The sequence below is a fragment of the Phaseolus vulgaris genome, chromosome 2, assembly GCF_051622355.1.
Source record: "Phaseolus vulgaris cultivar YP4 chromosome 2, ASM5162235v1, whole genome shotgun sequence".
Taxonomy (NCBI): Eukaryota; Viridiplantae; Streptophyta; class Magnoliopsida; order Fabales; family Fabaceae; genus Phaseolus; species Phaseolus vulgaris.
Genome location: NC_143499.1, coordinates 15,824,563 through 15,896,651, shown reverse-complemented (window position 1 = coordinate 15,896,651; position 72,089 = coordinate 15,824,563). Strand labels below are relative to the sequence as shown.

Sequence of the window (72,089 nt, the reverse complement as noted above, 5' to 3'; positions counted from 1 at the left end):
AAAGATCTCAAAAGAAACGTCGCAGAGAATTTCGAATGCTGTAGAAATCTCACGAACGTTGCAAAAATTCCGTGCTATCTTCCTAGGTATCTCATCTCCAGATTCAAGTTTGTTGGAGCTCTTCACTGCTGCGGGATGGGTTTGCAGTGAATCTTCTCCGCTCTCTTTTTGGGAGGTTGAGCTGTTGGAATGAGAAGCAATAACGCTAAAATCGGATATGCAGCCACATACATTGTCTTTTCCCACCATATAAAAAAGGGTTTACCACGCCTCTTCAAGAATATCTCTCTCACGACTTCCTCTCTTCTTAAATTCTTTTCTTTTATTTTTTAATATTTCCGGTGTTCTGGATTCTTACTCTATAGGAGTTTACTTGCTAGTTACGATTCTCGGTATTACACGAGAAGTTTCTATTGTATCCAAGAGGACTTGCACAATACACCACATATAAGTCCTTACGAACAGTGATCACCCACACCTCAGGAAATCAACCTTGTTCATGTTTTTTCAGCCTTTTACTACAACTATAAGGACTTATGGCTGACAATACGAATAACAACAACAACTCTACACCGGAGACGTCAAACGTTGTTTTCGCAACACAAACCATCTTTGTGAAAATGTTTTCGGATGCTTCAAAAATTGAAATCTTCATTGGTTAGAATTTTCGACACTGGCAAGAATGCGTATCTACTCTGCTGGACATGTATGGAGTCGCTTATTAACTTATGAATTCTAAACCCGACTCTAGCACTTGAAGAAAAGATGAAAGAATGAAGAAAGCTTATGAAAAATGGGTAATGAAGCACGCCACTTGAAGTGGTGGGAGACTCTAAGATGAGTCGTGAAGAGCTGTCACTTGAAGTGCACAAACACCCAATATAAGACCCACAAAAAGAGAACACTCAAGACTCACTCAATACTTTGACAAAGTTTCTTTTCTATTCAAAATTCAATGTCCCCATACATGGAGGAAGACACCCTTTATATAGGAAGGAGTGACTTGGAGGGCAAGATGAGTGAAGGGTAGAATGAAAGGGGAGATGGCGACCTAGGGTTTGACTAAGGTGAAAACCACCCCTTAAGCATAGTTTATAGAAGCTACGTTAAAAAAACCCTAATCCTAGGTGCATGTGTCATGAAAAGTTTGCTTGGCACAAACCCAATTTGCTAAGTACACTTCTATTTATGCTATGTAAACCTACTCTAACTTATTTTCTATTTGGACCCCCAAAGTGAGCCCAATTTATTTACAAACATTTTTGTCTCTTAAGAAGACCAAAAGAAATAACATATGATGCTTTGGTCTATGCCCTATCCTTCTTTTGTTGAGGTCCTTCCGACTTTTGGTGGGGCCTTGTCTTGGATGCTGAGATGACTGATCAAAGTGTGAAGTGTCTCTTGTGTCCTTGGTCATCTGCTTGGCTATTTGGGTTGTATCACTAAAAAATAATGAGTATCTAACTTAGTTTCTATTATTGGGAAATAGTTTCTAAATTGGTATCTAATTAGCTACCAACTTTGGAATCTAAATAATTGATAATTAAAACCTTGGTAGGTAATTAGGTACAAATTTAGAAATAATTTATCAATAATAGAAATACCTTAAATACCAATAAATTTTTTAGTCTCTAAAATAGTATATAATTTAGCCAATATAGCAACTGATTCTTTTTGGTCTCTAAATTGGTTTATATTCAATGATTTTCTAGTAGTGTAAGAAAAGGAAAATAGGTTCTAAAAGTTCTGATTGTATGTTCTGAGGCTATGCAGAACATAATGTTGCATATAGGTTTCTTATTCTTAATAGTGATATAATTGAATGTAACACTATAGTAGAGACGAAATTTTTTAAGTTCTTTGAACATATATTTCCATAAAAAGACAGAGAAAGGAAACCTTTTTTGGAAATGAGTTTTACAGTATGTAGTTGAAAATGACCCAACAAGTTTTTTATAAGCTACTAGTGCTCATGATGCTAAACATGTGATAAGGCCATTAGGACTGAAATTGATTCAATTAAGTAAACTAATACTTGGACCTTAGTAGGTCTTCCTAAAGGAGAAAAATCCATTGATTTATGTGGATATTTAAGAAAAAGTACCATCTTGATGGATCCATAGAGAAGTATGAGGAAAGATTAGTAGCAAAATGTTTTACTAGCTCTAGTATTTATCCATAACTTAGTCATTTACCAAATGGATGTTAAAACAACTTTTCTGAATGGTGAACTAGAGGATTTCAAAATGGTGAACTAGAGGAGGGAATTTATACGATTCAAACTTAAGGATGTGTAGTTCCAAGTCAAAAGGAAAAAAGTTTGCAAACTTTTAAAATCTCTGTATGGATTAAAATAGGCACCAAAACAATTGCATGAAAAAGTTGACACTGTTTTGCTTTGTGATGGGTTTTCAACTAATGATGTTGATAAATGTGTATACACTAAATCTAAAAATGGTCAATGTGCCATTATATGTTTATATGTGAATGACATGTTGATTTTTGATACACGCAATGATCTTGTTCTTAAGACAAAACTTTTTTATTTATTTATTGAAGTTTGAGATGAAAGACATGAGTGAAGCAAGTGTGATTCTAAGAGTTAAAGTCATACGGAAGGGAGATGTTATATTTTTATTCCAAGAACAATACACTGAGAAAATTCTTAGGAAGTTTGATTATTATGACTTTAACTCAGTGAACACCCCTTATGATGCTAACTTTAAATTAAAGAAGAAAAGAAGAAAATTTATTTCTCAAACTCAATGTATAAATAATTGAGAGCTTATTGCATTTAATGAGTTTTTTTATATCAAATATTGTTTATACAGTAAGTACACTGAGTACTTACACTCAATGTCCTAGTCAGGATCATCAGGATGCATTTGTAAGACTCATGAATTACTTAAGAGGTACAATAGATTATGCCACTAAATATAGTGGATTTTCCGCTGTGCTAAAAGGTACAATGATGTTGATTGAATCTTTGATTTAGGTGAGAAAAAATCCACTAGTTTTTGTTTACACTTAGGGGTGGTGCAGTTACATGAAGATCGGTCAATCAAACAATTATTGCAAGATCAACAATGGAATCAAAATTTGTTGCTCTCAAAAGGGCTAGTAGTGAAGCTGAGTAGTTGAAAAACTTCTTAGCAAACATTTTGTTAGGAATAAAACAAACCCTGTCTGTATAAATGCATTCTGATTGCTAATCGACAATAGCTATAGCTAAAAGTAAAACTTAATGTTCTCGTCGACTGACTTGGATCAGGTCTTGAAGGTGGATTATGGGGCAATTTTTCTTTTCTGTCGTTGCTGCTTTGAGATGCTTGAAATCCACAGTGAGGGGAGCTCTACCTGTTGACAAGACTCCGACGATCAAGTCAGTGAGAGCATATAACTATGAGTATGGTGTACAGTGTATGAAATAACATTTCCCTTTGATTAGGGTCTTGTGGCTATTTTATAGTACCCGTAGATCCTCCCTTTAGGAGTTAACAACTATAAAGATATTCTGTTGATATATCCCCTTTATTTTAAGGGTGTGGGCAAAGTATTATCTCAAACTATTTATTTTTATTTAGAATAAATACATATGTCTAACTGATTATGTTATATTTTCAGTTGTTTTTTGTACTGGACAGAGTGCTCGGGGCAAGCTCGAGGGTCGGATCTCGGTGCATGGTATAAGCAGGTCAGCTCGGCTGTTGGGCCAGTAAAATGTGCCACGTTTGGTCAGTATGACATAGTTGAAGTAATCTTTTATATGTGAGCATAAGGCTACTAATGAAGGGTATTTGTGAACAAATGGGTACGTTTAGTACATGTGGTGTCTAACAAAAGTAAAACATTCTCTATAAAGCCTAAGCCTAAGAGCGCTAGGGTTGAGGAGAATAGGTTGCATGCATGGTACATAGAGGCTTGTATGCCTACAAGAAATAGATTGAACCCCTGATGTTGGTACATGAGTTGGTACCCTGGTGGTTATTCTGTTAAGATTTATGCACTCCAAGGAGATAAGATTCTGTGCAGTTGTCGTGCTAAGATTGTGCGCATTGTAACAGATTCTCCTCTCATTAAACATGCTTTCACTCGAGATAAGGTTCTCGTGAGAGAAGGTTGTTACAAGAGGTAACCTAAAAGTAGTCTATAAAAGGGACTTGAGATCCCAGGTCAACCAACAAGAACATTTTTATATTCATTGCTGCCCTTTTAATATATTTTTCCAGTTGTATGGGCCGACTCCTTAACACATCATTAGGTCGACTTCTTAACACATCATTGGGCCTATTATCTTTTTTCACCGAGTTAAGTATTTACCTTCTTAAACTAATCAAGCCAGAATAGCGTGCCTAAGTGGTCGGGTCGGTGATGTGAATGCAATAACAAGAATACATGATTCTTTGTCATTCTTAGGAGCAACTTGAGTTGGTCATGAAATGGCACTTTACTTTAGAATTGGATCAATGTTCTAATTCAAGAACTCACAAAGACTTGCACCAAACCAAAGCTCATATGGAAGTCCATATATTGTCAAATGGAATCAAACAACAATGATGAAGAACAAGAAAGGAAAACCGAACAGAAATGTAAGGATAAGCTACTGAAATGAACCGAACAAAGGAAACAAAGCTGAAAACACAAATTCAAACGGTACAAATGAAAGGAAACACTAGAAACTAAAAGGCTACCGAATGAAAATTGAAGAAATGAAAGAAGAACACTTATAGAAATGGAGGTTGCTGGATTTTGAGACTTGGAGAAGCTATTCACGCCACTTGGAGCCTTGTTCCAAGATAAGTGATGGAGTGCCGCCACTTGAAGCTCACCATTGCTCACAAGATAAGGCAAAGGAAGAAGAAGACTCAAAACTCACAATTTCTCTCTAAATTTGAGTATAGTCTCTCTACTTCAAAATCCAAATCTGAATTGTACAAGGGCAACACCTTTATTTATAGCCTATAAGGTGCTGAAATGCAAAGTCAAATGTGCCTCAAATGAGAGTTAAATTCGGCGCCAACTAGTGCATGAAGGAAGTGTGACTTTCCTTCCTAGTTTGGCACCTCTTAACTCCTATCTACACTCCCCCTAGCCTCCCTTACTACTTACACCTATTTATTACATCCGAACCCCTATTCTATAAAAGAAATAAGAAGAGCCATTTTATTATACTGTTGTCCCAAAGCTCTTGCCATGCTCCTAGTGATTCGTTGGGCTTGGGCCCCTTGTTGGGCTTGGGCTTCATGGGCTTGAGCATCCTCTACTTGGTTTCCATCATACTCCCCGGGTTGGAGAGAATTCGTCCACGAATTTGGGAAACCTGCAGCAAAAGGAGTGAGATCAGTAATATTGAAAGAATTACTACCAAGATGAGTAGTGGGCATATCTAACTCATAGGCATTATCATTAATCCTCTTGATGACTTGGAAAGGCCCATCACCACGAGGCATAAGTTTGGACTTCCTTAGAGAAGGAAATCTATCCTTTCTCAAATGAAGGCAAACCCAATCATCGGGCTCAAAGATTAATGCCTTTCTCCTTTGGTTGGCAGTGTCAGCATACTGACCAACTTTCTTCTCAATTTGTAACTTGATGCGGCTATGCAAATCCTTAACAAAAGAAGCCTTTTCAAAACCGTCTTGCATAGAACCTCATCAAGTACAGGAATGGGAAGAAGATCTAGAGGTGTGAGGGGATTAAACCCATAAACAACCTCAAAAGGAGAATGGTTAGTGGTGGAATTTACTACCCTATTATAAGAAAATTCAACATGAGGTAGTAAATCCTCCCAAGCCCTTGGATTCCCGGAAATAAAGCATCTCAATAATTGACCTAAAGTTCTATTAACCACTTCGGTTTGACCATCAGTTTGGGGGTGGCAAGTAGTAGAAAACAGAAGTTTTGTGCCAAGTTTCCCCCATAAGGTCCTCCAAAAGTGACTTAAGAACTTAGAATCCCTATCGGATACTATACTTCTAGGAAGTCCATGTAAACGAACAACTTCCTTGAAGAAGAGATTTGCAATATGACACACATCATCCACTTTGTGGCATGGAATAAAATGGGTCATTTTAGAAAAACGATCCACTACCACAAAGATGGAATCCTTACCCTTCGATGTCTTGGGCAGTCCTAAGATAAAATCCATAGAAATATCAACCCAAGGCATTGTAGGGATAGGAAGAGGAGTATATAAACCATGGGGTTGGACCTTAGATTTAGCCTTCCTACATGCTAGACATCTATCACAGAAGGTATGTACGGATTTGCGCATGTGAGGCCAAAAGAAATGTTCATGCAATGTTTCTAAGGTCTTAACTACCCCAAAATGTCCCATAAGCCCACCCTCATGAGCCTCTCTAACAAGAGATTATCTTATGGATCCTTGGGGAACACAAAGTCTTTTGCCTTTGAAAAGAAAACCATTATGTAAGAAAAAGTCTTTGTGACCGCCCTTGGAACACTCTTGATAGATTAGAGAGAAATCTAAGTCATCATGATAAAGTTCCTTTATGTGATCAAACCCTAAATATTGAACATTCAAAACATTTAACAAGGTATATCTTCTTGAAAGAGCATCGACAACCACATTAATTTTACCTTGCTTATGTAAGGAAATTGCTCAATAAACTCCACCCACTTAGCATGTCTCTTATTAAGCTTGCTTTGGCTTTTCAAATATTTAAGGGACTCATGATCACTATGGATCACAAATTCCTTTGGAAAAAGATAGTGTTGCCAATTTTGCAAAGCTCTAACAAGAGCATAAAGTTCTTTATCATAAGTGGAGTAATTGAGATGACTTCCTTTGAGTTTTTCACTAAAATAAGCTATGGGGTGTCCTTCTTGAAGGAGGACGGCCCCAATGCCTATATTAGAGGCATCACACTCTATTTCAAATGTCTTAGCAAAGTTAGGAAGAGCTAAAATGGGGGCTTTAGTTAATTTATCTTTCAAAGCTTGAAAAGCATTTTCTTGCTCTTGTCCCCACTTAAAAACCACATCCTTCTTTACTATGGCATTTAAAGGTGCGGCAATTGTACTAAAGTCTTTCACAAATCGCCTATAAAAACTAGCAAGGCCATGAAAACTTCGTACTTCATTGACATTGGTGGGTGTAGGCCAATGTTGAATTGCTGCAACTTTTGTTTTATCTACATGCACCCCTCTATGACTAACTACAAACCCTAGGAAGTCTATATGATCCAATGCAAAAAAACATTTAGCATGATTAGCATACAATTTTGCCTTCCTAAGAGTTTCTAACACTTGTCTAACATGTGACTCATGATCTTCTAAAGACAAGCTATATATAAGAATACCATCAAAGTAAACCACAACAAACTTGCCAATGAATGCTCTTAAAACATGATGCATGAGTCGCATGAAGGTTCTAGGAGCATTAGTCAAGCCAAAAGGCATGACCAACCACTCATATAAACCAAATTTGGTCTTAAAAGCGGTTTTCCATTCATCACCATGTTTAATTCGAATTTGATTGTAACCACTCTTAAGATCAATTTTGGAAAATATTTTAGACCCATGTAATTCATCCAACAAGTCATCTAACCTAGGAATGGGATGCCTATATTTGATGGTAATGTTATTGATAGCGCGACAATCCGTACACATCCTCCATGTCCCATCCTTTTTTGGGACAAGTATGACAGGCATAGCACATGGGCTCATGCTATCTTGTACCCACCCTTTAGCTAATAAATCCTCAACTTGTCTTTGAATTTCTTTGGTCTCTTGGGGATTGGTCCTATATGCAGGGCGATTTGGTAAAGAAACCCCGGGCATGAAGTCTATTTGGTGTTCAATCCCTCTTAGAGGTGGTAAGCCTTTAGGAGGATCTTGAAACACATCTTCATATTCCTTTACCAAATGGTCCAAACATGTGGGACTATCCTTAGCCGACTCATATTCAATAGGTCTAGGAATAGCTAAAAAAATAGGCTTGTGAGTAACTATTACCTTTTTAACTTGTTGGGAAGATATGAGAAGGCTTCTCTTGGAATTTTTTATATCTTTTTCTTTCTCTCTCTTTTCTCTCATTTTGACTTGGTCCTCATGGACTTCCTTTGGAGAGAGAGACTTAAGAATGACTTTGTGCCCATGGAAGTTAAAAGAAATTTTGTTGGTAAAGCCATCATGAAAAACTTTTCGATCAAATTGCCATGGCCTACCTAAAAGTATATGAGTAGCTTCCATTGGAACAACATCACACAAGACCTCATCTTTATATTTACCAATGGAAAAAGTAATGAGGACTTGCTTGTTCACCACTAACTCACCAACCTCACTCAACCATTGTAACTTGTAGGGCTTGGCATGAGAGATGGTAGGCAATCCAAGTTTGTCTACCACTCTTGTGCTTGCCACATTAGCACAACTCCTCCCATCCACAATCAAAGAGCATACCCTATCATTAATAAGACACCTTGAATGAAAAATATTTTCTCTTTGAGTTTCATCAAAAGGTTTTAAAACTTGTCCAAGCATGCGTCTTATTACTAATAAGTCACCCTCATGTGGGCTTTCACTCTCACTCTCACTTGGGGATCTAGAAGGTGAGGAATGTCTAGAAGATTCGGACCCATGCTCACTACTATCTACCCCTCATGCATATACATAACTCGTTTAGAAGGGCAATTAGAAGCAATATGTTCATAGCTTAAGCATTTAAAACATTTCTTACTAGACGATTTTTGTGGTGACTTAGGCCTAACATTGGAAGTGGAAGGCTTAGACTCTCTAGGTTTGAAAGTAGAATCCTTAGAAGGAATATTTGAAAAAGAGTTATTTTTATTTTTCCAAGAAGAGTGGTAGTAGTTATCCTTAGAAGAATTTTTGAAAGCATTTTTCCTTGCAAGTTGATTTTCAATTTTACTAGCAAGGTGCACCACATTTTCCAAAGAAGAATATTCTTGTAACTCTACCACGTCTTGAATGTCCCTTCGAAGGCCACTCACAAACCTAGCTATCTTAGCTTCCTCACTCTCATCCATATTAACTCGAATTAAAAGCGTGTCTAGTTGTTTAAAGTAATCATCCACACTTAGCGTGCCTTGATGAAACCGTTGGAGTTTCAACATAAGGTATTTCCTAAAGTGTGGGGGTACGAATCTAGCACGTAAACATGCTTTCAAATCGTTCCAAGAGACCACGGGCGGCTTCTTGTGTAGGTCAATGTCCATGAGGTATTGATGCCACCATTGCATGGCATAGTCCAAAAATTCTAAAGAAGCTAATCTAACCCTATGCTCATCCCTAACCCCATTTACATCAAAAATTTGGTCAACCTTAGCCTCCCATCCTAAGTATACATTGGGATCACTTTCACCACTAAAACTATGAAGTTTTACATTAGGAGAACAAGGGCCAGCCACATGTTGGCGCCTCTCTTCATGGTGATGATGTCTTGGCCTTGCATTGTCTTCATAATAACCATGAGAAGAATGAGAGTGCCTTGAAGAATGCCGAAGAGGAGGAGGTCTTGTCTCACGGTTTAACTCCAAACTTTGGAGCCTTGCCTCCATTTGCCGTATCACCTCAAGATAGTGAGCATTGGATTGCTTGGCATTCTTTAAGTCTTCATAAAGGGCTGCCTTTTGGGGTGAGCACGGTTTGGAAGACTCTCCACTAGAAAAATGAGCCATGAGCAGAAAATACAAAAAACAGAAAACAAACAGTGAAAGAAACTTGTTAGACAAATAAAAGTGAGATATAGGTTGCTGGAAAATGCCCAAGAAAGTACTCAAGCCACTCCAAGAAAGTATGCTGTCCTCAACCAAGCCTTTCTTGTAGAATGGAGGAGCTTCAAATGAAATAATGTCACAGCAAACCAACTTACTAAAGAACAAGTCTCCACACAACTTTAAGAAGAACAAAAAGACAAACAAGAAAAGCTAAACCAAAAAAACAGAGAGCAATGTATGACAAACTAGAAAGAATATGAATGAAAGACAAGCAAGAAAATAAGGAACTCAATGAATAAAGAAGGCACACAAAAAGAGTCCTAACGAAAAGTGCTAGAGTAGATTGAAAAAAACAGAAAACAGCTACTGGAATTTTTTTTTTTAAAATGCAAACTGTGCTATGTTTACAGATTTAACTGGAATGATTGAAAGTGAACTGGAATGTGAAAAATTAACCACAGAAACTTCAATGTCTTAACTCAAAAATGGCACTGGAATTAGGTAAAAACAGTAAGCCAATTGAGAGAAATAAATTTTTCAAAATTGCTGCCCAATTACCGTATTCTTTTCGGCAGTATTGTATACTTTCCGTATTTTATTTATCATTTTTTGTGTACTTGGAATTTTTGAGTAATTCTTTTTTCTATGCTTTTGTAACACTTTGAAGAATGTAAATCCAAATTTTCACAAATTTCCCATGAACCAATTAATTGCAGTAAATTGAAAACAGTAGCACGTTTGTAAGAAAACAGAGTATCCTATTTAGGAATGAAAAACAGTATGATGAACTAACAAAGACATAATGGAAAGTATGTAAAGGAACTTGTATAGAATGAAGATACAAGCATGGACTCAAATCTAAAAATGAAAAGGCACAAAGGATCAAGCAATAAATTCAAAAACAGAAAGTAAACCAAAGCAAGAAACAATCAAAGCAATAAAAGTACTACAAGAAGTAATGACAATTATGGAATAACATGACTAAGACAAAACTTGACATGATTACAAAATTAAAAGACATATCACAAGATATAACAACAAGTGAAAGGAAGCTTAAGGTCAGCTCTAGGAAGGAGAGTGCCATTCCAAAAGAGCAGCCATACTCATATGAACAATGAGTGCCATAATCCTTTTCACAAACACTTGGTGTAACAAAAGAAAAAACAGCAAGAAAACTCAAAATAAATCCTAAAACAGAATGGTAAACAACTTGAATTAAAGAGCTCTTGAAAGTAAAGTGCAATACAACTCAAAATTTAAGCAAGAAACAAGCCTAGACTCTAGATACCACATGATGTGAATGCAATAACAAGAATACATGATTCTTTGACATTCTTAGGAGCAACTTGAGTTGGTCATGAAATGGCACTTTACTTTAGAATTGGATCAATGTTCTAATTCAAGAACTCACAAAGACTTGCACCAAACCAAAGCTCATATGGAAGTCCATATATTGTCAAATGGAATCAAACAACAATGATGAAGAACAAGAAAGGAAAACCGAACAGAAATGTAAGGATAAGCTATTGAAATGAACCGAACAAAGGAAACAAAGCTGAAAACACAAATTCAAACGGTACAAATGAAAGGAAACACTAGAAACTAAAAGGCTACCGAATGAAAATTGAAGAAATGAAAGAAGAACACTTATAGAAATGGAGGTTGCTGGATTTTGAGACTTGGAGAAGCTATTCACGCCACTTGGAGCCTTGTTCCAAGATAAGTGATGGAGTGCCGCCACTTGAAGCTCACCATTGCTCACAAGATAAGGCAAAGGAAGAAGAAGACTCAAAACTCACAATTTCTCTCTAAATTTGAGTATAGTCTCTCTACTTCAAAATCCAAATCTGAATTGTACAAGGACAACACCTTTATTTATAGCCTATAAGGTGCTGAAATGCAAAGCCAAATGTGCCTCAAATGAGAGTTAAATTCGGCGCCAACTGGTGCATGAAGGAAGTGTGACTTTCCTTCCTAGTTTGGCACCTCCTAACTCCTATCTACACTCCCCCCTAGCCTCCCTTACTACTTACACCTATTTATTACATCTGCACTCATATTCTATAAAAGAAATAAGAAGAGCCATCTTATTATACTCTTGTCCCAAAGCTCTTGCCATGGTCCTAGTGATTCGTCCCCTTGTTGGGCTTGGACCCCTTGTTGGGCTTGGGCTTCATGGGCTTGAGCATCCTCTACTTAGTTTCCATCAGTCGGACTCCAAGCATGTCTGACTGATACACTTACAATAGAAAGAATAAACATATACAATTGAGACATTATTTGGTGAAGCAATTGCTAAAGAGTGGAACGATTTCCATTGATTATGTCAAGTCGGAACAAAAGTTGGCAGATACTCTAACAAAACCCCTACGGAGAAAATTGATTTTAGAAACATCGAGGGGAATGGAACTGATGGAGCTTGCTCCATGCGATATTGATTTGCACTGAAGGAATGAGTGTGGAGAGGCAAAAAAAGTATTTAAAGGATGAATTGGAGTGATTGATTTGATGCAACAAGGCTAATGCTTCAAGTAGAAGCTTGTGAATAAGATTTTCTTCTTCTAAGAGTCCCTTAGCTTAGGATTAAACCCTAGCAAGAGTAAGAGAGAGAACTTGAGGGAGTTTGAACTTAAATTGGTAAGAGTTTCTTTACTTCAATAGAAGTATAAATTATACATAAAGTGATGTGAGTTGATTTTAGAGGGTTCTATTTTAGAGATGACACTTTACTTATGATTGAGATTTTAACAAGTATATGGTGAGACCTAGGGAAGATCCCCACTGGACACGAACTTAACCAAGTGGTTAAGTAAGTGTGAAGGTTCAATTCCAAAGGCAAAAAGGAAAATCACATGATAAGGTGACAATGATGCACAATGTGGAAATTAAAAGACATGAAAGGAAACACAATAACATGATGGAAACCGAATTGAACAAATGAAACAACACAAATATAGGAAAACACAAAGAAAATGGCGTATGGAAATGGAAGAAAGGATGAAAGAAAGAATGCTTATGATGGGAATTAAGAGTGGACACACCACTTGGGATGTGGCTTTCTCCAAGATGAGTGTATGAGGGCCACCACTTGAGAGCTTTCAACTCACTCAAGATAAGACCTAAAGCTAGAGAACCAAGTCTCACACAAATTTGTGCAGAGTTTTCCTTCTTTCTTATAATTCAACTTGAAAATACATGGAGTAAGGCACCTTATTTATAAGAGATTGTGCCTTGGAAAATAAGATGAAACAAGGGTAGGATAAAAAGGAAAAGGTGGGGCGACTCTAGCATTGACTAGGTCAATGTCGCACCCTAAGGCCTGATCTTCTAGAAGATATGTCAAAATCCTACCCTAAAAGGCTACGCTCAAGCTAAAGTGAAAGCACACCCCCTATTATGCTAAAGGAAACCTATTCTACTGAGATTAAAAATAAAGATACTAGTTGATGCTCAGCTCCCAAATGTATATTTAAGATGAGAAGCTAAAGTAGAACAAATATTTAACGTGTATGAGGTCGAAGAGGACCAAAAAGTTTTTGAACAAGAGGCCAATCGTGGTCTCTTGGTATGATTTAAAAGAAAGCATGTGCGTTGTTTGTTCCTCCTCACTATAAGAAGGAACTTTTTTTGAAGCTCCAACGGATTCAACAAGGACCTAGGAGTGTAGATGAATACTTCAAAGATTTAGAAGTAACTTTGACAAAGATTAATATGCATGAACTTGAAGAGTCAAAGATTGCTAGATTTGTGAGTGGATTAAGAAGAGAACTTCAAAATGTTGTAGAACTTTATGAGTATACATCTTTGGAAATTCAAAACATCTTTCAAACATACTCATAATGATGGCTTCTATGACTCATCTTGGGAAGGGTAAAAATAATTTTTCAAAACAAGATAATCCTTCCAAAGAATCCACCCCATAAACTTCTAAAAATCTTTCTCCTTCTAGGACTATATCGCCAACCAAAACCTAAAGTACTAAATGTTTTAAATGGTTAGGTTTTGGGCACATAACTGCCAATTGTCCAAAGAAAAGAACCATGATGGTTAAGGGAGTTGGGGGCAAGTAGTAAGTGACCATAGTGATCAATCTTCTAGGTCTAACTCTCCTTCCTCTTCAAAACCCCCTAGTGAAAATGAATGTGAGATACCTTGTGAAGGTGACTTATGGGTGATAAGGCGAATGTTGGGGACATTTCCAAAACCTTTGGATGATACCCAAAGAGAAAATATTTTCCACACCCGCTGCCTTATCAACAACAAGTTATGTTTCATGATAATATATGAGGGTAGTTGTACTAATGTGGCAAGTACAAAAGTAATGGAGAAGCTTGGATTATCCACTATCTCTCATACAAAGCCCTATAAACTACAATGGCTTAGTGCTGAAGGTGAAATCATGGTTACTAAATAAGTCCTCATAACTTTTGCTTTAGAAAAGTATAAAGATGAGGTTTTATGTGATGTTATGCCAATGGAAGCAACACATTCTATTGGGAAGGCCTTGGCAATATGATAGACAAGTTTTACATGATGGACATACCAATAAAATGTCTTTCAACTTCCAAGGGCATAAGGTTATCTTAAAACCCCTCTCTCCCAAAGAAGTTCATGAGGACCAAATAAAAATGAAAAAAAAGAGAAAATGAAAAAGATAAAGAAAGAAAAGATAAACCGGGTCATAATATCTTACACTGCAAAAAAAAATCATGTTGACCTGTGCCAGAACACAAACTGCACCTCCAAGGTGTTCTTCCTTGTCTTTTTTATTACCTAATAAATCTAAATACTCGACGTCTTGGACAAAGAAGTTGGGGGATGCAATTCCAATACCTCTTAAAGGTTCTCACCTTCTAAGAGGATTATCTTCAAAAAGTCATTTCATCCCTAAAAATTCTTTCAAAAAATGGCTTGTATCTAGAACTTACCCATACGAACTCCTAATGTTTCACAAACATAAGTTTACTTCACATATCCACCTCGCAATATGTTATATGTGAACAAACTGACTATGTTATTTGTAAGAGTTCTAAATTCGAGGTCGAATTCTTTCCAACTTGGGGGGCATGATACAATCCAAGTAGACAAGAAGATGACCAAGGACTCAAGAGACAATTCACATTGTGAGTAGTCATCTCAACAATCAAGTCAAGACCCCACCAAATATCAGAAGGACCTCACTAGAAGAAGAACTTGGCATAGACTAGAACCTCTACTGTTCTTTCTTCTAGTCTTCTTAAAAGACAAAAATATGGTTGTAAATAATTTGGGCTCACTTTCGGGGTCCAAATAGCAAATAGGCTAGAGTAGGTTCACATAGCATAAAAGGGAGTGTACTTAGCGAAATGAGTTTGTACCAAGCCCACTTTTTCAAGACAATGCACCTAGAATTAGGGTTTTTAACCTACCTTCTAGAAACTATGCCTAAAGGTGCAGTTTTGGCCATGGTCAACACCCTAGGCAGCCCCTCTCCCTTGCCATTTCTACCATTCACCCATCTTGCCCACCAAGGCACCCCTTCCTATAAATAGGGTGTCTTGCCTCATGTATTTACAACTTGATTTTGAATAGTAAAGAAACTCTACAGGAGTGATTTTGTGAGACTTGTGAGCTCTCATGTTCGGTCTTATCTTGGGTGGGTAATATCTCAAGTGGCGGCTCAATTTATCTGGGTCTTATCTTGGGTGGGTAATATCTCAAGTGGTGGCTCTTGCATCACTCATCTTGGTGGCTCTAAATGGAAGACCAATGGAGATTGAGAAGATGGAGGAAATCACGACAACGATAATCGTAGTTTGTGACCAAAATTTGAACAATAGACTACATTTGGCCCAAAATCTTAGTTTATACCCAAAATTTGAACAATAAACTACAGTTTCACCTTGAACCGTAGTCTATATTATCATGATAATTTCAAAATTATCACTATGTTTTATTAGACGACGCTCTCGCTTGAATCGACATATACAAACGTTGTTAAACGCTCTTTTTGCACTAGTGTTGATTTGATCCAATTATTACTCTAATTGCCTTGCATTTGTCACACTTGCTAAGATTTAAAAACCTATCTCTCTTATTTAGCCTACCTTTGATAAAAAAATCATTAACTACTCCCCAATGATGCAATCCTGGCTTGCATTGCTCTGAGTCTTTTGTTTCATATATTAGGGTGCGAAATTTGGTGGGATTAGGTGGCTAAAATGAGTGAAAGAAATTTTGAAGTATTGGTGTATGGAGAATGATAATGAAGCTTAAGAGAGGTTAGGCCAAATCCTAAGAGGTTCCTTGCTAAAATACTTAGAAATAAGGCTAGAAAGAGTTAGCTAAGAGACTAGTTGAGGATGAATTTTTTTACAGCAATTCAATAGTCTATTCAAAACTCATTTTCAAGGAGGCTAGCACTTGTATTTATAGTGATATGGGCAGCCAAGGTGCAAGTTTTAACCCTAAAAACTCTCCACTCATAGAAGGACCAATGTCTCTCTCTAATTGGAGAGAATCCTTTTCCATTCCCATCAAGAAAAATGTCCTTTTGGCATTAGTGGGAATCCTCTCTATTAAGGAGATGACATGTGGACTTTCATTCCTTCCTTGCCACTCCATGATTTCTATTTGCACTCTAGTAATTTATTTGTGCATCCTAAATGGTCTAGAGTTGCATTGGGTCCAAGGAGGTCCAATTGTAACTCTAGCTAGACTCTTTCTTTTTCTATTTACACCCCACTCTAATTGGCCCAATACATGACCCATGAAAATTGGCCCAAAACATGGCCGAAGAAAATGGCCCAAACACAAGCCCAAAATAAAGCATATACTACTCTGTATAATGTTTATAAAACTAGCTAAAAAATGGAAGAGCAAACAACAATTAATTCTTCCTGAGATTAGAGTCTTCTGAGATCCTTTCCTGCTTCCAATCTTCTTAGCCAAATATTTCGAGGCTGGATGGGTTTTCATCACCCAATCTTGTAAAATTCTCTTCATCTCCACTTCCCCATAGTTTATTGGTAAATTTGAGAAGAAGTAAGCTTTTTGTTTGAGGTTGAGTGTCAAATTCTTTGGCAAGTACCACTACAAGAAATAATGATGGTATGGTCCCCAAAAGAGCGATGCAAAAAGCAAAAGACAGACTCTATATAGGGCTAGTGTAAGCTTAATGTCCCAATAGAAATGAAATCTAATCTTGTGGTTGCTATGCATTAGTGATGTGAGTTAATTTTAAGATTGCACATTGTTATAGGTTACTCTTTTGTTTATACTTTTTGAGATTAGCAATTTAAGGTGAGAACCCAAAGAAGATCCCCACTGGACACGAACTTAACCAAGTAGTTAAGTAAGTGTGAAGGTTCACTTCAAGATAAGACCCGAATAAATTGAGTACTCAGACTCGAAAAACACTCACACAGAGTTTATTTACTTAATTCAATTCCAATGTCTCCTTACATGGGGAGAGGCACCCTTTATATAGGGAGGAGTGTATTGGAGAGCAAGAAGAGGGGAGGGTAGAAAAGGAATGAATAGGGGGAGCCCTAGGATTTTACCAAGGTCAATGCCGCCCTTTAGGCCTAGTTTTTATAAGCTAGGATTTCCCTTCCTCAACCTTGGTGTTCATGAAGAGAAAATGGGTTTGGCACAAGCCCAAGTTGCTAAGTACACTCATATTCTTATTCTTCTATTTGGACCCCCAAAGTGAGTCCAATTTATTTACAAATATTTTTGTCTTGTAAGAAGACCAAAAGAAAGAACATTTGTTGTTCTGGTATATGCCCGCTGATGTCTTTCTAATATTTGGTGGGACCTTGTCTTGTATGCTGAGATGACTGATCACATTGTGAATTGTCTCTTGTGTCCTTGGTCATCTGTTTGGCTAATTGGTTTGTATAAATTAGAGACAACATGCAATGGGACACAAATTTACAAGGTAGTGTTGGGTAAGCCTACATAAAGAAAAATATATTATTTAACTACAATGTAGGTTTGGGGGACACTAAATGGATATAAAGTTAAATAATTATTAAGAAATTCAACCTCATAAAATCAACTTATATGGTGAGGTTTGCATCCACTTATATACTATGAAATGTCTTCTAACACAACCCCTCACGTTGAGGCGACCAACTCATCTGTGAGACTATATATTATGGGTGATCCGATAACGACCCGATAGGTGGTGGCCTGATAAGCCCAACAAACAATCGCTAGGATAGGCTCGAAATGACTCTGATACCATTTTAAGAAGTGAACTTTAAGCTTAACTCAACCTCATAAAACCAGTTTATAAGGTGAGGTTTGCACCCACTTATATACTATGAAATGTCCTAATCTCTAGTCGATGTGGGATCTCCAACAATAATTAAACTTAGTGTCACTGTTGGGAACACCATTTGAGAAAGCAAATGTGAGTAAATTGTCGCCATTAGGGACACTACCTGAGAAATAAATATGAGTAAAATGCACTTAAGGAGAGCAAAATGGCCACGGAGACAAAAACGGAAAACGAAATTAAGGAGAGCGAAATGGTTGTTAAATCAAGTGTGTTCAAGCTTTGAAGAATCCAAACCCTTTGAAGGTTGATGAAAAGCTGGATGTGCTTGTTGTATTCTCAAACCTTTTAATTGAAAAGTGTTTTTCAAACTAAGTGAAAAACAACATGTTGTTTTGTCGAAACAACCGATTATTTTATACTTAGGTGTTTTTAGAAAGGTTGAAAACTGTTTTTGATGGTTGACTTGCTATCAAACCAAAACAACCGATTGATTCGTGAAAACAACCGATTGTTTGTTTTGGGACCATAACAGAAAACTATTTTGTGCTTTGACCGAGAATTAAATGATTTTATAACTGAATACGCTCCAGTTTTAAATGCTTTGACCAGTCTTTGAAAGCAATAAATAGTTTATTAAGATTGTGTACTGAGCATTAAAAAACTTTGTTTTAATCAAAGAAAAACATATTTGAGTTTTTTTCACTGATTTTGCTTTTGAAAGAGTTAGAGATTGCTTTGAGATTACTGGATCAAAGAGAGTGTGATATAGGATTTTCATCTTGTATTGATTTCAGATCTTTTTTGTAACAACTGTAATCCTCTGTACTTTGAAAGAAATTATGTGTGTATAGCTGAAAAGTGATGTGTGTTCTTGAGGTTATCAAGATCAGCATTCTTAGTGGTGTTGTGCTGAGCCAAAGGAAGTGTGTGTCTTGAGGGGATCAAAGTCACTTCTTTGGTGGTGTTGTAAGTAATCTAGGGTTGATTGCTTAGTGGATTCCCAGTGGTTTCTGGGAAGACTGGATGTAGCTCTTGGTTAAGAGTGAACCAGTATAAACCTCTGTGTGCATTCTCTCTATTCTTAAACTCTTTAATTTCAGTTTTATATTTGTGAACTGGTATAAACAACCGATTGTTTATGCAAAACAACCAATTGTTTTTCTAGTACTGTGCTTATTTGCTTTGTGTTTTTGGCAAACTAAATTCTGATTCAAGTTTTCTCGAAGTAATTTCATTATAGACTTAAAAGTTTGCGAAAACCCTCTTTAAACCATTCACCCCCCCCCCCCCCCTCTAGTTTAAAACCATACATTCTAACAATGGCCACAAAGAAAATGTAAGGTTTTTTGGAGGAATTTCGAGATTATGAGTTTGGAAGTGTGAGAAAATGTAAATGTGAGAAAAAAATGTTTTAATGTTTATTTTTTTCTCATTAAATAACTTAGCGTGAGTTAAGGTAAGAATAAACGTTCACGTCACCTTAATGTCGCCTATACCTATGCTAAATGTAATAAAATATTAACTTGCATCCACTTTGTGTCCCCATTCTTGACGCAGTATCATTATGCAACTTATTTTTTTATTGCACATACTTTGTGTCCTCATTCTAAATGCTTACTTATTATTATTATTATTTTAATAATAATTAGTGAGTTAAAGATCTCCATTGTGGACATAATATTTGACATTTATTTTTGTGCCCAACTTGAGTAGACTTCATCAATGTTAGTGACTTCTTTATAATAGTCCCCGTTTTTTGTTGGCAGTTAAAATAAATTTTTCTTTTAATGTACCGTTTATGTCATTTTACCCTAAATTGTGAATAGTCTTTTTAACTTTTCACCACAAGAAAACAAGCAATTAGCTTCCAAATTCTTGAGTGGGCCATTTACGGACGCTATTATCGTTGGCCAAAATGGCGAAAAACCCATGCAACAACGACATTCGACACAAAACGGACGCACTTATGGATTTAAATTTTTTTTTGAAAAAAAAATCTAGTTTGCGTCGGCCACGACCCACGCATGTTTATATTTTAAAATTTTAAATTATTTATTTAAATTTATTTAATGTATAACAAATATTTTAATATTTAATTCTTTATTGTATTTATTTTAAAGTTATTTCTTTAATATTATAATAAATTATTTAATTTACCGATTTTTAATATAAATTAGTTAAATTAAATTTATTAAATTAATTAAGTGTTTGATTTAAAATTAATTGAGTAAAAGAAAAGATGTATTTAAATTAATTAAATATTATATAAAATATTTTATTATTTTAAAGATTATTTATTTTAAATTTATTTTATTTAAATATTGTCATAAATATTTTATTTTTGAAATTATGATATAAATTAGTTAAATTAAATTTATTAAATTGATGAAGTGTTTAATTTTGAAATTATTTAAAAGAAGTTATCTTAAAGAGTTTATAAAGATTTGAAAACACGTAGAAAAATAATAATTAATTAAAAAATAGTAAAAGAAAATACGTATTTAAATTTTGTAAATATTATATAAATATACATAAATTTAAGAATATAAATTGAAGATAAAGTAATTAATTAATGCAAATGGACGTATTTAAAAATAGAGAATAAATTTTATCTAAAAATGTTTTATTTGGTTTTTAAAAAAAAAAGTTAGATAAAACTTTTGATTAGTAACTTAAATAAATTTAAATGTTATATGTGTGCAATGGATGAATGAACTAGAATTTTTTGTTTTGATATCCATTATAATTTTGAAGATGTTATTTCTCATAAATGAATCATGAAATCATCTTAAAGAATTAGCGAAAATGTATATGATACAAACATATTAAGATTAAGTATGTGAGTAAGTAACTTATTCTTAATTGTTAGATTGATACAATATCCAAAGTGTTCCAAAGTTGACTACATGCTCTATAAATGTCATTGTTATAGTTATTGAGTATGATCTCGAAAAGAAATTAATGTTTTCCAACTAAAGCACATAATAATGTAGTAAGTTGTAAGTAACGAGATGACACATATGCAATATTCCTTATAAGTGTTTTAATATAGTTTCTCAATATACTAAATAATAGGTATTTGACATAGTAATTTTAGTAGACTTAGTTCTTAATAAATGTAACATAAATAAGTAAGTTTCGATTGGGTGTGATATAGAATGAACTTAAAATCATGGAATAAAGTTCATGATTACATTTTGGATTATAAGTTATGTACCGGTATGGGCGAGACCGACACTTGGTATCCTTAACCGAGACCCACCTAGCAGTCCGAGACCTGGTGTACCTGACCGAGACCAGGGGGAACCTGACCGAGACCTGAGAGACTTGACCGAGGCGACCGAGACCTGAGAGACTTGGCCGAGACCATGGAAGCTTGGCCGAGACGAGTGGAATCATCACAGCCAGCCTGGCCGGCCGACCCATACTACCGTTAACGCTCAAACTAAGGTCAGTGAAGCTAATCCGTCATTAAGGATAAGGTAATACAACCCTAAGCGAGATCCACTCCACTAATCAGGCCCAATAAAGTAAGCCCATTAAAATAATATAAATAGCACACATCCCAAGGAGAAAGGTACGTCATTTATTAATGTTCACCTACCAAAATACTGATCACCCGTTTCACTGACTTGAGCGTCGGAGTGCCTTCGCATGTACCCCCCATCCGGTGTTCACCCGAGACCGAGAGCCGAGGGAGAAGCACGAAGACGAGAAGGACCCCAGTCAAGCACCCAACAACCTGCCCGACCGAGGGAAGAAGACGAAGACTTCAATAGTTCTCTAGGTCCCATCTCCCTAGCAGGAAGAAGTTAACAACCCTAGTCCATTGTCAAGGTAAGAGTTGAACTAAGAAGTGCATTGTAAAGGCTGAAAGAGAGTATCATAAGCAATTTGAGAAATATGAGTCATTTCGTGATAGTTATAGAATTAACTTAGAATCATGGAATATAGTTGATTATTAGATTTTGGATTATAAGTTAGAAGGGATGATGAGGGTATCATGAGCAATTTTAATAATAGGGTTCATTGATATTTGTGGTAGTAGATGTTATGTCACATAGAAATTATACTTAATTTAGTTTTTGTATAAATTAAATTTGTTTATTGTTGTATAAATTAAACAAAGTTTTTTTTTTACAATTTAAATCAATTTTATGTTGTAGAAATTAAATTAAATTATTTTATATAAATTAAAGTAAATTTTTATTGTATAAATTAAATTAAATATTTTTGTATAAATTAAATAAAGTTTTTTTTACAATTTAAATTAATTTTATGGCCACCCACACAAATAAGAAGGGTGAATGGGTTGATAATCGTGCTCGAGAAACTTATGTAAGTTATTCTTTTAACTTTTTTTATATTTAAATTTTAATTTTCTAACATTTTCATTTCGTAATGATCTGCGTAGGAAAACTATCATGAGCACTTGAAGGCCCTTCAAGCAAATAGTTCTCAGGACTCTAACACTGATGTCCACCAACTTGATCCTGCAACTAAGCTTTAAACATGGAAGGAAGCTGCCGGAGGAAAGAGTAGAGGTCAGGTGTATGGTACGGCAGACTTGGCTGCTAACTTACGCAAAAGAGTTTCTTCTCTCACTCAAGCCTCTGCTTCCAGCACTTCACAATCTGGGCATGTGGTTGAAAATGAAATGCTTCGTGCTGAACTTAGTATGTGGAGTCAGAAGTATGCACACTTGGAGGATAAGCTGAAGGTTATAAAAGATTAATTTATGTCAATGGAACGTGACAAAACTGCATCCAATAGGACAACACAATTCGATCATGAGTATGATCTAGAGCAGGATAATCAACTTGTTCCTTAAAGTGTATCCTATATTGTAAGTTTAACTATTTGACATTTTTATTATATATTAAGTATTTTAATTATTTCATTTATTTATTTATATTATTTATATTTTTTTACAGGTTTACCACATCATTGTGGGATTCATTTTGGTACTTTTAGTTAAATTTGTAAACTACAATTTTAATTGTAATATTTTTTTTAAGTATTCATATCATTTTGAATATTTGAATTGATCAAAGATTTTGTTTAACTATTTGTATTACTTTTGTACTTTGGATGTGTTTGTGGATTTGGATGTGTTTGTGGATGTATTGTGAATGATAATAATTTGTCTGAATGTGATTTGGTTGGTATTTATTCTTTACAGGGGTATCCTGGCTATTTATAGGTAAATTGGCTAGAAAAAAAATTAAATTATTTTTTTTTCTTCCCTTTATGCGTCGGTCATGGCCCACGCTAGCTTTTTTTTTAAATATGCGTCGGCTTTTGCGTGGGCCTAGCCGACACATAAGCGAAATTTAAATTATGCGTCGGTTTGGCCCACGCATAAGTCGTCGCATATGTGTCCATCTAGATTTTGCGTCCGTTTTGCGTGGGCTTGGCCCACGCAAGATGCGTCCACCTTTCTAACCCACGCTACTTTCCTTTTGCTTCCAAGCTTTTTTGTCGGATCTGGAACGGACGATAATCCGACGCATAAGCGTCCACTTTTTAACTTTTGCGTTCGTTTTTGACCCACGCAAAATGGTTGTTTTCGTGTAGTGTTTGAAGTAAAATGCATTAATATTTTTAGACTATTTAACTTTGCCATATATTCTGTGAAAAGTTACTTTAACTATTCACATAAGTAGTGAACAAAAAAGAAAACATTAAAATATATTGATAAAGAGATTAAGAGAATTAAAACTATTTTTTTTATTAATATTAGGGGTATATGATTTTGGAAAAAAAAGTTCAAGACACATTTAATACTGCTAATTGTAATGGATAAAATTTATCTACATTATTGTAAGTATTATTTGTTTCATATTTCAATAAAAGTTATAGTTTTATCACAATAATAATATGCATATTAATCAAGTCGCATAACATACATTAGAATGAACAACTTCATATGCCATAAATTATAATATTTACAACCTCACATTGCCGGCCATTAAAGTTACCCATAGAAAATTAAGGTAATGCAAAGGTCCTTTAATGGTGAAATGTTTTCTTTTATGAAGCTGCAGTCGGCAGCAGGAGTTAATGGCTCTTCAAAGGTTGGAAATGGCTTTCAAAATTAGGGACAAATAATTCTTATCATCAAGTTTAGTTGGATTGATGTACTAATGCTCATCAATGAGAATGAAATGTCTTCACTTCAAACCCTAAACCTCATAAAGCCAGTCACACTATTTACCCTTATCGAAATAATGGAAATAAGAATAATTTTTTAATTTCTATTGTTTAGTTCAAGAAAACATAAATATATAAAAGAAGAAAGAGAACTTTAAAAAAACTGGTTTGCTTTGTTTTTCACTTAATTAATTGCATCTCAAAAACTTGCTTTTATTTTATTCCTTTTTTTTTATCTAACCAAAAATTCAAAAATCATCTCCCATTACAAGTAAAATCAAGAATTAACAAAACCAAAAAAGTTGGTACAATAATTTGAGTTCTTAGTATTTTAAAGTTTTTACAATATTTTTACAAGATCATAACATATTTCAAAATGATAATTAAACACTAATATCTCACAAAATATGACTTTTTTTATCAAATATTATTTTTCAAAATAAAATCAATCCACTAAGTTGAACATTTTACTCTATTTAAGACGTGCATATAATTATTACCTTTAACAATTGGTTAACTTGAAATTAAACCTAATTAATATACCAAATGATTATCCTTTATTGTACAAATTCTCCCTATAAAAGTAGTCATTAATACGGGGAATATGTGAGTGTTCGTTAAACTACATAATAAAATAAAATATATATATATATATATATAATTAGTAATTAATACATTTTAAAATATTCAGTATTATAATTGAAGTGTGGTTGTCAAGGAAAGGCAAAAACCGTCTTTGAATTTAGCTTATAGACACTAAAGCAACCACCCAGCATCCAGCTCCTATCTAACACAACTACCTTCTACATAACATGAAGATAAAGATGCTCTACAACATCCTCCGTATCAGCAACTTTGCAGGCAAAGGCCGGGATTGAGAATCCCATATGTGATAGAAAGAACAACTAAAAGAAGAAGCCCCATGCTTCAAACTTAACCACGCTGATAGTTGGGCTGAATGAAAGATTTCTTCAGCATCAGCTATCCCTTGTTTAAAAACAGCCAAGTTTCTCTGATCCCATATACTCCAGAAAACAACAACCCAAAAACCCTTCCAAAACTGATTTTTTTTTATTGTAAAATGAGCTAAGTGAAAGCTCTTGAACTGTTTTATAAGGTCCTTGTGCTTTACAGACAATATACATATATATTTGAGACAGAGAGACCATACACGTTGTGCATAGAGACAAGACAGAAAAAGATATTGAGATGATTCTTCTGCTACTTTACAGAGCGCATAAAGAGAGGAGTTGGCGACCATACCTCTCCAAATGAGGTCATCATAAGTTGGAAGCCTCCCAAGTAAAATCCTCCATGCGGTAAATAAAGCTTTGGGCATCGCTTTAGCTTGCCATAAGAGAGAAAAAAATATCGTGCAATATACCATTAGATTGGATACACAAGGTCATATATGCAGATTTCACAGAGAAAACACCGTTGGGATTCGCACTCCATACAATAGTATCCTCAGTTTCCTTACTCAGGATCTTCCTTGTAATGAGATTAATTAGTTATGCCTCCATAGAGCTTCCCAATCGAATCTAGGCGTTCTCCACCTTAACCTCCATGTCCACCCTAGAGCCTCCAAGGAACCTACCTCACCCACCATCTTTCCTTGATCCATGGAAATGGTATACAACTTGGGAAACAAGGATTTAAGCTTATTATTGTCCATCCAGGCATTGTCTCAAAACCTGACTTTATCCCCGGATCAACTTTCCAAGCAACAAATTTATGGAACCATCCCTCACCTTCTCCCTCATCACATGCCTTAGATAGATCTCTCCACCACCAGGAATGACGGTTACCAGAGTTTTGATTTCTTACTGCACCAGTATAGTACTTGGATACCAAAATCTCTTTCCACTTCCCTTTTTCCTCACTCATCGGCCTCCACTTCCATTTTGCTAGCAAGGCATGATTAAACATTCTAATATCCTTGACCCCCAAACCCCCTTCCTCCTTTGTTTTACATACATTTTCCCAACGGACCCAAGATATATGTTTGTGATCATTGCCCCAAGCCCAAAGGAAACTCCTCTGGATGCTAGAGATTTTGTTACAAACTGATGTCAGAGCTTTATAGAAAGATAGATAGAACAGGGGTATGGAGGTTAAAACCGATTTAATCAAACATACTCTACCTACTAGCGACAAGCATTTCCCCTTGCAAGCACTGAGTCTAGCTTTAACTTTCTTCACGATTGGTTCCTAAAACTGCACCCTTCTTGGATTACCACCTACTTGTAACCCCAAATATTTAAAGGGGATCTGCATGACGCCGCAGTTAAGAGTTCTTGCATAGGTCTCAAGAGAATTCATGTCAACCTTTATACCTGCCAGCTTTTATTTTTAAAATTTAACTTTAAGACCAGAAGCCAACTCAAAAACCCCGAGAATCGCCTTAATTGTAAAAATATTGGAGTTTGAATCTTCACACATGAACAGGGTGTCATCAGCATATTGCAACATACAACATTCTATCTCAGCTCTCCCCACCTTGACACCTCGTAACAGGTTCTCCTTTAAAGCTTTGCGTACAAGACCAACCAGACCTTCTGCTAGAATAAGGAAGAGAAATGGAGCCAAAGGATCGTCTTGCCTCAACCCCCTTGAAGGCCTGAACTCCTCCATCGGACTACCATTAACCAAGACAGACATAGTTGCCGACTCCAAACAACCTTTCACTCACTTTACCCATTTACTGTGGAACCCCATCCTATGTAACATATCAAACATAAAGCTCCACCTAACCGAGTTGTATGCCTTTTCAAATTCTACCTTTAAACACACACCACTCCTCTGACTTCTCTGTACCTCCTCGATCACCTCATTGGCCATCATAACACTTTCTAACATTCCCCTATCTTTCAAGAAAGCTGACTGAACCTCATCAATAACCAAAGGCATGACATCCTTGATACGACACGACATCACCTTAGTTATGATCTTATATAGGGCTCCCACTAGAGAAATTGGTCTGAACTGATCAATCATAAAAGGGTCTTTCACTTTAGGAACAAGAGAAATGAACAACGCATTGCATCCCTTTGGAAAGATCCCAGATTCTTGAAACACGTACACAGCTTCCATAATATCCTTCTTTAAGGTCTCTCAATTGCTCTTAATTAAATTGAAGTTAAAGTCATCTGGACCCGGGCTCTTAGATCCCTCACACAGCCACACCACAACCTTTACTTCCTTCTCAGAAAAACCATCTACCATTCTCAAGCTAACCGCCTCAGGGAGAGACATGAAGTCCACGGAACCAAGCCTAACACTAAGGTCAGGAGTGGCCATGAACCTTTGCTCAAACACTCACTTTGCTTCCATGTGCACAGTTTCTGGTTCATCACACCACTGGTTGTCTAATTCGACACCTTTAACTTCATTCCTGGGTCTTCTCCACCTAATTAGAGAGTGATAAAATTTGGAGTTAGAATCTCCATGCTTAAACCAGATTGATCTAGCTTTCTGCCTATATAAAGATTCCAACTTTTTATCTAACAGCTTTTGTTAACTGAGTAACTCCAATCTCCTTAAGTTTTCACCCTCCAGAAGATCACAGTTAGCATCCTTGACGTCTAGCTTCTCAATCTCCTTCATAATCATTCTCTTGTTCTCCTCAAGATTCCCAAAAACACTTTTATTACACTCTTTAAGGTCACCCTTCAGTAGCTTCAATTTATCTTTGAATTTGGAAATGCTATTGCTCTGCACCTCATATGTGTTCCACTTACCCTTCACCAATTCCTTGAAACCAGGTTCCAAGTGCCAAGCATCTATTGTTTTAAAAGGTTTAGGAGCCCAATCTTTGACCCATGATTTGGCTACTATAGCACAGTGGTCTGAGACCTCCCTCGACTGTACATATTGCTTGCTCATAGGCTACACTTGGAGCCACTCCTCGGATACCAGGATTCTATCTAATCTACTTTTAGCAAACTCATCTGATTTGTACCATGTGAAATTTTTACCTACGATAGGTAGATCCATCATCAAATTCTTATCACTGAACTCGTTGAAATCTCTAATCTCTTTCTTCTACCTAGAATATCCTCTAACACCTTTCCTTTCTTCTACACACCTGACAGCATTAAAATCTCTACAGCAACACCACACCTCATTTTGATGAGAACTTCTAATGATTGACAAAGCATCCCACATAGCGACCTTATCACTTAAAGAGGAAGCAACATACACATTAATGACGACACATAAGCAATTCGATTTAGTGTGGTGCCCAACAATAGCTATGAATCCTCTTCCTGTAAAGTGAAAACAGTATATAAACGCTTCATTGTGCCACATAGATAGAATACTCCCAGCCCCGTTTACACCTTCATTATGTACCCAACCGACAGAGCAAAGCACCTACTATCAAAGAACTCCGTAACTTTGGTCTCTTGCAGACAGACAAACTCTGCACCCTCCTTAGTAATAATATGCTTAAGGTATTTAGCTTGTGTTCCTCCTCTTAACCCTATGATGTTTAGATTGATAATAATCATAACACACCACTCTTATTTCCCTTCTTCTACTTGCTCAACACTTGTTTGTCCCTATCCTCCAAACTCTCTATTCTTTGATCAGCATACCTTCATCCCGTGAGCATGTCGTTCCCAACCTTTTGCCTAGGTCCCAAATCAAGGTTGATTCATATTCAACAACTTCTTTCCTAATTATTGCACTCAACAATCTCAGAATCAGACATGGCATAAGAGTTTGAGCTTGACCTGGTCGAATATCTATTCCCATAATGTCTAGGCCCTCCTTAGAGCGCCACCGCCGGGCCCCCTGCTCCCAAAGCGAACAAAGGTGACGAACTCTTGCTGAAGTTTGACAACCGTCCACCGCTACAGTTTCCTCCTCTCCACTAACGATGTCGATATTCTTCTTCCCTGTATTTCCCCCATAACCTTCCACCACAAGCAGGTTCCGATGATTGGTTAGTTCTGTTTGGAAATCCTCTAAACAAAGTGGCGGGCTAGTAACCCCTTTACTACCATCAGACAACGGTTGCGCCACCCTCGCACTTTCCGACGTTGACGATTGTCTAACGTTGTCTACCGTAAAACAGACTCCTCCCATAGGTGCTCCTGACCCTGATACACGGACGACACTAGTGCACAATTGGGCGTGTGAACCACTTTCCCTGAGTTGGGCCTCATTTAATTTGGGTCTAGCACTAAGAGAACTAAAAGACTCCACCACTTCTACTAAGTTATCCAAGGAATTTTGGATACCCGCACACGCATCGTTGACCTGTTGAGTGACAAACACAACTATCCCCTCCGTTGATACTCCCTGCAGACTCAATTCCTTTCTGGTGAAAGGAGATACTCTTTTTTGCTGACAGGTCTCAAAGCATTCTACACATTCCCTTTCTAAACCTTTTTTTGTTTGTTTCGTTGACCAACCCCTCCCTTCCCCTTTGGGTTTCCCTAGCCACCAACAACTCCCTCCTTCGTTCCCCCCTCTTTGTTACTTAATTTTGCAGAGAAGAGTGAGTCTTCAACAAAGGATTCAAATGACGATACACTATCAGATGATCCTTCATGATTATAAGCACACTGATATTTGTAAACTTCTCCGTCATAATTATTCACCTCCTCAGCAATGGTAACATTGTACATAATCCCATTAATCTGAAAATCCTTAGACAACTCTGCCTTACGAGACTTTAACACACGCATCTGAAAATGGGCATACTCCAGGTGGTTCCAAGACAGAGTAGCTTCGTCAACCTCCACCAGTGTTGCTACTTCCTCCGCAACTTTCGAAAAACACTCCTTACTCCATAGTTGAAAGGGTAGCCCGTAACATCTAACCCAAACTCGTTTATAGCTTACCACAAGAGACTCTGACCAAGGTTTAATGTCTTTGAAGATATAGTCAAAGCAATCGTTATGTAGTTTAACGATGTCTTCCATTCTTTCCTCAGCCTTAGGAGTCAAGAGGACGAGGTTATCACCCATATATTTCACCTTGAACATGTTCATCCCTCCCTTAAGACATTCCTATTGCAGCAACTCAAAGTTAAGCTCAGACGACATATGACCAACCATACTATTAGTCATTCATGGCAAGATATGTGCCTTAGTCGTTAAACTAGGACCTCTCCATAGGTCATGAGTTGTTCTTCTTACTGCATCAGCATAAGACTGCTTAACATTTCCCTTTCTGATGACATCCTTCCCTCTTTTTTCCCTCCACACCTCCTTGCTCTTCCTTTGGACATGAGAAGGAACGCCACCACCACTTCTAGTCTTCTCAGCCGTATTAAGAACACCACCTTTACGCTCCATCCCTTTTCTCTTGTACCTTGGTATATTAACATGAAGCTTCATGTTTCCAATATAACAACGATATAGCTCCCTCTCCATGCTCACAACATTTCCTATATCAAAGAATCTCACAAACCCAAATCTTCTACCCCATCTATTTAAACGCTTAGATATGAAAACCTCTTTAATCCTAGCCCACTTTTAAAACAACTTAAGCATTCCATATTCTCCATGACTATCTGAAAAATTTTGAGAAGAAGAACGTGGTAAAAGAGTTTGCCGAGAGTTGATGATTACGCACCACCGATCTTCTCCACGGTTCCTCCAGCTTCCTCCCTCTCATCCCAGGCGTTTATCTCCTTACTGGCAGTTGCGATTAAAACTACAAAGGAAGAGATGTTTGGAGGTTGTTAATGTTATTAGGTTTCCCATCAAGTGGTTTCCATGGATTTCCCTTGCTTTGAGTTTTTGGTTTGATTATAAAACTAGATAAACCCTAAATGAAAGATAAAAAGTAACATGGAGTTTATTTGACCGAAATAAAAATGAACTTGTTTTACAAAAACTAAAAAATATTTAATTTATTTTTAATATAAAAGAATTTCACAATCTTCTAAAATAACTTATTTATTAATTAAAATATTTAAATAATACTCCAACCCTATAAAAAAGACAAAAAAAAAAAAAATCTTTAACCCAACAAACAATCTATAATCATCCATATAGTATAATGATACGTAAAGCTATAAATATCTATTATTCCTATTAGAACATGTATTGGTTGTATGGGTAAAACACATAAACCAGAATTGTGCCCATAGACTGCACTATCACTCTTTTTGCTCTGTTTACCAACCTCCTTTTGCCCATTTGCCAATCCGCATGTTTTTAAGAACCCAGTTGTTGTGTTGCTGCATAAAGATATCTTCCTCTCTCCACTGGCTACGTTTTATTATGCAGTGTGATTTGCACTGTTCCACCTCAAAAAATAACAAAAGGAAAAACAACACTTACTACTATTTTTTATTTAAAATTTGCAAACAGCTAATAGGATCCATACACCAGCTGATATGAAAAAGGACACACATTTTCATTCCCAATTATCTATGACTACGCTTTCATTTAAGCCATAGAAAATATTCTTATAGGATTCATCAACCTTCCATTGTTAAAAATAATACTATTTCTCTGTCTCATATAATTGCAATCCACAAACACCTCCAAGCATCAGTTTCTACTCAAATTATCTTTCGTTAATACTTTGTTCTTTACTAACCTCCAAGTGAACAATTAAACGAATGGAAGTTATATATGCTTTAATATATAATTTATAAAAGGGTAAATTCTAACAAACATATATATAATTTCTATCCATCTATATAATTTTTTATTTATAAAATATTGCTAACTAATCTGATTTTGGGTCTTATAATGGAGAACAGCACACAAAGCACCATTGTCTCTCTTTGTAATGACTGTGTGAATGAAAGTCAATTAAATGAGCATACGATTGTGGAGAAAAAAAAAATGGTTGTATACATGCATTTTTTGACAGCCATCATGCCAGTCCTGGTTTAGTTAAGAATAATGTGGCTAGATTCATCATTATCACATAACAAAAATTAATAACAAATTTGTTTAGATATATGTTATTTATTATTAATTAAAGAGCTATCAATAAGGTAAGAGAGTGAGGTTTCTCTTTTCCTAGTCTCCCCTTTAGGGTTTATCTCTCATTTAAATAGTTTGGAATAAATTCACAATATTATATAAGTTATTTTAGACATTTTAGATTGATTAATGGACCGATAGAAATGTTATGTGTTTTTTTAACTCCTGTACTAGAAAACAAAATAATCAATATAAGTTTATTTATTGTCTTACTTAAATGAAAATCAATATAAAAAATTACTAATTTATTATAAAGTTATCACCCTTTCTTTTATACTAATATGTAAAATATATATTCTATATTAGTGAAAAATATTTTAAGAACAAAAATTCCTTCTTCGGAACAATTTTATGACTAATTTAGATAATTTGTCTAATATCTTATATTTATTAAATAAAAAGTTGTAGGTTTGTAAGATATAAAATGTTAGAATATATATGATTCTCCCTTTCTTCCCGATTTTCTGGAGGAATGTTGAAAAAATCAGTACACGTGAATAATTAGGTCAAAGTCGTTGTGGGATGTTTAAATCACATCTACTACAGTGCATGAAGAGCTTGATATTTGTACAGTTCTCTTATGTTTGTTCACATTACTGTATTCACCTTTTTTTTATGTTATTTTCCTATCAAATTTCAAATTCAGGAGATTAATATAAGTTAAGAGGACTGATTAGAAGGATAGCTTTTATCAATGAAATAAAAAGAAAACTTTTATATATATTTTCATAAAAAATAAATATGAAAAAAAGTGCATTTAACAATATTTTCTTATCATCCAATGCATTTGTTTTATTATTTGTTAGATTATTTTAAGAATTATATAAATGTGAATATGGCATTCCGTTTATTGAAAAATAAAATTTCTACGTTTTACGCGATTTTTTATTCCACGAACAATCAAGGTTCACATGGTTTTTTCCATGACATATAAATATAATTTATCCTATAATCATTGTTAATTTCTACTGTTTATTCTCGTTTCTTTCATTTATCATTTAGTTTTTTTAGGTATAACTAAAAAATGCAAATATTTCCACCCAAGTATAATTTTAATTTTCTGTAAAATAATGTTCAATTTAGTCGTATTTTTAAATATTTGTGATTCCTAAAAGTAATCATATATATATATATATAAACACACACAAAAACACACAAAAACCTTATGAACTCTTTAAAAAGTACCATGATACCTTGACACTGCATACATGATACCTTGACACTACATACAGTACTTATTCTTAATAAACAAAAAAATTAATATTTTAACTATTTTTTTAAAAATTTTAATTTAAAATATTATTATAAAAGTTTGTTGAATGTTGTTATTTACTGTGTGCAGTGTTAACAAAATGTTTTCCCTTTAAAAAGCACTTGATCTAGTTTAAATGGTTACCTTCAAATTCCTAAAAGTGACCAAAGTTAAACATTAATTTAAAACAGAGTCTACTTAACTCATTAAATTTATTAAGTAAACATTAATATGATATGTATAGTTAGATGAAGAAAAAGTCCTTCAACGCACTGTAACAAGAGTCAACCCAAATCAAGAAAAGACACATGCATATACACACGTTTGCACAATTATGATGGCCCTTTTTATTCAATGAACACACTATAAATTAATCATTTTTTGACCAGAGGTGTTTAAATCTCAGAAGAAATCTCATTCACCTTGCACTCATCCCCAGAAAATACATATATACTTGAATTACCTTCTATTTCCTTCATCTCTTTTCCTCTCTCTTATCAAATACCAATGTGGCAGTCACTTTCTTATTATTATATATTGTTTTTTATATGATTGTCTCTTGTATGTGTCATCATTATTGCATGCAGGATCAAAAGCTCGAATCTGCTATAAGAAGAAAATGGAACAGGCTAGAGAAGAAAACAAGATGTTGAAGTTCTTGGACATCCTTGAACAAGATAAACCTGAAGATGCTACAAATGCTAAAGGTGTAAGTAGCCAAAGTGAAGAGAGTGAACCTTTGTCACTCTCTCTTGGGATATCATTCAAAGGAAAGATTAAGGGTAAGAGGAAGCAAGATGAGGGTATGGATAGAGGACTCACACTTGGGTTAGATATCAATTTGGATCCTGTAGATCATGCTGAAGCTGCAAATATTTCCAGCTCTGCAAGTAGCTTAGGTGGAGGGAAGGAAGAGGAACCAAGTGAGATGTGGCCACCCAGTAAAGTTTTAAAGACAATGAAAAATGTGGATAAAAGTGAAGCTTTTCAAAATGATCAGCCCAAGAAGACTAGGGTTTCCATTAGAGCCAGATGTGATACACAAACGGTTAGTAACATGTTAATTATGTTCAGAAGATAGTCATATGTGCTTGTTCTTGAAAATATATAGCTAAGATTGATTTTATTGCAAAGTCTAGAACACTTCAAATATAATATATAGTCTTAATTAAATTAAAAGAAAACAAGCCCTAATGAAAACACATATTAATTGGAAGAGAAAATAAAAGCCTAAGTTATGAAGGTGTGAAGGATCAAGTTAGTCTAAAAACTTGCTATCAGATTATTATTATTATCATCTGTATATTGCAATTTGTTTTTATATTTCTATATCTAAAATGCTGAAATTTATTTTCTTGAACTTTAATACAGATGAATGATGGGTGCCAATGGAGAAAATATGGACAGAAAATGGCAAAAGGAAATCCATGTCCCCGAGCTTACTATCGATGCACTGTTTCTCCATTGTGTCCTGTAAGAAAACAGGTAAAGGCTTCTCTTATGGCTTGTTTTAGATGATTAAAACAGAGTAGAATAAAAAGAAATATCTTTTATAGGCGAAGAGAAAAAAAGAATGAAAATTAACAATTAGTGTAGGTATAAAATTGTGCATGTAGTTCAGCACCACTAATTAAATTAATTTCTTTTATTTTCTTTACTCCTTCAATTTTTTTCTCTTTGCATCTTGATTTTCACTATTTCATTGTGCTGGTTTTACTAACTTTTAATTGATTTTAGGACATCAAATTGAGCTTAGATTAGAATCCCAAAAGATTTTAATTAACCTTCTTTTCTTGTAAATAATTCAGGTGCAAAGATGTGCTGAAGACATGTCCATATTGATCACAACCTATGAAGGAACCCACAATCATCCACTGCCTATGTCAGCCACTGCAATGGCCTGCACAACTTCTGCTGCAGCTTCCATGCTCCAATGTCCCTCACTGAGTTCAGAGCATGGACATGGACTAGTCAATTCAGCTATATCCTCCATTACCAAATTTAGTGCTCCTAATTACAACCCTCATAATGCTCTAAACTTCTCCACATACCAAATTTCAAGACCACATCAATTCTACTTTCCAAACTCATCTATTTCAAGCTTGAATTATCACCCCACAATCACTTTGGACCTTACAGCACCCCCAACAGCCTCAAACTCAAGCTTCCCTCACATGCCAAAATACTCATCAACAAACCTTAATTTTTCCTCAGATTTCTCTCCTCCACAATCTATCATGCCTCCATCACCTTGGAGCAGTTACAGTGGTTACTTCAACTCAAGAGCACTAACTCATAATATAAACCATGGTGGTTACTTCTTAAACCCTGGAAGTCAAAATCAGCCTCTTGAGCATCTCCATCAACCTATTTGCATGACCAACAATAACTTTCCTCAACGGTTTTTGCCGGATTCCATTATTGCTGCAACCAAGGCAATCACAAGCAATCCAAAATTTCACTCAGTGTTAGCAACTGCCCTCACAACATATGTTGGCAATGGAGCCAGTGGTGATACGTTAAGAGAAAACCATGTTCTTGAGAATGCAGAACTGAGCTTAAAGCTGTGTAGTGAAAAATAGCATAGGATGTGCATCATCAAGGTACTTGAGTGTGTCTTCTTCTGCTCTTAACACTCAACAAGGAAACTCAAGTATATTTCCACTACAATTACCTGAGCAATGGAAGTGAAACAGCATAAAGTATATTGACTTTAATTTTTGTATCGTTGTTGAATAAAATTAAGATGTATGCTCAAATCATGTTCAGTAACATGTTCAATAATATTAAAATGTGTATCTCGGTATGTGATATTGATTTTAGTACCGAAGGAGTCTTGACATAGCCTACAAAAGGACATGCATGAAAGTTACATCTACGGATTTCGAGGTTTTGTTTTGCCTAATAGGAAGGAAGAGTGTTGATGAGCAGTTTTCAAGGTTGTTTGATTCTCAATTCCCGGAATTCCATTAGAGATTATAGCATGATGTTGTTAAGTATTTTGTGAATTACTTTCATAGACTATATATGTTGTAATTTCTCTAGGAATATATTAGGGTGATTAAACACTAATATGAACCCGTGTGTGGTTCTTCTCTTTTATATAATGCTTTTTAATTTCATTTTTACTTTTTTTTTTTATTAAGAAGGAGTTTTTTTTTTTTTTATCAGCAATGAATTAATTAAATTAAGAGGGATACTTCAGGGGTACCTCAACCCGTATACATCAACCATATGGAGAGTGACACTACAAAAAAACCAAAAGGAAATCCAGGACTAACAGAATCATAAATGCACCCACCCCAAGCCTCAAGCATATGGGGTGAATGACGAGCATATCTAAACCACAGAGGTTAAAAATTAACAGGTGCACCATCATGACGAGGAACTAAAGGAATGGCAGTAGCCACACCATCCTTCAGCTAAATTCTGCATCCAAAATTCACCTGCCACAACATTACCACCGAACCAACTGCCATCGGCCTAAAGTCAGGTCTGCTATGGCATCTTCTTGAAGGGCACAAAACCGAGCATGGGCTCTTTTACTTTCCAGCATCAGAGGTGAGTAGCTTCGTAATGTTTGGCCCCAAGCCAGCTAGACGAATGCTAGGTGGTGATGGTCCAGCATTTTACAGCAACCCAGCTTCCAAAACGTTCCAGACGTGCCTTTGTTCAACTGCTCCCCTTTAGGTACCTGCAACAAAATCTACACCAGATTGTCCTACCCAATCCTCACTGTATATAACCAACCCAGCGGCAACCACGATCACCTGCAACCCAGTCCATTCCTCTTCCATACTAGTAATCCAGCTTCATCCCTCACAGCATCCAGTTATGCTTAGGCATCGTTAGTAGCGTGGCATCTATGTCCGCCATACACTGCCAAAGGCATTCGGCCAAGGCTGCCAAGAACAGAAGGCACAAAAGTCACCATTCCTCCCTGGACACCTCACAGGCCACCAAAATTACTTTTGATATATTGCAGTACAGGCCAGCTTAGGAACAGAGCCGTTCTTGGCCCCCTTCATTTATAACTCTCGATACAAGGCATTGGATTCAAGATCCAGTCAACGAAAGAATAATCAAACCTTTGTACCTTATGCTTCATCCATAGCCAGGATTTAAGTTGGGCTTTTTGAAACACCTCTTCTGCGTCTACAATTCTTTGCTTAAACACCACCGAGTTTCTGTGCTCCCAAATGCTCCTTACTATAGCTGCCCATATACCTTTCCACACCGAGTTTTGTTTGTTGCTGGCCTAGGTGAGCAGGAAGCTCTCAAAGTGGCACATAAGTACATTACTTTCTACAGACAAAGTGTCGATCCATCTATGACACAGGCTCCATACCCGCATAGCCAAATCGCACTCCATAAATAGATGTTGACTCGATTCGATCTTGTCATGGCACAGTACACACATTGTAGACTCTAGCATCACCCCTCTCCTACTCAAGCACTCTCTAGTTGGCAGTCTATCCAGTAGAGCTCTCCATGTTGTGGTTAAGACATTGGGGAAGGCCCTTGCCTTCCAAAGATACTTGAACACTTCACTCTGACGCCCTCCATCACTACTAGCTAAGCACAGATATGTTGATTTCACTGTGAAACACCCATTTTCTTCTTTTCCCCATACCCGTACATCTGACTGCTCCTTGTTAATACTGACGCTAGATATGTGAGTTGCAAGCTCTGTTTCCAACTCCGATTCCCATTCAATTCTGTCTCGCCTCCAACTTAAGGTCCATCGCCATACTAACCCTTCCCACGCACTTACCTCTTCCACCCTTTGCCCCTGATTCTGCGATAAGGAGTAAAGTCTGGGGAACAACGTTTTGAGGTTAGTGCTCCCAACCCACACATCCTCCCAAAATCTCGTTTTATTACCTCGACCTAGCTTCCATCCCAATTCTGCTTGGAACCATCCATCTCCTCCTTCCTCCCTGCACACTCTATTGAGGTCCCTCCACCACCATGATTGCCTTTTTAAAGGTGTTTGCATTGGCTCATCTTCTACTCCATATTTTGACTCCAAGAGCTCCTTCCATCTCCACTTAGCCAATAGGGCATAATTAAACTTTTGGATATTTGTAAGCCTCAGTCCTCCCTCCTCCTTTGGTTTACACAAGTTCTCCCAGCTTACCCATGAGATCGGCTTCTTCTCCTTCCCCCACCCCCACAAAAACCTCCGTTGTAGGCTAATGATACTCATGCATACTGAGTTCTGTGGATCTTCTCTTTTATATAATGCTTTTTAGGTTATTTTTACTTTTTTTTTAATCAAGAATGAATAAATTAAATAAAAAGAAACATTTTAGGGGTGTCTCAAGCTTTACAAAAAAACCTTTATCAAACAGGTACAACCTATTCAGAGTTAACTACAAACTACAATTAGAAACTTACATCCTCCAACAGAAATGTTAAGTCACGTGTTTAAGAATGTAGTCACTTATTCTTTTTCTGTTTTGTTAATGTTTGACTGATTAAAAGTAGTGCTCTTTGATTTCAGGACTTAATTATTTTCTTTCTTTAATCATGTATCTGATTTATTTTTTTTTGCTTATTTTTAGGATTCAATCCTTGTTTCAGTTATGATTAAGGATCATGGATATTAGTATTTAAGTTTTGAAGTATTTTAAAATAAATTGATTCTTCCAGATTTCAAGTCTTCACTCGTTAAACTTTCTTTCTCTTCAATACCTTCTAAAAAGCAACAAACTTTAATGTGAATTCTCTGTAAAACACCAACAAGAAAACATGTTCAAAGACAAATAAAGAGAACATATATATATATATATATATATATATATATACTTGGGCTTACCAGTCAAGCATCAAGCTTACAACAAGTATAAAAAAGATGAAGAATTGGAAGAACCAGCCATCAAATGAAGAGAATTCATTTAGCAATCACCAAAAGGGCAAAGGAGGAGGCTTAAAGAAAACATATCCACCTTGCCAACACTGTGGAAAGAAAGGCCATCCATCATTCAAATGTTGGAGAAGACCTAACGCCAAATGTTCCAAATGCAACCAACTTGGACATGAAGCAGTGATATGCAAAACCAAAAATAAAGTGAAAGAGGCAGATGCTCAAGTTGTTGATCAAGAAAAGGAAGATCAATTGTTCATAGCCACTTGTTTCTCAATCAGAGAATCAAGTGAAAGTTGGTTGGTTGACAGTCACTACACCAACCACATGACACATGACAAAGAACTCTTAAAGGAATTGAGAGTTGCTGATTTTAAAAGGGTGAGGATTGGAAATGGTGAACACCTGACAGTAAAAGGAAAAGGCACAATAGCTATCACAAGCTGTAAAGGTACAAAAACCATTACAAAGGATCTTTTTGCGCCAGAGATTAATAAAAATCTTTTGAGTGTTGGTCAATTGTTGGAAAAATGCTATAAAGTGATGTTTGAAAATAAACATTGTTTAATCAAAGATGTTGATGGCAGAGATTTGTTTAAAATTTAAATGAAGGGAAAGAGTTTTTCTCTTAATCCAATGGAAGAGAGGCACATGGCCTTTAAATCCAAAGAAAGTGCCACTGAAATTTGGCACAAAAGACTCAGGCATTTTCATCTTTGGGGGTTGCTTCAAATGCAATCAAAGAAGCTGGTAAAAGGACTTTTTCATCTTGATGATGACCTGACCTACTATTGAGCATGCAAATTTGGGAAGCACACAAGCAACCCTAAATAAGCTTTGAGAGCTTTGAAGAAATTGTAGCTCATTCACATTGATCTTTGTGGTCCTCAAAGAACACCATCATTAAATGGTAATCTTGAGTCATATGTTCTTTAGTGTTCTAGGAGTCCTTATATTTTTGCCTATACTTGCTTTTAATTGTGAAAGTTTATAAGTAATTCGATACTTGTTTGAGTAGAAGTAGATTTAAGTTCCAAATAAAAGATTTCCATAGATCAATTATTTTGAATCTCAAACTTTTTGTGAAAATTGGAGTTATATGAAAATATGCATGATCAAAACTATGACATTTCATTTCCATAATCAAAAAACAAGTACAAAAAAACTAAAAAAGGAGATTGCGCAAAAATAAATTGTGTTCCAATTTTTTTCAAAGAGCAAGATTTTCAAAATTTTGGGTTCATCTTGATTGCCAAATTGATTTCAACCTTTGTGGAATTTTTATCCTTTTTCTTTGACAAATTTCTAAAGAGAGTTTCATTGTTAAAAGTTTAGTAAGTATCTTAAAGTCTTTTTGTGTGCCTTTTTCTTGCTTGTCTTCCTTTTCAAGTTTTGTCATAATCTTTTTTCCCAAAATTTGGTTTAGCTTTCTTGTTTTGAACTTATCTTGTTTGTCTTTTCAAATTCCTTAAGTTTTGTTGTTGTTCTTTGAGATCAAGTGTGTTTGCCTTTGTCCTCTTTCACTTGAGAAATTTTTCAATACCAAGAAAGACCTTTTTGAGAGGATAAAATTCTTTTTGAGTGCTTTGAGTGTTCTCCTTTTGATTTCTTTTCACCAAAATTGACGCAAACTTGAAAGAGTGTATTCTAACTTCTTTTTCACTAATTGTTTGATTCCTTTGTGCAAACATTATGGGTCATTTGTCTTTAGCTGAATCTTCAAAACTGCAATCACATCACAAAGCCCACCTTTTGGGAGAACTTGTGGAGGTCAAGAAGTGAATGGTCCACAAAGATGAGGAAATAAGCCAATTAGCAAAAATATTGCAAAGACTAGAAGAAGCTCAATCAAGGCAAACTCAAGAAAGGAGATGGTAGCCGCCAAGAACAACTAGACATTCCATGCACTATGGGAGTCAAGAACATGATTAGCGAGTGCACAATTTTGACAAACGACACCATCAACACCAACAACAACCACAACATTCTTTTGATTTTGTAAAATTACCTAGCTTTAGTGGGTCCAATGACCCTACTTTGTATTTAGAATGGGAAGCTAAAGTTGAACATCTCTTTAATGTGTATAAAGTCACCGAGAACCAAAAGGTTAGGTTAGCTTCCCGAATTCTTTTAGACTATGCCATCCAATGGTGGCAACAAACTGTAATGGACATTGGGCTAAACAAGAGGCCAACCGTGGTCTCTTGGTATGATTTGAAATCATGTATGTGTGCATGGTTTGTTCCTCCTCCTTATAGGAAGGAACTCTTGTTGAAGCTCCAACGACTTCATCAAGGACCTAGGACGGTAGACGAATATTTTAAAGATCTAGAAACAACTTTGACTAAGATAAATATGCATGATAGTGAAGAGTTAAAGATCACTAGGTTTGTGAGTGGTTTAAGGAGAGAAATTAAAGATGTTGTAGAATTATATGAGTACTCTTCTTTAAAGAAGTTGGTTCACCTAGCCATCAAGGTGGAATCACATATTTTGACGAAAACAACTTTCAAAACTACTCATCAATATGGCTTCTACAAATCTTCAGGGAAGGATAAAAATAACATTTCTACAAACAACTTCTCCTTCCAAATTTTCAAAAGAAACCACTTCTTCCTATAATATTTATAACAACAAACCTTCTACGTCTACCCCTAAGTCACCCATCAAACCTTTCAAGCACAAAATGTTTTAAATGTTTAGGGTTTGGGCACATAGCTACCAATTGTCCAAATAAAAGAACCTCAAAGCTAAAAGAGGAACATCAGGCCCAACTTAAAACAAAAACCAAAAGTGAAATGAAAGAGAAAACGAAGGACAAGATAACACGGGTATCATCACTTCACCTCAAAGGTGTTTTTCTTCCTTATCTTTTTCATTACCTAAACATTTTAAATACTTGACATATTTGATTAAGAAGTTTAGGGATGATATTCAAAACCCTCCTAAAGGTTATCACCTTCTAAAAGGATTCTCCCAAAATCATTTCATCCCCAAATATTCTTTCTAAACATGGCCTCTAGCTAGAATTCAACCATGTAATCTCCCTAAGCTTAATGAACATAAGTTTGCTTCACACCTACCATATACAAATCATGTGAACAAACTCACTATAATATTTGCAGGAGTTCTAAATTCGAGGTCGAATTCTCTCGAACTTGCAAGAGTTGATTTTTAGATGTTTTCATTTATGGTGACACTTTTACTTAAAATTGGGGTTTTTAACAATTAATGGTGAGACCTAAGGAAGATTTTCACTGGACACGAACTTAACCAAGTGGCTAAGTAAGTGTGAAGGTGCAGTTCACGAAAAACAAGATATGGTGAGAATGAGATGCAATTGCAGAATTGAAAATGGGCACAAGGTAACATCAATGGTGGTCATGGCCTCCCAAATGATCCACCATACTCATGATTATGAGTGAAACCCAAGAGTAACAAAGAAGAGAAACTAAGAGACAAACACATAAAATGGATTGGAAAAATGGAAAAGCAAAATGGAAAGGCAAAATGGAATGAGAAAACTTATGATGGTGGGTGAGGAATGTCACGCCACTTGGAGGGTGATGTGCTCCAAGATGAGTGTGTTGGCCGCCACTTGAGAGCTTCCCAAATCACTCAAGATAAGACCTCAAACCTAAGAGGACATAAGCCTCACTAAGAGCTCACACAATTTGTGCAAAGTTTCTTTACTTCAATCAAATTCAACTTGTAAAATACAATGAGGTAAGCCTCCTATTTATAGGTGAAGGAGCCTTGGAGAACAAGCATGAAGGGTAAGATGGGAAACGCAAAAAAAAAGGGCAGCCTTAGGGTTTGACTAAGTCAAACCCGCACCTTAGGCTTGTCCTTCTAGAAACTAGGTCAAAATCCCTTCCTAAAGGGCTAGGAACAAGATAAAATGTTAACTACACCCCCTATTAAGTTAAAGGTACCTTATTCTAGCCTATCTTTGCTATTTGGACCCCTAAAGTGAGCCCAAATTATTTACAACATATTCTATCTTTTAAGATGACCAAAAGGAAGAACAGTTGATGCTCTGGTTTATGTCCATCTCCTCTGGTCGGGTTCATGAGATCCTTGGTGGGGTCTTGAATTGTTTGCTGAGATGATTGCTCATCATGTGCTTTGTCTTTTGCTTCCTTGGTCATCTTCATAGCTACTTGGTTTGTATCAGATTCCTAACATCATAGAACCTGAGAAATCCAAACATTTTTCCCCATCTATGGAGTAGGATTTATAGTCCAAGTGGTGCAGTAGTAACATGCGGTCGAAGTGGAGTACTAACATTTAGTCCCAGGCTCAGTGGTGAAGAACCAACATGTGCAGTAGAGTCAAAATGTAGTCCATGTATATGTGATAGAAGATAAGAACTTGCTCCATGTCGTAGAATAAGACAAGCATATGGTCTAACTGAAGGGGCTTCACCCGAATGATGATCTTCGAATGAACCTGAAGGAACCTGGTTTCGAATTCCATTCACTGCAGATTTTATTTTACTTTCTGCTTCATTGTTCCAAAGTTACATACGAAATTTTATTCCCGCTTCATGGCGCCAAAGTTACATATGGATATAATCCGTATGTAATTACCTTTGGTTTACATACGGAAAAATCCATATGTAATATCTATTTACATACGAAATAGAATCCGTATGTAAAAATTTGTATGTAATGTTCACTTTACATACGGATTTTGATCCGTATGTAATAATCTGTAAATAATTCGAGATTTTCTTGTAGTGAGCTAACATGTTCCTTGTTATTGTCTTCTCTCCCCTTCTATTTGATTTTTGATAATTTTGTTTCTCGTCTCTCATGTATGGTTGTTAATATTTTGTTTCTCCTCCAATTTATACTTTGGAATATGACATGTACCTTAAAACTCTCAAGTCTTATCTTGTCTAGTTTCATCTTTGTTCTTCTTGTATTCTTAACATCATAGAACCTGAGAAATCCAAACATTTTTCTCCACCTATTTAGCTTCATTGATATGAACACTTCTTTTACCCTTCTCATCTCTAAAAAATTATTTACATGTCATATTCCCCATAACGGTTAGAGAAGTTTGAGAAGAAGCATGTAGCGCCTCCCATTTGATTATGTTCAATTCCTTAACTATATAATACTTAATATTTGGTCAATTTGGTTTCATAAAGTTTCTCTAGGAAGTCTCTTGCATGTAAGTAGAATTTTTTTATAAAAGTATAGTTTGTTCAACAAAATCTTTTAATATTTTCTATGTATTTTTACAAATTTTAATAAAATGTTAAGGATGAAAAAGATTATAAGCCATGAAAATTTGAGACTCCAACTTTTATTTTCTATTTTAATATTTAAAAAGTATTCTTAAAATATGAAAAGTGTTAACTGAATAATTCTTTATATGACTAACACTACCATCTTAGTTATCATAATAATAATAATTTATACTTATCTATACCTATATATAAAGGAGATTCTCCATTATAACCACTTTTTTGTGTACATAAATTTCTTTCAATTCTACCCTTATTTAATATATCTCATTTTATTAGTACAATGGAGTATTTTGTCATTTTATATGAATTACTTAAAAAATAAAACTATTTTTTAATTTAATACTAGTGTACAATTTTTATACTATTCCCCCACTCTTTCCTTAATTCCTCATTTTAAGTAAACAACAGAAAGAAAGAAAGAAAGAGCATACTCTTACACACATTTTCACATCAAATCTCACATATCAAATAAAATAATCTTCATTTACAATCACTCTCTTTATTCCAAAACCATTATTCTTTTGTATCTACTATCAAGTCAATCTTAACTTTAACGTGAATATCATCACACTCTCTGATTCCAAAACTATCAATGGAAGAAGAGAAAAAACTTAAGAAGAAGAGAAACTCAAAACTGAAGAAAAAAAATTCTTTAATTAATTCATCACTTTTCTTTTACATGTTTTTTTCATTTTTCATTTTTGACTCATCCAAAATTATTTCTATATATGTTAAGTAAAAAGTAGAAAATCAAATGTATATTAAGAGGATTCACTTTATAAACGTGTAGATAATTACTTTCCATTTTATTTTTATATTAATATTTTATTTTATTATTTTATGTTTTAGACGAAATGGTTATTAGATGGAGACTTTTTGACCTGATTCTAATTATCAGCTAGGTAGAAGCATATATGGCGTCAACCTGATGACAGCCACTTATATTTAATTATGAATTGATTAATTAACAATCACGTATATAAATTATCATAATGAAAAAATATTTTATTTTTATTTTTATTATATACGTATAATTAATATTTTTCTACATTTTCCTACCTAAAGAAAAAGTTGGATTAATCTAATTTTATTTTATGTGTTGTCGAATCTTTATCAAAATAAATTCAAATAAATCACCCTGATAATTTGTGAGGCAAAGTAAAATAAAGATTAATCTTTACACTGAAATTAATGCATTGACAACATATATTTCAGAATTAATGTTTAGACAATATAATTAATTTTATATAATATTCACAATTTAATAATCTTCATTCAATAATTTTGGTCACAACATAACAACAGATAAAGCAGATTAATTAAATATTACAAGACAATCATTCAAGACAATCATTCAATAGAAACAAATTTTAGAGATAAAAATAATTAATTGTTATAATAATTAAATTAGAGACCATTTTAGAGGAAAAAAAAAATTTGGTTTATAAATTAGTTTCTATTGCTAATAAAAAAAAATTGTTAAATAATTTTTAAATTTGTATCTTCTTAGCTACCAAGGTTTTAACTACCAATTATTTAGATTATAAATTTAGTAGCAAAAACATTGATAGTTAATTAGATATCAATTTAGAAACTATTTAACAATAATAGAAACTAATTTAAAAATAAATAAATTAATTAAATCTCTAAAATTATCTCTAATTTAATTATTATAACAATTAATTATTTTTTATCTCTAAAATTAAAACAACCAAAGTGTATGAGACAATGGTAATGGTGGTTTGGAATTAATAGGAGCAGTGACTTTTCTGGCAACTTGATGAGATAAGAATTATTATTTATACTTAGAGTATAAGGAATTTTGTCCGTATATAGAAATATATATTATAATTTTACGTGACATTTGTAATTTATCATATATATATATATATATATATATATATACACTAGCGGGAACACAGGTACTGACATGCCTGTGTATCCGCATTTTTTATTTCTATTTCTTTAGTATTTTTTTTATTTTTCAAAAACAATTTCTTTTAATAACATTAAAATGAGAAGTTAAAGAGTATACAGTTAGTAGTGTGTATCCGCATTTTTTATTTCTCTTTCTTTAGTATTTTTTTATTCTTCAAAAACAATTTCTCTTAATAACATTAAAATGAGAAGTTAAAGAGTTTATAGTTAAAGAGTAGGTTAATAAAATAGTTAAGAGCAGTAATTAAAAGTTACATATGGTAAAGAGAATGAATGAATTTTCAAAATTTAAAATTCAAAATTACCATTTGAATTCAAAACCGTCTCTCAAGATAGAAAATAATTAAATAGAATTTGAGTTTCATATTTTTTATAGTTTTTAATATTTTATTAATTATGGGTAAAAATATATGTATTTGGTAATAGTTAAAATTTATTTAAAACTACAAACTCAACCGAAAAAATAATTAAATAGAATTTGAGTTTCATATTTTTTTTAATAATTTTTAATATTTTATCAATTATAGGAATTAAACCAATATTTTTCATTAGGTCTATAAACAACCAATAATATATGACAATCATTACAATACATATGACGCCATTAAACAATACACCAAAAATTCATCCTCAATTGTTTGAAAAATATTATATACAAAAGAAGAAAATGCAATGAAATCTGCTTCTCTTTTCTTCACCTTGGACCCTTGGACCTGTATAGAGACTCGTTTAAATTGTTCTCATCTTTCGCACCCAAATATAATGTTCCTTCGTGTTAGAACCTTACGACCTTACGATTGGGAGAGTGAGCGCGACAATCCTTCTCCGATTCCTCTATTTTGCTATGAATATTAACTCTCTACAGTTAACAAATAAAAAATAAACAAAATATTAGTATAACATGTAAAACATAGATTTAAGAACACGATGACATACCTTCTCTACATAATGCTCTCTGGTGAGAGAACCTATTTTGAAGGTGGTCTCTAAAATCATAACTTTATGAAAAAAGTTAAGATGATTTCAAAAATCAAAACCTAAAAGAAGAAAATATAGAGAAAGAGCAAAGATAAAAGATATGGTGATGACAAAAAACTTAAAAATCAAATTGGAAGTAACTTTTCCGTAAAATATGAGGAAATGAGAATATAGTTTAGTTTAGTTATCCCTCTAGTCACATGTTTCAATCACAATTTCAGAAGACAAATTAGTGTTTTACAAATTGAAACGCATATAAAGAGAATTACCTATTGTTGTGATGAAGTACCTATTGTTGTGATGAAGTGCCTATTGTTGTGATGAAGTGCGCAACTTTTGAGTCTTTTCGTTCCCTCTAGTCACAAACTTCAATTACAATTTCATGAAACAAATGTCAAATTAGGGTTTCAAAAAGATTAATCAAAGAAATGAAAAGTATGGTAAAAAAAAGAATGTGTTATGTGTAGTGGAGAGAGAAAGTGGGAAGTAGGTACCTATATAGGAGAGAGAAAGTGGGAAGTAGGTACCTATATAGGAGAGAGAAAGTGGGAAGTAGGATACGTGGATTATGTGTAGTGGAGAATCATAAAATCTGTTTCTTAAATCAATTTTAATAAAGAATCATAAAATATGTTTCTTAAATCAATTTTAAAATTCTACAATTTTAATAAAAAAAGAATATCAGTTTATATCAGAAAAAAATTCTACAATTTTAATAAAAAAAGAATATCAGTTTAAATCAGAAAAGTAACTTACCAAATCTCCACTCTCCTGGTCCACAAAATATTACAAATATCTTTAATTTTTTATTTAATAGAGAAGAAGATCTTTAAAACAGAAAAAATAACTAATCAATCTCTCCCCTCTCCAGTTAAATAATAACAGATAAAATAAATTTATAAAATGAAAACAAAATTAAGAACAGTTAAGAGGGAATCCCTTTATTTATATAATATATATATATATATAACTTAAATCATTTATATTTTGATCACAATATGTTAGTAGGTATATTTAAAAAATATTATATCTTTTAATGTAAATTCGTATTTATTAAAATGAATGGTAAATATATGTTATCTAATAATATTATTTATTTAATTTTTAATATTAAATATAATTATAATTATATGTGAAATATAAAAATAAAAAATATGTTTACACATATGCAAGAGTATTTGTGTTTGCTCTTATTATAATAATAATAATAATTTCAAGAAATATAACATCACGATGCGCAAATCATTCTAAAATATGAACATATATTTTATAATAAAATAAGTATATAATTTCATTATATAATATATTTTATTACATGTGAAATATTTATTTGCTCCTAAATATATACAAATATAAAATAGGCTTAAATATATTTTTCATAAAAATTTAAAATCACTTCTTAGTCCTTATATAATGTGTGTGAACTTTTGTTTTAGTCTATATAAAATATTTTTCTTCGATTTTCCTTTCTCTAAAATTTTAACTTACTGTTTTTCATTCGTAATATTTATTTTTCATGACAAATAAATAATATTTATTTTATGAATCTTAAGAGTTTTTTAAGTGACATTAACCAACAATACATTATAACAACAGTATTTATTTCTATCATTTAATCCTTTTTCAAGTTAATTAGTGTTATTTAATACTAATATCAAAAGTGATAATTCTCAATTTTAAAGGAACCGATATTTTTTTTATAAGAATCAAAATCAAAATTCACACATTTGACAAGCACTAAAATCATAATTAAGCCTACAAAATATTAATTGGGATTAGATGTTTAAAATTTTTTTAATCACAATTAATATGGTGAGACTTTACCTTCCTTTAGAAAGCTTGGGAACAGTGAGAGGATGATAAAGTAGGTTATATGAAACATGATAAAACTTATCTCAGAAAACATTTTAATTAATTTAAAAGGTGATATTAAATTTATTAAAATTTGTATAATTTATTCTCCTCTAACTTGAAATAGGGACTTAGTTTTAGAATACACTACACTTAGTGAGTGCTACTTAGTTTTTTCAGAGTGGAAGAAGTTGCGACCTTTACACCATAAAATAATGGGTGGTCGGGATTAGAAGTTGTTGATGTAAAGATTGGAGGTAAGAAACGATCAAAGCAGTATAGTGCTTGAAGGGATGAAAAACAATTAGCGGTTAACAAATGGTTTAACCATCCTTTGACACACGTCCAATAGCAAGCAACACTTGGCACTGCTAGTAACCCCTACCAATAATTCCAAAAACCAGATATAACTGCTTTTGCAATAGAACACAGAATTAAAATTCCCAGGCTCTGAATCTTTTGGCATTCACATATTTACAGGTATGTCATCTTCGATCTTTCTCCATATATTTATCTTTTCATGGTTTCATATCATAGTCTATAACTTACCTATTCAAATCTAGAAACACTGTCAATAAGTGGTAATCCAATCTGTCTCCATTTATATCTCCGTGGTTTCATGATTTCTAACCAAAGTCTATTGTTCATGCATTACAATTTAAAGGCATTTCATGAAACAATTTGAATTGAATTTGCGGTTTATATTTTCAGTTTCCGATTTATGTATCCTAAGATCAACAATTTCTAACCAAATATTGTAATATAAATCTCTCGTTATGACGGATTGGGGGAGATGCCAACTATGGCCTATCGTCCTATATTATATGGGAGATGAGTAGTTATTATCATAAGTCCTCTAGAGGATGAATAGATCAAAGAGTTGCATGGCGGAATCTTGCAGGGATATCATCCCAACCCAACTCACTTCCCAGTACAAGTCCCTACCAAAGAAAATGTAATACATGCAATTGCCGCATAAAACCATGCTATCAGCCATTTAGGATTTTTAGTCACTTGTCATTTCATTTCAAATTCGAGAGAAACAAAATCCTAGGGGTGGTAAGATCTGAGAGATTAATGAACCAAAATGGCAATAGAGTAACCTTCATAGTCCAGAAGATGCTGTTGAAAAAATGTATAAAAATCCCAATGATCTTGCTAACTTTTGACAGCAGAAAGGGATAGCTTTATTTTCAATGTAAACTAAGTAGACGGGGTCTATTCTACATATCTGCACGACTACAATTCTGTAGTTTTGTGAAAATTATTGAAGCATCAATTAATACTAATTCATGCCTTTAGTTCCAAATATGGCGCAAGAACAGGAGTTCAGAACAAGCAACTCACTTTCAAAATGTGAGACCTATTTCGAAATCATACAATCTAGAAAGAAGCTACCACAGTCATTGCAGGAGACCTTGACAGATGCCTTTGCAAAGATTCCAGTCTCTTCTTTTCCAGAAGTTCCTAGCGGAAAAGGTAAGCGATTAACCACATAAAAGAATTCATTCAGTCATTGTCATCTTATGCATTTAATTTGAGTCAAGGATCTGCATGGACAAAAACACTAACATGAAAAATGCCTTGGTAGTGATTGAAATTCTAGCAGATACGCCTGTAGGAGAAGCAGTTAAGATTCTATCTGAAAGCAACATTTTAGCAGCACCAGTTAAAGACCCAGACGCTGTTACTAGTTCAGATTGGAGAAGCAAGTACCTTGGCATCATAGATTACTCAGCCATCATTCTCTGGGTGCTGGAGAGCGCAGAACTTGCAGCAGCTGCTATATCAACAGGTACAGCAACAGCTGCTGGAGTTGGTGCAGGAACCGTGGGTGCTTTGGGAGCACTAGCATTGGGAATGACAGGTCCTGCTGCAATCGCTGGACTAACCGCCGCTGCAGCAGGTGCTGCACTGGTAGGTGGCATTGCTGCAGATAATGTGATGGCTAACGATGCACCTCAAGCTGCCGATGACCTGGGAGAAGATTTTTACAAAGTAATACTGGAAGAAGAACCCTTCAAGTCAACAACGGTAAGCATGAGAATGGCAGGGGTTCTGGAGTTAACTTTGGGTTCGTGGCTTTTATGTTCATGTTAGCTCTGTGTCTTGGTATGAGCACCTCTCTTCCTTCATTGAGAAGGAATCTTTTTTAAGGATATCTCATTAATAGTAAAGGCCAGTACGATCAGAGCTAGGCTGGGTTTAGCTAGTTATTTATATGTTTAGATTTTATTGTACTTGTAGGCTGTAGCCAATCATAGAAAATAAGATGGCTATGTTCCTACATAATTCATTTGGGATATTTTTTTTCGTAAATTAAGCCAAATACGGTCAGTTAAATTCTTCCCTTAACTCCATATTGAAAAGGAAAAAAACATTTATGTTGATTTATGGTTTCAGGTAAAATCAATACTTACATCATATCGATGGGCACCTTTTGTTCCAGTTGGAAAAGAGAGCGCTATGTTGACTGTCTTGTTGCTTCTCTCAAAGTATAGGCTGAGGAATGTACCTGTGATAGAACCAGGTAAACCTGACATGGTAAACTTCATTACTCAGTCTGCAGTTGTCAAAGGTCTTGAGAGATGCAAAGGCAGAGATTGGTTTGACTGCATTGCAGAAAAGTGTATATCTGATCTGGGACTTCCATTTATGTCTACAGCTGAGGCAAGTTGGTGTCTTAAATTTTCAGTTTCCCTTGCCTTGAAGGTTTAAAAACTTAATTTTTCTTCCTGTCCAGGTTATTAGCATCCAGAGCAATGAGTTGATTCTTGAAGCTTTCAAGAAAATGAGGGATAATAAAATCGGTGGTCTTCCTGTAGTAGAGGGGCCAAGGAAGAGCATTGTTGGAAACGTGAGCATACGAGACATCAGATACTTGCTGCTAAGGCCTGAGATGTTCACAAATTTTAGGTACAATAAAGTAAAAATTCTAAGCGTCTTTGACAATAGTTAGTGAGACATATATGTCATTCTGTAAAGAACTCAAAAATTAGATGAAAATGGATTTTACAGTTAACAAGAAAACTGAGGCAAATAAAACTGGTGGTGGGGAAACTAGAGATATTCTAGCATTTTCGGTAAAAAGAAAAGATAATAAAACAAATGAGAACAAATTACAAAAATAAAATAAAATTAATCCACCGTGTTGTCTATTTAATACACGAGTGTGAGTGTGAGTGTGAGTGTGAGTGTGAGTGTGAGTGTGAGTGTGAGTGTGAGTGTGAGTGTGAGTGTGAGTGTGAGTGTGAGTGTGAGTGTGAGTGTGAGTGTGAGTGTGAGTGTGAGTGTGAGGTGATATTTTAATTTCTTAAACTTACGAAAACAAAGAACACGGACATCTTAGGCTATCATTACACAGGCTTGTAAGAGAACTAATTATACTTAACTGAAATGCTCTCCTCGCTGCTACTTTTGAATCCCAGGAAGCTGACTGTGATGGATTTCATGAACAAAATTGTCTCTTCGTCCCTGCAAACTGGAAACGGTAGCCACCAGCCTATAACATGCAAGCCTGACGCGACAATGCAGAGTGTGATCCATACTCTTACTTCTCAGTCTATTCACAGGATTCATGTGGTAGATGGACAGAATGAAGTAGTTGGAGTCATTACACTGAGAGATGTTATCTCTTGTTTTGTCACCGAACCTCCTTACCATTTTGATGATTACTATGGATTTGCAGTAAAGGAGATGTTGAGTCAGTGATTTTTCTGGAAGTTTAAATATGGAGGAGATACTCCAAATGTAACAAACTCTTATATTATCTGAGAGAACATTTTATTTAAAGTTTTTCTATGTAAGTTTTATTTTGATGCAGCTTCTGTCATGCTAAGGCCACAGAGTTTGTCCAATCCCTTATCCGTGATCATCCCTCTTACCCTTTCTACTTCCTTCCATCTTCCCAGCCCGGCATATATATTAGACAAGACCACCAGAGGAGTTGGATTTTCTGGTTCTATATCTAGAAGCCTCATGGCCATTTCTTCCCCAAGATTTGAATCTAGGTATGACCTACAAGCACCAAGCAAAGAAGCTAAAACAGATGCAGGAGGCTCTGCTAATTCCTGCACCAGGCCTTTAGCTTCACCCAACTGACCAAACCGACCTAAAAGATCAACAATGCAACCAAAATGCTCGGGCTTTGGCTGCAAGCCATACTCTCTTATCATCATTCTAAAAACTGGTAACCCTCTATCAACCTGACCTGTGTGGCTGCAAGCAGATAAAACACAAAGAAATGTTGCACTGTTTGGTCGAACCCTTTCTTCCAGCATTTTATTAAAGATTTCAAACGCAGATTCATGGTCTCCATTTCTTCCATAACCCCCTATCATCGCATTCCAAAATGCAGGATCATCTGGTTTTGCATCAAACTGATTAAAAACTTCTCGTGCCCAAGAAGCATGCCCACATTTCATATACATGTCAACCAGAGCAGTAGCCAAAAAATCATCCCTATTGATATCTGTTCTTAAAGCAAAACCATGTATCTCTTTTCCATGCCGTAACATAGATGAATCTGCACACATTGACATAAGGCTAGTAACAATTTTCAAACACGGAGCCACTCCAACAGACTGCATTTCCCTAAAGTACTTAAAAGCTTCCCCACACACCCCTTGTTGCGCAAACCCACTAATCATGGAATTCCAAGTTGCTGAATCAGGCTTCAACCCTTCAGATTCCAGCCGTCGAAACATATCAACAGATCTCTCACTCTCTTTATTTAACATCATTCCAGCAATCATAGAGTTCCATGTGATCAAGTTCCTACTGTTCCCTTCCGCCCCCGTGAAAACGTCAAAAGCAGAATGCCAAAAACCACACTTTAAATACATATCGACAAGTGCAGTCACCACCATAACCCCATCATCCGCTTCAAGTTTCACAATAAGCCCATGAACCTGCCTCCCTAAACGAACACTTTGTAGACTACCACATGCAGAAAGAACAGACACCAACGTCACTGAATTGAGTTTGCACTCCAAACACACTTCTCTCATCATCTCCCTAAACACATCCAACACCAAATGAAAAACCCCATTCTTCAACAAACCCGAAATAAAAGCATTGTAACTCACTACACTCTTCACGGGCAATTCCTCGAACACCTTAGTCGCAGAAACTAACTCTTCACACCTGGAATACACAGTGACAAGCGAGGTGGCAACATAAACATCAAATTCAACTCCTAACTTCAACGCGCAGCAATGCATAAGCGCAACATGGTTAACACCTACGTGAGGAACACCGAGCATGCACGCAATGGTGACCGAGTTGGGCCTCAAGGGGCCCAACCCAATTCGCCGGAACACCCGGATAGCTTCTCCGCTACGCCCATTTAGGGAGAAACCCGAAAGCGCTGCGTTGAGAGAGGCAACGTTTGGTTGGGGCATTTCGTCGAACACCTTGAGTGCGTCGAGGAAATGGAGAGGGATAGCAGCATAGGCAGAGGTCAGGGCGGAGGTAGCATAAGGGTCGGAGTGGAAACCGGTTTTGAGGAGATGGGCGTGGAGGGTTTGGGTGTGGGAAGGGAAACGAAGTTTGGCGCATGCTTTGAAGAGAGTGGAGAAGGTGAAGGAATGAATTGTAGGGGAAGAAGAAGAATGGAGATGGGAGAAGAGGAAAAGTGCTTCTTTGTAGAAGCCATTAGCAACGAGTTTTGTGAGTGATATGTGATCTCTCCTCATCGAATGTTAATCTCTTGCTTTGCGTCTTCTACATGTTTGTTAATGTGACCCTCTCAGACTACTCAGCATTTTGCAACGCACACAAGTGAGAGTTTATGGAGGGAAACTCACCTCAATTTCTTTTATTTTATGCTATTATAGATAGTTTCATGGGATAAATTCTCTATCTACATCATTTACACTTTTATTTCCTCATCTAGCATATTTTTGTTTTTATTCTCCTTTCTAGCACCCTTTTATTATTTATTTCCCTATCTAGCACCATTTCAAAAATAAATAATAAATTAAAAAAAATGATAATTTTAATTTTGAATGCATTAAAAAATAAATATTTTTAATGTTTAAAATAGTTAGAAATATAATTAATGAATAAAGAAATGAGTTTTTACAAAATAAAAATAAAAAAGTAATAAATTTAAAATGTTTAGTTTAAAAATTATTTTTTTTAAGAATGAAAAAAATAAAAAATTAAACTTTATAACAACATAAAAGTTGAATCTATAAACATAAATTAATATTTATTTTTATTATTGATGATGTAATCATGTTAATTTCAAGTAAAAAATACATGACATAATTATAAAAAAATCAAGTTGAATAAGGACTGATATGGATATAAGAGAACAACATGATCGAACTAAAAAATGTTCATATTGTCAAACACCAGGACACACATAGACCTTGTCCCAACATTACTGGATTGTGCACTTCTAGTCATTAATTATGTTTCATTTCACACACACTTATTTAATGTACCATTGAAGAAAGTATTAAATGAATGATCATTTTTAATTTATTTTTATTTTTATGATCAACATATACTTATTTATTATCGTCATATATATCTTATATTTATCTTATTTGGATTTTTTTTATATCTTTTATCTTTATCTTATTTTTTTTTGCCTTTATTTTATATCTTTTATGTTTTTAGTTATTATTTTTTTTTTGTGTCATTCTTTATTTATTTTTGTTTTTTGTTTTTTGTTTTTATTTTATTGTTGTTGTTTTATTTTCTAAACTTATTTATTTTTTCATTCTTTTCTTCTCATTTTTAAGCATTAAGTATAACATTTGCATTCATTTTTTTTTAGAATTTTGCATTTAGGGTAGACACTTTAATATTATTTGTGTGTCCACTATTAATTAATATTAATTGACTTTGGTTTTTTTATAATTATGTTCTGTAATTTTTTACTTGAAATTAACATAATTACATCATCAATAATAATAAAAATAAATATTAATTTATATTTATAAATTCAACTTTTACTTATTGTAGAGTTTAATTTTTTATTTTCTTCATTCTTAAAAAAAATTTAACTAAACATTTTAAATTTTTTATTTTTTTATTTTTATTTTGTAAAATTCATTTCTTTATTCATTAATTATATTTCTAACTATTTTAAAAATTAAAAATATTTATTTTTAATAAAAGGGTGCTAGATAAGGAAATAAAAACAAAATGGTGCTAGATAGAAAAATAAAAACAAAAAAGTATAATTAGGGAAATAAAAGTGTAAATGGAAGAAATTTAGCCCTAGTTTCGTCTCTTAGATTACAAGAAATGTCTTCTTGCATTTAAAAAACTTCTGATAATTATGAAATCGTTGAAAAAGTGTACTGGAAGAACTTTTTTACGAAAAACACGTAACAAAATCAAATTTGTCAAATGATTATTGAGCACTTGTGATATATAGATTTTTAATTTTTTGCGTTTTTAATGTGGTGTATTCATTTACATAAAAAAATTAAAATTTATTCTGGTAAATTTATTTTGAAAATACCCCAAATAAATTTCCCCGCTTAAAAGTGATTCACTCACATCAAGAAAATGTAAAAATGATAGATTTGTAGTAAATTTTAGTTAAGAATAAAAACCCTATCAAAAAACCGTTTAATTAAATTTTTTAAGTTATCTCTTATATTTGGGTATTTTTAATTGAACATAGTACGAAATATTTTCGGTCTTTTGAGTGCTCAGAATATTTTTGGTTTAAGTATCATATTGTCTGATTTTTGTTATTAATGGGATGTCGTAACTATTATTTCTGCCATCTAGTCTTCAACTTATATATCAATTAGCTTATTTTCTCTCCAATTGGAGAAATAAGATACGATTTGATGGAGTTGGAGACAAAAACAAAAGTACCATTTACATCATCCGCCAGATCAAACGAGGGAGTAGACAAAAACAAACAAAATTTTCACACAAAAAAATTTAAACACTCAAATGGAGTAAAAAAATTTAACAGATACTCAATTAAAAGTACTTAAATTTATAAAATATTTAAATTTTTAAAAAATATTACTTAGAATTCCTTTATACCAAAACATAGTTCCAGAGAGACAAATGAGTAACAATAAAAAAAAGGACAAAATTGACATTTTCAAAAGAGGATGCATGAGGAAAATGAAGAGTGTAGTAAGTAATTAGTGTTCATTTGCATTGAGGTTATGTTGGGCTGAAGGATCTATTTTGTTGAAGGAACTTGGCAATTTCTCCCTGCACCATATCATCTAAGACATGCACCCAACATAAAATTTAAAACCCAACATTGTCCTTGCCTTCATGTTTGCTTACAGATGCAGAAATCTGGAAATGTTTGTTATATATTTCGGATTTAGATATTCGGAAGGTCATTTTTGTGCTATATTTAAGCTTTTGGATGGCCATATCCAGAAATGAGTTATGAGTTCCAAATTTTCATGTCCAAAATGGTGTGCTGTAAATGGTGTTAGATATCGGGATTCATAACTTATTTATGATTGTTTACGGATCTTGACATCCAAAAGGTCATTTATGTTGTTCATGTAAGCTTTTAGATGACCAAATTCATAAGTGACATATTAGTTATGGACTTGTATATCCAGAACTTTGTGATTTGACTTACGGATATGAATATCTGAAAGACAAAATCTTTTAAATTATTAAAGACAAAATGGACATTTCACGTCAATGTGTTGGGTGCAAATTTGAACTGATGTGGTGGAACTTTCTTCCAACACTCTTTTTTCCTTCTTCTTTATATGGAAAAAGTTTAAATTTTCCGTCAACTTAACAACATTCTAATATACAATTCAAAATTTATTAAATTTGATATTAATATAATTTAAATTATACAATTTAAAAATACATTCTATATTTCTTAACAAAAATGAATTCAATATACTTTCGATTCAAATGGTATAATTAAAAAATCTTCAAAATGTATAATTCCAAAATCTAACTAACAGTAATTTAGATTTTTGCAATATCTCATGAAAACATCTTTGGGTGGAGGAAGAAATAACTATGCTGAAGAAACATGTAACTAAGTACAACAAAATGGAGGCATTTTTAAGATTTGGAATATTACTATTAATCCATTAAATATTATAATAAAAGCATTACATATGAGATTGGACCAATAGCACAGCAACTTGTTCATCTTTTTTATAAATATGTCGCTTATAATACTATTGTTGTCATGTATTAGTCCATGCAGTGCCGAAAGCATTTTTGTTCTGCGCCAATGTAATTCACCAAAAAGTAGATTCCTACGACAGAGATAAGTATCAAAGATATATTCTTATATTCTCTATTGCGTGAAACAGGAAGAGAAGACAAATATATGGATTCTTGGATCTGCTTCTATCTTTCATTGCCGTCCACATACGAATCATACTCTATGATTTGATGCATTTGTATCTTCAACTCTGCAAAGGAATCTAACTGCAACTTTTTTTTGATCTCTTCAACTCAACAATTGATATATAAAAAAAAGTTTAATGTGGTCCTTGAAACATTTTACTTGAATTCGAAATCTCTTAAGTTGTTTGATACACTTTATGTAATTCTTATTTATGCACACAATGAATGAAAAGTGTCACATAATAAAAAAAACAGTGAAGTTGTTTTACTGTTATGTTTACCTCTTAATTGTAATGCTGGAGAGAATTGTTTTCAAGATACTAAGAGATATCGAACATGAATGTTTATTAGAAGTGTGATTCGACCAACTCCTTCACATCATGATGTCTAGTGGTCAGTAGTTACGCACGCATGCAGATTTCTATTTTCATACAAACAATGAGACATGGCGCGTACATATACGTATGTGAAAGCCTTCACTGGTGAGTTGAAAAAGTTGTCATTTGTACCACAATTTATACTAGAAAGAAAGCGACACATACACAAACAAATATTTAATTTTCATACATCATGTACTAATAAATAATATTATTAATGATGATGATGATAATAACGAGAAGAAGAATCTCTTTCTCTCACTGATAAGCATGGAAACACTTTCAAATGATTAAACCAAATACTCTGTTCACGTTCACCTCTTTTTTTAACCATTTCCATCTTTCCCTTTCTCCTCGGACTGCACCTTCATTCACAACTCACAGGTCTCCCTTTTAGGTTCTTCTTGCTCTTTTCTCTACCCCAGATTTGCTTAAAAAGTTGTTTTTGATCTTGTAGGAAGGTTTGTTTATGAAAGTGATTTTAGTTTTTACTAATCCTGCCTTGGAAATTTATTATGAGAGAAGTGGAAGAGTTTTGATCTGCTGAGGATTTGGGCTTGTGACTGTGAAAAACCAAGTTTATGGGTCTTAGAAGACCTTGAGTGTGTTGTTTTTTTGCCGTGTAGGCATGAATTTGCTTCCCCCACTTTGTGGCTTTGACTTTGTCAGTGTAAAGTTTCCAGCTTTTTAACTTGGTGATGCATACGAGGATAGTTTGTTTCCCAGTTACACATCTATAGGAATTGGATTTTCGTCATACATAATTCTTAAAGTTGTGAAACTTGATCATTGTCTATCATTACTGTATGGCTTGATTGTTGTGAATCCTTGTAAAAGAAAGTTTATCTCTCGTTGTGTGTGGGTTTTGATTCCTTTAAACTTTCATGTGTGGTGTAATAACTTGTAGATTTCTACTTTCTTCAATCAGTTGCTTGCTGCTCTGTCTCTCTCTTGTTTCTCATGTCGACTCCTGCAAAGAAGAGGCTCATGAGGGATTTTAAAAGAGTGCAACAAGATCCTCCAGCTGGCATCAGTGGGGCTCCCCATGACAATAATATTATGCTTTGGAATGCAGTTATATTTGGGTATGTTAAGACTCCTTAAGGGTTTGTTCCTTTTTGTGGTTTTGGATTGTGGTTTAATTATGATTTCCTTCTTGTTTCTCTAGACCAGACGACACCCCTTGGGATGGAGGTACAATAATATCTTCAACCTTAATTACTCACAAAATACTTCATATTGCTTTTGATGTTCTTGTGAAAATTTCTTTGCATGTCCTAGGATACTGTATTGTCCCCCCTCCCACCAAGCATGAGATTTGAATATTCTGTATATGATGCTGACATTTATTTGCCATTTGTTGGTCAGACCATAAGTTTGGACAAATTTATACTATAACTAATGTTGGATGAGAAAGATTGGTTAAGATTAAAAACTTCCCAAAATATAATTAATCCTGCTGCATATCTCACTAAAGTTTGATCAGTTGTGATTATTTAGTTTGTAATCAATCCCTCGAACATAGCATCTTTCTATTACCCATTGATATGATAGCACAACCTTGAGCCACAGTGGATAGTCAGAGACTTGTGTTTATCTGCATTTACAGATAATTGAGAATTTGAAAGTTGAACTGTGCATTCAGTTATCTATTATTAGTATGCAGCTGTAAACAATGTTTTATTATGCAAGTGCTAGAAACATTCTAGAATGTTAGGCTTTCATTATCCGGCATCCAATTTGGAAGCACCTGAAAAAGTGGCGTGCTTTTATTTCATTCATGCAAATGGTTGATGTTAAATGTTGGTATTGATTTTCTTAGACTTTTTAATGTGATTTTACTGTTTGATAGATTCTTCACATGAGGGTATTTTAGTTAAACCAGCTCACTGAGTCTTTTACCTGTTGTGATTTCGGTGTCTTTCAGGAACGTTTAAGTTAACACTTCAGTTCTCCGAGGAATATCCTAATAAGCCACCTATCGTGCGCTTTGTTTCTCAAATGTTTCATCCAAACAGTAAGTAGGAAACTATAACTTGTCTTCTTGTTTCTCTTTTTGAGCCAAGAAATATTAAAAACCCTGTAGTAACAATGGAATTGGAATGACAACCACTTGAACTATATGTATATTCATCATCTACTATCCAATTTCAAACAAAACTGAAAATCATAATTTAAATCTACCAATGGATGAAGAATAACCACTTGAAATGGTTATTATGGATAAGATATTGTCTTAAATTAGCTTACATAATTGTTCCAAGTGGTTCTGTTTGTTCTTCATAAATATTTTATCAAGAGGTTACCCTTTTTTTTTCTTTTCGATGGATCAATGGATATGTAAGGGAATAAATAGTATTTGCATTGCTATGTTAACTTCAGTAGTTTCCAGTTCTGATCAACCTTCCCCTTGTCAATTTTAGTTTATGCAGATGGAAGCATATGTTTGGACATTTTACAAAATCAATGGAGCCCAATTTATGATGTAGCTGCAATACTTACCTCAATTCAGGTCATAATGATTCTCTATATTACATACTTTCATCAATTAGTGTTGGATAGTAACAGTTGTTCAAGAGTGAATCTTTTGTAGATTCATGTGTAAGTGTCAAATTTGCCTGCGAACAATGCAATCATCTGTCAGATTAGGCCTTGCAGTTATGTATTCTTTCCATTTTATCTTTTTTTCTTCATGTAGTTAAGAATATAAGTGGAAAAGATTCAATTGCATCTAGCTGTATTGTAATCTCATTTTTTTTTCTTCTTAACTAGAAAACTTTTGCAGTTGGCTTGCTTCTAGAAAACAAAGATTGTCCTTTTTATAGATTTTCATTCTCTACTTTATGCAAGAGAATTATTGCATTTATTTAGTGCTATCACTGTTTTCTTTATGATAAGATAGAAAAACACTTGTTTGACTAATTAGTAAGCATTTTGAAGAATATATAAGTGTTGTGTGTGCTTTTTCTCTTTGTTGCAGTCATTGCTTTGTGATCCAAACCCAAATTCTCCAGCAAATTCAGAAGCTGCTCGGTTGTTTGGTGAAAACAAACGTGAATACAACAGAAGAATACGAGAGATTGTTGAGCAGAGTTGGACTGCTGATTAATTATCTTAGGGTTTCTATTGCTGTTGAAAGGTTGCAAAGGATCTGATTGAATAACCATAGAATTACTTAAAACAACAATTCTCTTTTGTAACTCTTGGTAATGTGCTTCTTCAAACTTATATGAATAGATGTTCCACCTATGATCTCTATGTTCTGCCTATGACTTTATGTGGTAGGATAACTTTGTTAAGACACTATGTTTGACCCATGATCTAAGCAAAAGCTTCACCGAAATGTTTAAGGGGACAAGGAATTATTTGTAGGAACCTAAGCAAAAGTTTCACTCGTAACTATATAAGAAAAATATATATTTTATTCATAACAATCACAACATTTACATTTTTATCACATTTTATAACCCTCATTTCTTTAAAATAAGGAATTAAAAATATGCTAAGATGAATAAGAATATTTTAAAGATATTTTCTCTTAGTAATTATGAAAAAATCTCTTCCTAAAATTGATAAATGAATAATGATTATCAAGGTTATTAGACTCGTGAGAGGTTTGTAAACTCGAGTTGTAAACCTGACTCATAGACTCGTACTTCATATAAAAATTCAATAAAAAAAATATTCATGATACCAATTTCACATTATTGAAATAAACAAGTTCGTACACCAACAAAATATTAGTTGTCAAATGTTACCAAGTTCTCATTCATTTAATCCTCTAAGAAAATCATCTCCAAGATCTTGATCACCATCTTCAAATTCTTCTTAGATGAAATTTGTTCATCAACATTATCATAAGAAACTATATTATCAAGATCAACTACATCATCTAGAATTAGATTATTTAAATTTGTTCCAGCTAAGTCAACATTTACACCATCATCTTCAATTTCAGTTTGCTTAACCCCAACACGGTAAGAATTATGGCTTAAACAAGAGGGGGGTGAACTGTTTTGTAAAAGATTTTCGCAAATACTTGGTTTAGAATGAATCTTTAACAAACAACTCGGATAGTCACTTAAGGAAGGCAATCAAACAATCCAAAAGAAATAGATATTAGAATCTTAACCGGTTCAAAATGGGTTTTAATCGGTTGTTTATAGCAGCTGAATTATCAAACAGTTTGAGAGTTTGAGAGAAAGAGAGATTTACACAATGGTTTTATACTGGTTCACTCAATCCTTGAGCTACATCCAGTTCTCAGACAATCCTCTGAGTTTCCACTAACAATCAACACAAATTACAACACACACCACAAAGAGGTGACTTTGAATCCCACAAAGCCTACTCATCCCCTTTGCAACTTAACACCTCAAGAAAGAACAACCTCTGTCTTTACAGGATTTCAACAACAAATAGTATGTAAACAAAGTACAATTACAAGACACTAAGCAAAGATAGAAAACACCTGGAATTATAGAACCATAGATCCTATGATTAGCTCTTGTCACCACAACAAAGCTTGAAAAACAATCTTCCTCTTTTTGAAAACTCTTTCAAAAACCAAATCTCTTTGTCAAATCTGAATCAATACTTGTTGTATTTTTTGTATGTAAATTGATTTGAATGAAAGATTTATAGCCTTTGAAAAGCAGTCGTTGTAGGCAGTTTTGAACAGCCAAATCAGTTAAAACAAGTTTTCAAAAATATGTTATGAAAACACACATTTAACCAGTTGAAACCACGATTTAACCGGTTGAATGAATCAAACAATTGCACAACTGATTCAAAAAGTAGTTTCAAAACATCCAACTAGCTAAGTGACAAACAACCGATTATTTCGACAAATCAACCAGTTGTTTTCTCTTTACTTGGAAAAACATTTAGTTTCTTAAAACAGTTTTGATCAAGCTTTGCATAGGCTTAAGGACTGATCTTAACAAAGATTCTAAACACCTAATCTAAACCCAAACCCAAAAAGCAGCACAGCTTTAGACTTCATGTGGATTTGACACATCAAAGCTCTCATGTTCAACAAACACCTTCTCCTTTTTCAGTTATCCATTCAAATGTCATCAAATGGGAGAACAACATTTTTCTAATTTGATTATTTTTCAACTTCAAGTTATACATGACATAAACCTTCTTTTTTTATGAACCTATAATTAAATATGAAATTTTAGTAGATATATAAATCAAATCAAGAAAATTAAAAACCTTAAATAACTTCATGAACTTGAATTACCATTTTAAATGAGTTTCAATTACGCTCACACCTTGATGAGCTACAAGTCAAACTCAAAACTCGAATAACAAACTTCTTTAATTTTGGAGTTTCATCCCCATGTTAGAATGTACGGTTAAAACAAGAAGGGTGAATTATTTTCGCAAGATTTTCGCAAAGACTGCAAGTAGATTGAAAAGCTCAGTTAAATCAATCAATTGATTTATTTGTTCAACTAGTTATTTAACAGATTAATAGTTTTGTGAAAAATATGAATCAGTTGTTTTTACGAATCAACTGATTCTTTAATGCAGAACATATAGAACAATATTTAAAACAATTTATCAGAGCAGGGAAGAGAGAGATTCACACAGAAAAATTTATATTGGTTCACTCTTAATTAAGAGCTACATTCAATCTTCAACACACCATTGAGAATTCACTAAGTAAAGAAAAACAGATTACACCAAAGACAAGAGTGTTGATCTTGAACCCCTCAAGAACACACAACACTTTTAACCAAAATACATAGTTCCCAGAAACACTATCTGAAACTGTTTTAAAACACAATACAAAATTGAAAGAAAGAATTAGAATACACCTGACTTTAAAAAGCTGAAGAACAATAGAACATAAAACTCATATTCTTATTTCACACAAAAGCAATGATCCAAGAATTTCATAATGATTAAACTCTTTGATCTTCTCTCTTGAAAATGTTTTAATAAACTCTCTTCTTTTTTAAATGATCAGAAAATGGTCTTTATAGACTTTAAAAAAAGGTTAAAACAGTTTTATCATTAAATGAAATATGTTAAAATCATTTAAAAATAGTTTGAAAATCATAACAAAATTTTGTTAAAAACACTTAATTGATTTTTAAGACAAATTGATTTTTTTTTTCATTTCCTATTAAAAACTGAACATAAAAAGCTAGTTCATTTATCGAAATAATTGATTATTTTTGTTTTACATAAAAGACAAAAAAGAAACAAATCATTTTTAAATCCTTTGAAAAACCTTAAGTGTAATTCAACTGATTGTCACGATAAATCAACTTGTTGTAGTCACCAGACTTGAACATAAGGTTTTTCAACTAGTTTAAAACACAAAACAACTAACTAAAATTAACACAGATTTGAAAAAACAAAAACTTTCAAAAGAGATTTCAAATCATATGAATTTGGATCATAACTAAGTGCAAATTAATAACTCAAAATCTACCTAACTACACACACAATAACAGATTCTTCAAGTCTTCAAGCTGGATTTGGAATTCATCAAAACATCTTGTTCAACAATCTCCCCTTATTTAATGAAGACAAATCCTTGGTTGTTTGTGTTGTAGATTTTGAATTTAAAGAGATCCTGCAAAGTCGAAAGATATATACCATGCAATCCACACAATGCAAGTATAGCAGGATATCTCATACAGTTTTCAAAGTGGTCATCCTCATGGAGCCCCCAGGCGGTCGTCCTTGGTGATTTCAAGGTTTCTTGGATCATAGACCGTTGACGTCCCCTTTTTCCCGAACTGGCCAATTTAGACAGCAAGTCCGCCCGAGAATTTTGTTCTTTGTGGACATGAACAAGGTCAAAAGTATAGAAAGCATCTTTTAGAATATTCACATACCTAAGATATGAGGCTAGTTGTGGATCTTTAGCCTGATACTCATCGGTGACCTGTCCTGTTACCAACAGTGAGTCACTCTTTGCTGACAGGTGGTGAGCTTCCAACTCCTTTACCAACAACATTCTTGTTTTTTTTTATCAGCAAAGAATAAATAAAATTAAAATGGGACACTTCAGGGGTGTCCCAACCCGTATACAATAGTCAAGAACTCCATGCAAAAGAAGCTTTTGGTTCTTGGTCACCATAGAGCACCTGCTAGACTCACAGAATGCAGTAAAACAACCTGCAGACTACTAGAAACCAGCACATGCCTTAGATCAATCAAAACCACTAGCGATCAGAAAAGCACAAAAACAGTGGCTTCAAAACTGAATGAAGTGAAATAAGCACATCCCCACATCCCCACATCCAATTCCAGCATACCAAACAGCAGAGTGTTGCACATGACAACATCTACACACCGAACTCCTCAACATCCAACCACCATGCTCAATACAGAGGTTTGACACTCGTTCCTTGCTAGATGCCTTGTTCCGCGCTCCATCCTCCCCTATAACACTTCTTTTATTGCCACAGTACAACACCTTGTAGGTGCTGCTCCTTGATTGCATGACCTCTGTTGCAACCCCATGATAACCTGCCTAAGTCTACTAGAGACTCCGCTTATTGTTACGAGACTAGCGCGTACCTCCCACCAGAGCAATATCAGCCTCCCAATAGAATTGACTTAAGGGTCACACAACTTTGGGTTAAAGTTGCAGATCATAATTCAGCACAAATTCATCACCTTGCACCATACACAACCTGTCCAAAGGCCCACTCCTTTTATAGACCACATCACCCGATTACGAGTTGCTGCAGTGACATAAATCTTGATTGCTTCTCACATACTGGGTCAGAGTTGGACAGAATCCAAGCCATCTTTGTTTTACTAACCTTGGTATCAAGAGCTTCTATGCACCGTGCAGCAACATCTATTAGATGTATAAACTACAGCGTATTCAATTTCTGCTTCATCTACACAAACCATCTTCTTTGTTCTTCATCCACCCTACTCCCTCGGGTTCACCAAGGATACTGCACCATTCTGTGAGTTTCCTACATGAAAATGGGAGTACTACATCTTCTAACCCGGTGGAGCGAAACTTCTACTGCATCTCCCTCACACCGACTTCTTTCTTTCACCCTCCACAGCATTAGATCACTCCACGCCCACCTGCATCAGGGTTTCATATTCGACCTGGTTGTTACTTGCCTTAAATGAAAACCTAAGAGCTTGCTCGATTAAGACACCATTTGGCCCCTCCAAAATAACACCAACCCCACTTCCTTGTAAGTTCGAGGCTCCATCAACGAAAATGACACATTGAAATTTTTTTGGATCAGATTCGAAACCTTTGGGGGAGAGCTCTGTCATGAAGTATGCGTAGACTTGTCCCTTGATTGGTCCTCCTACAATATCAGGCTTATGAATGACCTTCCGAATGGGCGGAGTCGTCGAGCTGTAAATACCACTACCAAAGCCACCTTGTTGATAGCTTGATGCCTAACCTCTGCCCCTGTAACACTTTGCTTACGAAATAAATCGGTTTCTGTACCTTTTCCATCTCCTGCAAGATGACCAAGCTAATGGCCCAGTCAGTCACTGAGAAATACAAGCGAATAGAAATTCTCATAGTAGGCCTACCCAGAACAGATGGATTAGCCAAATACTTCTTTAACTTGACAAAAGCCTTTTAACACTCATCGGTCCAGATAAATGGTCGTTCTTCTTGAGGCATTGAAAATAAAGATACCCCTTATCGCCACTGGTTGACAAGAACCTTGATAGGGCAATCATGCGCCCAGTTAGACGTTGCACTTCTTTAACGTTGGTCGAGCTTCTCATTTCCATGATTGTTGCGCACTTATTAGGGTTTGCTTTTATTCCTCTTTCGGTTCACATGAAACCAAAGAACTTCCCTGTCGGTACACCGAAAACACATTTATTAGGATTGAGTTTCAAATTGTACCTTGCTATATTGGCGAACAACTCCTCAAAGTCGGTCACATGTTGATTTGCCTTTATTGAGGTGACAATCATGTCATCTACATACGCTTGAACATTACGACCGAGCATTGGAGACCGGATCCGAACCATAAGTCTCTGGTAAGTCGCTCTCGCATTCTTCAATCCAAAGGGCATGACCTTATAACAATAATTGGTGGCTTCGACCTTGAAGGTCATCTTACTCTCATCCCTTAGATGCATGTGAATTTGGTTGTACTGAAAAAACATCCAAAAATCTTAATAGACCACAGCCTGAGGGCACTATCTATCAGGGAGTCGATGCTTGGCAGAGAGTAAGAATCATTGGGGCATGCCTTGTTTAGATCGGTGAAGTCGACGAACATCCTCCACTTTCCATTTGTCTTCTTCACCATGGCGAGATTTCCTAACCATTCAAGATATTGGATTTCCCTTATGTGGCCCACAACGAGGAGTTTTTGAGTTTCCTCCCTCATGGCGAGGCGTTTTTCCTCGTTGAACTTCCTTCGTCTCTAACCTACAGGTTTAACCTTCTTGTTCATGGTGAGGCAATTGCACAAAAAATCTGGATCGATCCTTGGCATGTCGACGGATGATCAGGCGAAAGCACCCATACTCTTTGAAATGACCTCGATGATTTCATTCTCCAACTCCTTGCAAAGTGAAGCGCCAAGCTTGAACATTTTCCCATTTATCTCCAACTCCCGAACTTCCACAACAGGTTCAGGTCGCCTTTCGTTGCAGAGGTCGACTTTCTCCATCTATCCTGGTTCTCCCGATTGGGTAGTGATTGCATAGGTTCCCCCGCGATTTTTCAGGCTGCTCTCGTAACATTTTCATGTCATCTTCTGGTCAACCTTCATCGTGATCATCTTTTCTTTGGGTGTGGGCAGCTTCATCTTCATGTGGATGGTAGATGCCATCGCGCCTAACCTATTCAAGGAAGGTCACCCTAAAAGCAGGTTGTACGCAGAAGGTGCATTAACAACAATGTATTTCACAGTAATCATTATGGTTGTGCTCTCGTTGGAAAAGGTCATCCTTAACTCCACACATCCCCGTACCTCCACTTGATCACCCGCGAAATTGACCAGACAACCGTCGTAAGACCTTAACTAGTTAGGGAGATTTGTAAATTTAGGAACGTCCCTCAAAACATCACACCAGTCGAGCTCCCTTGGTCGATGAGGACCCTGTGCACCTTTCAGCCTACGGTGATAACTGATATTACCTTAGGATCATGCAAGCGCAGTGATCAACTTTATTGGCCAAGAACCGCTCCTTAAACATTCTGGAGAACTGAGGGAAAGAGGTAATATGGTCATCCGGGGTCCCACTAAACCATTGTAGAGAGTTACTATGAATGTGCCCATGAACATCTTACATCTGACGACATCCGACCCCCCCAAAGATGATCATTTGAGCCCTAAACGCCTACAAGTGACTCTCAGGGTCTTCCACACCAGAGAAAAAGTCGATCTTGGGTATGATATAGTAAGGCAGTATGGGCTCTTCCATGATTCACTGAGAGAACAGTTTGAGGTCATCTCTCGAGGATATGTCCAACGAACGCTCTCGAATGGGGCGTCATCCATGGCAGTGCATGTTCCTCCGTAATTCCTCATTGGTTTTGCACAACTCCTCGTTGGCTTGTGAATGTTCTTTCATAGCCCTTCGAGAGGCCTCGATTTCCGCCATAAGACGCACTTGATTTAGTCATGTTTCCTCTCGAAGACAATCTTGGTTAGCTCGGGCTTCTGCTCGTAGTCGTTCTTGCTCAGCTCGAGCTTTTTCCCAAATTTGCTCTTGCTCACGTTGATATTCTTTATTTTCCTATTGGAAAGCTCTCATGGTCTCCGTGATTTTTTGTAAAGTTGAGACCTCGTCCCTTTCAGGTCTATGCGCCCCTTGCCTAGTATTCCTCATCACGTCGAATTGCTTAGCTATAAGCGTTGGTGGGTTCAGTTTTTACCTGGCTCCACGGTGGGCGTCAAATGTTCTCGTCGACTGACCTGGATTGGACCTTGGTGGTGGACTCCGGGCTTGACTTTTCCTTTTTGTTGTTGCTGCTTTAGGATGCTAATAATTCACAATTAGGGGAGTTCCACCTATTGATTACACTCCAACGATCAAATCAGTGAGAGCATATAATTATCAGTATTTGAATATAAAGTATTTGTATGAGTATAGTATCGTGAGATTGCACTTACTTTTTCTCAGGATCTCAAACTCCTTTTATAGTATTCGTAGACCTCCCTTCAAAAGTTTAACAAACATAAAGATATTATGTTAATGTATCCCCTTATTCTATGGATGCGGGTAAAACTTTATCTTTAACGGTTATCGAATCTCAGAGTAACCACCTGTGCTTTAGCTAATTTAGTTATTTAGTTAGTTGTTTTTATTTTAACTATCTTATTAAAATACCTCACAGCTACCTGGGCCGACCACCTGATGTGTTATTGGGTCCTATCATTGTTTAGGCTGAGCTTAAACATTCACCTTTAATAAACTAAGTGGGTTAAGATGGCACACTTAAGTTGATGGAAGAGGCCCCCAGCACCAATCCTATCAAAGGCCACCAAAATGCTACATTTAAGGCAATCACTAGAGTCATAGTCAAAGAGGGGTCAAGGGGACATTTTTACATGTCATAGACTCTAGTGTGAGATAGTTCTTCTTCCTTTTCTAGTTATAGCATAGTTTAAATCTTTTTGTAAATGTGGTGAAACATGCAAAGTGGTACTTAAAAGGCTAAACCTAAGTTTAATTAGAAATAACCATTTCTAAGTAAACTTAGGACCGACCCAATTAACTAGACCTAATGGGCGTAAATTCTAGACCAACCACACAAGGAATACTTCTAGAATTTACCTCCATTTAGGCGCCACTTCAGCCATGTGCTCCCATGTGCCATGTGCTCCATGTGCTTCCATGTGCTCACACTTGCATGTAATTTGGCTAGCATTTCATTTGTATTTGGCTCTTCAAATTCCAACCCTCCAATCCTATATAAGAAGGTGCTTGGCTCTCATTTTGCAAGATTAAATTGAGTATTGTTATGCTGCCAAACTTGAGCCATACTTTACTCCCTTGCCTAAGATTTAGGTCTTAATCTTCAATCCTTTCACCTACCAAAGGGGGTTGGCCGAACCTCCCTCAATTTCCCTACTCTCATGCACCTCCAAGGCAGCCACACCTCCTAGGAGGGCCTTGATCCATCAACAAACCACTAAGCTTCTGCAAACCATCCAAAAACCACAAAAGAGAAGAGCTCAATGCTATCATTAAGTGCTCAGATCGGACCTCGAACACGTTTGGCCAGTACAAATATTAATATTATTATTATTGTAATTAATATGAAGAATAGTATTTTTAGTATTAGTAATAATAATAATATTTTTATTCATATTATTATTAATATTAATGTTATTATCTATATTAATATTGTTATTAATGTTGTTAAAATTGTTATTAATATTATTATTATTTTTATAATTAATAATAATATTATTATTATTATTCAAATATTATTAATATAATTATTATTATTTATAATAGTACTCATAATAATAATATTTATTATTATTGTTATTATAATTATAATCATAATAATAATAATAATAATAATATATATATGATAATAAGATTTATCTGGTATAATGATTAATTTTTTTTTTCACTTTAAAGTTTTTTGGATTCCATTGGTTGTAAAAAAATACCTAAATTTAAGGAACTTGAATTAGGATTTTAGTAGATTTTATTTCAGAATATTTATTTCCTTAGAGATTTATTTCTTTTTATTAGGATTTCGTTTTTCCTTTAAATACCAATGTATTGTTTTTTTCATTAACTAATTTCATAATTATTGCTTATTGCCTATATTTTTTTCACAATGATAACAAAGACAGAAGATTCTAAAGTAAAATTGATACCTTTTTCATTTTTTTTTATCAGCAAAGAATTAAATTAAATTAAGAGGATACAAAAGGGGTATCCCAAGCCTTTACACAATTCATATAACCTCCTAGAGGAACACACCCCAGAGCTAAAAGGAAAACATATTCTACTGAACTAGGATACCCTACACCATTACTTTCTTAATTTGTAATGGTCTACTGGTCTGCTACAAGCGAACCTTCAAAACCACCAGCAACCAGCAGTCACCAGCAAAACACCAGCAAAAAAACCCCTCCACCGGTTCAAAGTCTAACCTTCCCAGTGGCTTACACCACAACATCCTCTTCTATTTCTTTGAAAAAGGATG

At 34.8% G+C, this 72,089-nt stretch overlaps 4 protein-coding genes and 1 pseudogene across 16 annotated transcripts; 3 read left to right on the top strand and 2 right to left on the bottom strand.

The window, feature by feature from the left end:
• Positions 1-25,713: 25,713 nt before the first annotated feature.
• On the bottom strand, positions 25,714-26,781 carry LOC137809082 (uncharacterized). The gene is made up of 2 exons (XM_068610225.1): positions 26,561-26,781; positions 25,714-26,167 (listed from the first exon to the last, which is right to left on the bottom strand). The coding sequence occupies exons 1-2, from the start codon at positions 26,779-26,781 to the stop codon at positions 25,714-25,716; spliced, it is 675 nt and encodes a 224-aa protein (XP_068466326.1).
• Positions 26,782-33,851: 7,070 nt separating this feature from the next.
• Positions 33,852-36,160, top strand: LOC137809631 (WRKY transcription factor 72A-like; annotated as a pseudogene). Its single transcript, XR_016519030.1, has 3 exons — positions 33,852-34,378; positions 34,702-34,815; positions 35,139-36,160. The product of XR_016519030.1 is annotated as a WRKY transcription factor 72A-like (transcript).
• Positions 36,161-50,479: 14,319 nt separating this feature from the next.
• On the bottom strand, positions 50,480-55,061 carry LOC137810788 (Pentatricopeptide repeat (PPR) superfamily protein). 8 transcript variants are annotated; one of them, XM_068612226.2, is made up of 5 exons: positions 52,619-55,061; positions 51,647-52,120; positions 50,943-51,203; positions 50,799-50,841; positions 50,480-50,693 (listed from the first exon to the last, which is right to left on the bottom strand). In XM_068612226.2, exon 1 carries the CDS (start codon positions 54,920-54,922, stop codon positions 53,036-53,038), a length of 1,887 nt encoding a protein of 628 aa, XP_068468327.1. In that variant the 5' UTR covers positions 54,923-55,061; the 3' UTR covers positions 50,480-50,693; positions 50,799-50,841; positions 50,943-51,203; positions 51,647-52,120; positions 52,619-53,035. The 8 variants fall into 8 exon arrangements, with proteins under 8 accessions (XP_068468327.1, XP_068468328.1, XP_068468325.1 ...); XM_068612227.2 differs by having other exon boundaries at positions 50,799-50,868; positions 52,619-55,036; XM_068612224.2 differs by having other exon boundaries at positions 50,943-52,120; positions 52,619-55,036.
• LOC137810790 (Cystathionine beta-synthase (CBS) protein) lies at positions 50,537-53,018 on the top strand. Its single transcript, XM_068612228.1, has 5 exons — positions 50,537-50,705; positions 50,818-51,260; positions 51,630-51,896; positions 51,970-52,142; positions 52,655-53,018. Exons 1-5 carry the CDS (start codon positions 50,537-50,539, stop codon positions 52,935-52,937), a joined length of 1,335 nt encoding a protein of 444 aa, XP_068468329.1. The 3' UTR covers positions 52,938-53,018.
• Positions 55,062-59,140: 4,079 nt separating the features above from the next.
• LOC137810787 (ubiquitin-conjugating enzyme E2 2) lies at positions 59,141-62,182 on the top strand. Of its 5 annotated transcripts, none has more exons than XM_068612217.1 (6): positions 59,141-59,317; positions 59,862-60,018; positions 60,102-60,127; positions 60,861-60,950; positions 61,357-61,445; positions 61,914-62,182. In XM_068612217.1, the coding sequence occupies exons 2-6, from the start codon at positions 59,894-59,896 to the stop codon at positions 62,040-62,042; spliced, it is 459 nt and encodes a 152-aa protein (XP_068468318.1). In that variant the 5' UTR covers positions 59,141-59,317; positions 59,862-59,893; the 3' UTR covers positions 62,043-62,182. The 5 variants fall into 5 exon arrangements, with proteins under 5 accessions (XP_068468318.1, XP_068468319.1, XP_068468320.1 ...); XM_068612218.2 differs by having other exon boundaries at positions 59,162-59,330; XM_068612219.1 differs by having other exon boundaries at positions 59,168-59,394.
• Positions 62,183-72,089: the final 9,907 nt, after the last annotated feature.

Bases quoted from the DNA above. Each gene is read 5' to 3' on its own strand.
- LOC137810787 (XM_068612217.1), top strand. From the start codon at position 59,894: ATGTCGACTCCTGCAAAGAAGAGGCTCATGAGGGATTTTAAAAGAGTG. The intron at 60,019-60,101 runs GTATGTTAAGAC...TTGTTTCTCTAG, and splicing joins TGGAATGCAGTTATATTTGG to ACCAGACGACACCCCTTGGG. The intron at 60,951-61,356 runs GTAAGTAGGAAA...TGTCAATTTTAG, and splicing joins TCAAATGTTTCATCCAAACA to TTTATGCAGATGGAAGCATA.
- LOC137809082 (XM_068610225.1), bottom strand. From the start codon at position 26,781: ATGTCTGTCTTGGTTAATGGTAGTCCGATGGAGGAGTTCAGGCCTTCA. The intron at 26,168-26,560 runs GTGTGAAGATTC...CAAAATCTCTAG, and splicing joins GCTGATGACACCCTGTTCAT to CATCCAGAGGAGTTTCCTTT.
- LOC137810788 (XM_068612226.2), bottom strand. From the start codon at position 54,922: ATGAGGAGAGATCACATATCACTCACAAAACTCGTTGCTAATGGCTTC.
- LOC137810790 (XM_068612228.1), top strand. From the start codon at position 50,537: ATGGCGCAAGAACAGGAGTTCAGAACAAGCAACTCACTTTCAAAATGT. The intron at 51,897-51,969 runs GCAAGTTGGTGT...CTTCCTGTCCAG, and splicing joins CATTTATGTCTACAGCTGAG to GTTATTAGCATCCAGAGCAA. The intron at 52,143-52,654 runs GTACAATAAAGT...TTTGAATCCCAG, and splicing joins GAGATGTTCACAAATTTTAG to GAAGCTGACTGTGATGGATT.